The 72,089-nt window shown below is 42.7% G+C and overlaps 3 protein-coding genes across 4 annotated transcripts; 1 reads left to right on the top strand and 2 right to left on the bottom strand.

The window, feature by feature from the left end:
- The first annotated feature begins 16,842 nt into the window (after nucleotides 1–16,842).
- On the top strand, nucleotides 16,843–47,236 carry LOC135558932 (elongation factor 2b-like). The gene is made up of 14 exons (XM_064993163.1): nucleotides 16,843–16,950; nucleotides 24,843–25,057; nucleotides 27,031–27,212; nucleotides 29,225–29,436; nucleotides 29,661–29,839; nucleotides 34,831–34,936; nucleotides 35,075–35,327; nucleotides 35,453–35,648; nucleotides 35,750–35,873; nucleotides 36,070–36,312; nucleotides 40,923–41,276; nucleotides 41,497–41,679; nucleotides 41,814–41,946; nucleotides 46,663–47,236. Exons 1-14 carry the CDS (start codon nucleotides 16,948–16,950, stop codon nucleotides 46,854–46,856), a joined length of 2,577 nt encoding a protein of 858 aa, XP_064849235.1. The 5' UTR covers nucleotides 16,843–16,947; the 3' UTR covers nucleotides 46,857–47,236.
- Nucleotides 47,237–49,616: 2,380 nt separating this feature from the next.
- On the bottom strand, nucleotides 49,617–55,183 carry LOC135558931 (BTB/POZ domain-containing protein 2-like). Of its 2 annotated transcripts, XM_064993159.1 has the most exons (10): nucleotides 54,658–55,183; nucleotides 54,375–54,494; nucleotides 53,995–54,151; nucleotides 53,648–53,753; nucleotides 53,240–53,437; nucleotides 52,900–53,092; nucleotides 52,692–52,779; nucleotides 51,359–51,505; nucleotides 51,033–51,176; nucleotides 49,617–50,311 (listed from the first exon to the last, which is right to left on the bottom strand). In XM_064993159.1, the coding sequence occupies exons 1-10, from the start codon at nucleotides 55,170–55,172 to the stop codon at nucleotides 50,180–50,182; spliced, it is 1,800 nt and encodes a 599-aa protein (XP_064849231.1). In that variant the 5' UTR covers nucleotides 55,173–55,183; the 3' UTR covers nucleotides 49,617–50,179. The 2 variants fall into 2 exon arrangements, with proteins under 2 accessions (XP_064849231.1, XP_064849234.1); XM_064993162.1 differs by having other exon boundaries at nucleotides 50,179–51,176.
- A 2,644-nt stretch (nucleotides 55,184–57,827) lies between these two features.
- Nucleotides 57,828–60,173, bottom strand: LOC135558209 (general transcription factor II-I repeat domain-containing protein 2-like). The gene has a single exon (XM_064991937.1). The coding sequence runs from the start codon at nucleotides 60,051–60,053 to the stop codon at nucleotides 58,242–58,244; it is 1,812 nt and encodes a 603-aa protein (XP_064848009.1). The 5' UTR covers nucleotides 60,054–60,173; the 3' UTR covers nucleotides 57,828–58,241.
- Between the last annotated feature and the right edge of the window lie 11,916 nt (nucleotides 60,174–72,089).

Below are 72,089 nucleotides of genomic sequence, written 5' to 3'. Positions count from 1 at the left end.
TTGTCAGGAAAAATGTAAAAAGTATGGAAATCGAATCTTGTGCTGCCACTCCATAAGGGTCTATATAGTTGTGATCGTAATCATTATCGCCCCATTTCTTGCTTTTCTAGGCTAATATACTTGAATTCTTAGTAAATGTACAACTTTGCTCTTTTTTATCTTGACTGTAAACCAATCAGGGTTTAGGCCTCCATATAGAACTATTAAAGCAACCACTTTAGTTGCTAATGAACTTCTCAGTGCTTAAGGCACTTAAAATAAATGTGCTGTTTTGTTTGTGGACCTGTCAAAAGCGTTTGATACTGTTGATCATGATATTTTATTGAATAAGTTGTTCTCAATAGGCCTGAACTCTGACGCCTGTTCATGGTATAATTATTATCTTAGTGACAGAACACAGTCCATCGTGATTGATGGGGTTAAGTCTGAATTTCTTGATGCACATAAAGGTGTACCACAGGGGTTGTTGATTTTGGGACTATTTATATAAACACCATTGGTCAATCAGTAAAAAAAAAAAATGTATCTATACTGAACAAAAATATAAACACAACATATAAAGTGTCCCATGTTTAATGAGCTGAAATAAAAGATCCCAAAAACCTTCCATACGCACAAAAAACACTCAAATGTTGTGCACACATTTGTTTATATCCCTGTTAGTGAGCATTTCTCCTTTGCCAAGATAATCCATCCACCTGACAGGTGTGGCATATCAAGAAGCTGATTAAACAGCATGATCATTACACAGGGGCACCTTGTGCTGGGGGGCAATAAAAGGCCACTCTAAAATGTGCAATTTTGTCACACAATCCATTGCCAAAGATGTCTCAAGTTTTGAGGGAGCATGAAACTGTTATGATGACTGCAGGAATGTCCACCAGAGCTGTTGCTAATTGAATGTCAATTTATCTAATATAAGCCACCTCCCATGTCGTTTTAGAGAATTTGGCAGTACGTCCAACCGGCCTCACAACCGCAGACCACATGTATGACGTCGTGTGGGCGAGTGGTTTGCTGAACAAAATTACATTTTTATGGATGGTAATTTGAATGCACAGAGATACCGTGACGAGATCCTGAGGTCCATTGTCGTGCCATTCTTCCGCCGCCATCACCTCATGATTCAGCATGATAATGCTGAAGGCCCCATGTCACAAGGATCTGTACACAATTCTTAGAAGCTGAAAATGTCCCAGTTCTTCCATCGCCTACATACTCACCAGACATGACATCCATTGAGCATGTTTGGGATGCTCTGGAGTGAAGTGTACAACAACGGTTTCCAGTTCCCACCAATATCAGGAACTTCACACAGCCATTGAAGAGGAGTGGGACAACATTCCACAGGCCACCATTGCACTGCATGAGGCAAATTATGGTCACAGCAGATACTGATGGGTTTGCTGATCCACGCCCCTACTTTTTTTAAAGCTATCTGTGACCAACAGATGCATATCTGTATTCCCAGTCATGTGAAATCCATAGATTAGGGACCAATTAATTTATTTCAATTGACTGATTTCCTTATATGAACTGTAACTCAGTAAAATTGTTGCATGTAGCGTTTATATTTTTGTTCAGTATACACTACCATTCAAAGGTTTGGGGTCACTTAGAAATGTCCTTTTTTTTTTTAAGAAAAGCACATTTTTTGTCCATTAAAATAACATCAAACTGATCAGAAATACAGTGTAGACATAATGTAAATGACTATTGTAGCTGGAAATGGCTGATTTTTAATGAAATATCTACATAGGCTTACAGAGGCCCATTATCAGCAACCATCACTCCTGTGTTCCAATGGCACGTTGTGTTAGCTAATCCAAGTTTATCATGTTAAAACGCTAATTGATCATTAGAAAAACATTGCAATTATTTTAGCACAGCTGAAAACTGTCATGCTGATTAAAGAAGCAATACTAGGGCCTCCCGGGTGGCGCAGTGGTTAAGGGCGCTGTACTGCAGCGCCAGCTGTGCCATCAGAGTCCCTGGGTTCCTCCTGTGGCGGGCGCAGTGCGCGCTAACCAAGGTTGCCAGGTGCACCCTCCAACACATTGGTGTAGCTGGCTTCCGAGTTGGATGCGCGCTGTGTTAAGAAGCAGTACGGCTGGTTGGGTTGTGTATCGGAGGACGCATGACTTTCAACCTTCGTCTCTCCCGAGCCCGTACGGGAGTTGTAGCGATGAGACAAGATAGTAGCTACGTCAACAATTGGATACCACGAAATTGGGGAGAAAAAGGGGGTAAAATTCAACAACAAAAAAAGAAGCAATACAATACAACTGGCCTTCTTTAGACTAGTCAAATATCTGGAGCATCAGCATTTGTGGGTTCGATTACAGGCTCAAAATGGCCAGAAACAAAGCATTTCAACAATTTCTTCTGAAATATATATATACCCTTACTATGTCTATGCACACTAGGTAAGACCAGGTTAGTGTGCTAGTTACAGTTCAAATCAGAAGTTTACATACACTTAGGTTGGAGTCATTAAAACCCATTTTTCATCCACTCCACAAATTTCTTGTTGTAGATGTCGGTTAGGACATCTACTTTGTGCATGACACCAGTAATTTTTCCAACAATTGTTTACAGACAGATTATTTAACTTATAATTCACAATTCCGGTGGTCAGAAGTTTACATACATTAAGTTGACTGTATCTTTAAACAGTTTGGAAAATTCCTGAAAATGATGTCATAGATTTAGATGCTTCTTCTTGCTCATTTGAATCAATTGGAGGTGTAACTGTGGATGTATTTCAAGGTCTACCTTCAAACTCAGTGCCTCTTTGCGTGACATCATGGGAAAATCAAAAGAAATCAGCCAAGACCTCAGGGGATAAAAATTGTAGACATCCGCAAGTCTGGTTCATCCTTGGGAGCAATTTCCAAATGAATGAAGTTACCACGTTCATCTGTACAAACAATAGTACGCAAGTATAAACACCATGGGACCACGCAGCCGTCATACCGCTCAGGAAGGAGACGCGTTCTGTCTCCTATAGATGAATGTACTTTGGTGTGAAAAGTGCAAATCAATCCCAGAACAACAGCATAGCACCTTGTGAAGATGCTGGGGGAAACAGGTACAAAGGTATCTATATCCACAGTAAAACGAGTCCTATATCGACATAACCTGAAATGTCGCTCAGCAAGGAAGAAGCCTCTGCTCCAAAACCAAAAAAGAAAAGGCCAGGCTATGGTTTGCAACAGCACATGGGGACAAAGATCATTATTTTTGGAGAAATGTCCTCTGGTCTGATGAAACAAAAATAGAACTGTTTGTCCATAATGGCCAACGTTATGTTTGGAGGGAAAAGGCGGAGGCTTGCTGGCCGAAGAACACCATCTCAACCGTGAAGCACGGGAGTGGCAGCATCATGTTGTGGGGGTGCTTTGATGCAGGAGGGGCTGGTGCACTTCACAAAATAGATGGCATCATGAGGAAGGGAATTTATGTGGATATATTGAAGCAACATCTCAAGATATCAGACAGGAAGTTCAAGCTTGGTCGCAAATGGGTCTTCCAAATGGACAATGACCCCAAGCATACTTTCAAAGTTGTGGCAACATGGCTTAAGGACAACAAAGTCAAGGTATTGGAGTGGCCATCACAAAGCCGTGACTTCAATCCTATAGAACATTTGTGGGCAGAACTGAAAACGTGTGTGCAAGTAAGGAGGCCTACAAACCTGGCTCAGTTACACCAGCTCTGTCAGGAGGAATGGGTCAACATTCACCCAACTTATTGTGGGAAGCTTGTGGAAGGCTACCCAAATCATTTGACCCTAGTTAAACAATTTAAAGGCAATGCTACCTAATACTAATTGAGTGTTTTCAAACTTCTAACCCACTGGGAATGTGATGAAAGAAATAAAAGCATAAATAAATCATTCTCTCTACTATTATTCTGACATTTCACATTCTTAAAATAAAGTGGTGATCCTAACTGGCCTAAGACAGGGACTTTTTACTAGGATTAAATGTCAGGAATTGTGAAACTGAGTTTAAATGTATTTGGCTGGCCTCCCGGGTGGCGCAGTTACTGCAGCGCCAGCTGTGCCACCAGAGACTCTGGGTTTGCGCCCAGGCTCTGACGGATCCGGCCGCGACCGGGAGGTCCGTGGGGTGATGCACAATTGGCCTAGCGTCGTCCGGGTTAGGGAGGGTTTGGCTGGTAGGGAACTCCTTGTCTCATCGCGCACCAGCGACTCCCGTGGCGGGCCGGGCGCAGTGCGCGCTAACCAAGGTTGCCAGGTGCACGCTGTTTCCTCCGACACATTGGTGTGGCTGGCTTCTGGGTTGGATGGCGCTGTGTTAAGAAGCAGTGCGGCTTGGGTTGTGTATCGGAGGACGCATGACTTTCAACCTTCGTCTCTCCCGAGCCCGTTATAGCGATGAGACAAGATAGCAGCCACTAAACAATTGGATACCACAAAATTGGGGAGAAAAAGGGGTAAAAAAATATATATATATATATATATATATATATATATATATATATACAACGGGGCAAAAAAGTATTTAGTCAGCCACCAATTGTGCAAGTTCTCCCACTTAAAAAGATGAGAGAGGCCTGTAATGGCTGTATTGTCACAGAAACAAGATACCATTCTGTCAGGATTTGGCCAGGGTTGTTCCGGGTTTTGGTCAGTAGATGCCCCCATTGTGCTTTTTGTCCCTATGTTTTTCCCTTGATCCCCATTATTATTTGCACCTGTGTCTCGTTTTTCCCCTGATTGTATTTAAACCCTTTGTTTCCCTCAGTTCAGTGCTCTGTGTTTGTATGTTAGCACCCTGCCCTAGTGTTCTGTGTGCTCTTGTCGATTCCGGGTGACGTTCTTGTGGTATTCTGTTTTTTGTTTTTGTTTATTTTTGGTGAGTTTCTTTTGAGGTCTTTTTGTGTTTTTCCTACCACCTTTTGGATTTGCCAATTTTTGTATTTTAGGATTTTTTTCTTTATTAAATACACCGTCTTAAGTACTGCTGTGTCTGCCTCATCTTCTGGGTTCTGCTGTCTATTCGTGGCTCAGTTGGTTAAGTGACTGTTTCTCACTCCGGAGACCCAGGTTCGTAACCGGGTCCTGACAGAAACACAGAGCCAAAAATGAACCCAGAGGCAGCCAGTTCCCAGGACCTTTTGCCACGCTGTCCCACCACCAGGAGACTGTCCAACGCCACGAAGCCGCCCTGGTTCAGCAAGAGGCCTTAATGGCTAGACATTCTCATCTTCTGTCGGAGATGCTGACTTCCATTAAGCAAATATCTGATCAACTTACCCCGGCAACAGTTCCCGTCCCAGTACCTCAGGTTCACGTACCCATGGCAGTTAACCCCCTGGCTGAACCTCGTCTTCCACCTCCCCAACGGTTCTCAGGTGATCCAAGTGCTTGTAAAGGCTTTCTCACTCAATGTTCTCTCTCCTTTGAGCTGCAACCCTCGTCGTTTCCCACCGACCGGTCTAAGATCGCATATATCATCACCCTGCTGTCGGAAAAAGCTCTGGCCTGGGCTACTGCTGTGTGGGATGCCCATAGTTCCTGCTGTGCCAGCTACTCTGCCTTTGCTGAGGAATTCAAACGAGTGTTTCAAGGCCCAAGCAGTGGTTCTGACTCAGTCAAACAGCTCCTGACTCTCCATCAAGGTTGGCGCAGCGTGACGGACTATGCCATCCAGTTCCGCACGGTGGCAGCAGCGAGTGGCTGGAACAACGAGGCGCTCACGGTGTGCTTTCTGAAAGGCCTTTCCGACACTATCCAAGATGAACTGGCCACTCGGGAACCACCGGACAATCTCGAGTCCCTGATCAAGTTGGCCTCACGCATTGACCAGCGTCTGAGAGAGAGAGAACTCAACCGTAGACCTCTAGCCCCTATCAGTCCCAGCTCCGAGTCCCCACCTTTATCATCGCTGGCTCCACCGGAACCCATGCAGATTGGACGCATCTCCCAGGCTGAGAGAGACCGCCGGATGAGGGAGCGACGCTGTCTATATTGCGGCAAACCGGGCCATTTCCGTTCCACGTGTCCCGGGCTCCAGGGAAACGCTCTGTCCCGTACAGACCGGGAGGAACTGTAACGGGAAACATAACCTCCTCCCATCCGTCCAACTCCCGTCTGCTCATTCCAGTCACCCTCTCCTGGGACAACCACAAGCTTCACCTTCAAGCCTTGGTAGACTCTGGAGCCGCAGGTAACTTCATGGATGGTGTCTGGGCGAAGGAGAATGGCGTTCCCTCTGAACCTCTAAGTGACCCCATGAGGGTTACTACATTGGATGGAAGCCCTTTGGGATCTGGACTTGTCACTCATGTCACTACCTCCTTGAGACTTTCAGTTTCACAACACCAGGAATTGATGAACTTTCATTTGATCTCCTGTTCCGAGTTCCCTCTCGTCCTTGGATACCCCTGGCTTCACAGCCATAACCCTCACATCGACTGGTCTGTGGGCACTATCAAGCAGTGGGGTCCTACGTGCCAAGCTACTTGTATTTTCCAGAATTCCGAGTTCTACTCCCGAGTCTTTAGAATCCATCGACCTGACCCGAGTTCCTGAGTGTTACCATGACCTCAAACTGGTGTTTAGCAAACAGAGGGCCACCATGCTACCACCCCATAGACCTTACGATTGCCCCATCGACCTGTTTCCGGGCATTTGCCCCCCCAGGGGTCGGATCTTTTCCCTATCTCCACCCGAACGAGCTGCTATGGATACCTACATCAAGGACGCTCTGGAAGCAGGCCTCATGCGTCCATCCACCTCCCCGGCGGGAGCAGGGTTTTTCTTTGTGGCCAAGAAAGACGGTGGATTATGTCCTTGCATCGACTACCGGGGACTCAATGACATAACCGTCCGTAACCGTTACCCGCTACCCCTTATGGCCACAGCCTTCGAGCTGCTCCAGGAAGCAGTTGTTTTCACTAAGCTTGACCTGCGGAACGCATACCATCTTGTGCGGATCAGACCTGGTGACGAGTGGAAGACCGCTTTCAACACGCCTACTGGTCACTATGAATACTTGGTGATGCCCTTCGGCCTGACCAACGCCCCAGCGGTGTTCCAAGCGCTCATAAACGATGTGCTTAGGGATATGCTTAACATATTTGTGTTCGTTTACTTGGATGACATCCTCATCTTTTCGAGCTCCCTTCAAGAACACACTAAGCATGTCAGACAAGTACTCAAACGCCTCCTGGACAGCCATCTGTACGTTAAGCCGGAAAAATGTGAATTCCATTCATCCCGAGTACAATTCCTGGGATTTGTAGTGGAACCCGGTCGAGTCCAAATGGACCCTAGGAAGGTAGGGGCGGTAGCGGATTGGCCCACCCCCAAATCCGTTAAGGATGTTCAGCGTTTCCTGGGCTTCACAAACTTTTACCGCAAGTTCATCAAGAACTTCAGTTTGGTGGCAGCTCCTCTCTCAGCTTTAACCAAAGGTGGCAATGCAAGGTTTTTGTGGGGAAGAGAAGCTGAGACGGCCTTCCAAGGACTCAAGCAGCGCGTCCTCTCTGCTCCCATCCTGATACTACCGACTACGGATGAACCATTTGTGGTGGAGGTAGACGCATCAGAGGTTGGTGTTGGAGCTGTCCTGTCTCAGAGGGGTGAAGACAAGAAGCTTCATCCGTGCGCTTTCTTCTCACACCGGCTTACCCCGACTGAGAGGAACTACGATGTGGGGGATCGTGAACTCCTAGCGGTTAAGATGGCATTGAAGGAATGGAGACACTGGCTCGAGGGGGCTTCTCACCCGTTTCAAGTGCTTACGGACCACAAAAATCTGGAGTATATCCAGCAGGCGAAGCGATTGAACTCTAGACAAGCTAGATGGTCTCTTTTCTTCAATCGATTCCAGTTTATCCTCACCTATCGGCCCGGGTCGAAGAATCTAAAACCGGATGCCCTGTCCCGAGTCTACGCTCCTGCCATTTGAGATGACACGGACATGCCTGTCCTTCCTGCTGCTAAGATTGTGGCTCCGATCTCGTGGCAAGTTGAGGATACCGTGAGACGTGCTCAAGCTAGCGAACCGGACCCTAAAGGAGGCCCTGCCAATCGGTTGTTTGTCCCCAAAGCAGTGAGGACTCAGGTCCTTCTGTGGGGGCACTCCTCTCGCCTCACCTGTCATCCGGGCGTAGGTCGCACCTTGGAGTTCATCCAGCGTAAGTTCTGGTGGCCTACCATAAGAGAAGACGTTGCCACTTTTGTCAATGCCTGCCCCGTGTGCTGCCAGGGCAAATCTTCTCACCTCCGCCCTCAAGGACTCCTTCACCCTTTACCTGTTCCCCACAGACCCTGGTCCCATATCTCATTGGACTTTATTACTGGACTTCCTCCATCCCATGGCAATACTACTATCCTAGTCATAATCGACAGGTTTTCAAAGGCGGCCAGGTTCGTCCCTCTGACTAAGTTACCTTCTGCCAAGGAAACGGCTGAGTTGGTAATTAATCATGTGTTCCGAGTCTTCGGCATTCCTCAAGATGTGGTTTCTGACAGAGGTCCCCAGTTCGCCTCAAGGTTTTGGAAGGCCTTCTGCCAACTCATGGGGGCTTCTGCCAGTCTATCTTCAGGGTACCATCCGGAGTCCAACGGCCAAACAGAGAGGATGAATCAAGAGCTGGAAACCACCCTCCGATGTATGACTCGTGACAACCCGTCCACATGGTCATCCTTTATTGTTTGGGCCGAATACGCGCACAACACCTTGCGCTCCTCCTCCACTGGTATGTCCCCGCACGAGTGTCAGTTTGGCTATGCTCCTCCATTGTTCCCGGACCAGGAGGCAGAAGTCAGAGTGCCTTCAGCCTTGAGGTTCGTCAGACGCTGTCGGCTTATGTGGAGGAAGACCCGTCTTAATCTGATGCGTTCCTCACAGAGGTATCAACAACAAGCCAACAGACGTCGCCGTCCCGGGCCTACCCTGCGCCCCGGCCAGAGAGTCTGGCTTTCCACAAGAGACTTACCTCTACGGGTGGAGTCTCGCAAGCTGTCCCAAAAATACATCGGTCCCTTCAAGGTTGCCAGGAGAGTTAACCCAGTTTCTTATCGCCTACACTTACCCAGATCCCTTAAGATTAATCCCACATTTCATGTGTCATTGTTAAAACCTGTTGTTTTTCTCCCCTTGTCCCGGCAGACAGACCTCCCCCTCCGCCTCGTGTCATTGGAGGCCAGCCGGCTTATACCGTCCACTGGATACTGGATTCCCGCCGGGTGCAGCGGTCCTGGCAGTATCTGGTGGACTGGGAAGGCTACGGTCCTGAGGAGCGCTCCTGGGTTCCTGCCAAAGACATCCTGGACCCTGACCTCATTCGTCAGTTCAGGGTCCTCCACCCTGAGAGAGCTGGTAGGAACGTCAGGAGCCGTTCCTAGGGGGGGGATTCTGTCAGGATTTGGCCAGGGTTGTTCCGGTTTTGGGTTGCCCCCATTGTGCTTTTTGTCCCTATGTTTTTCCCTTGATCCCCATTATTATTTGCACCTGTGTCTCGTTTCCCCTGATTGTATTTAAACCCTTTGTTTCCCTCAGTTCTGTGCTCTGTGTTTGTATGTTAGCACCCTGCCCTAGTGTTCTGTGTGCTCTTGTCGATTCCGGGTGACGTTCTTGTGGTATTCTGTTTTTTGTTTTTGTTTATTTTTGGTGAGTTTCTTTTGAGGTCTTTTTGTGTTTTTCCTACCACCTTTTGGATTTGCCAATTTTTGTATTTTAGGATTTTTTTCTTTATTAAATACACCGTCTTAAGTACTGCTGTGTCTGCCTCATCTTCTGGGTTCTGCTGTCTATTCGTGGCTCAGTTGGTTAAGTGACTGTTTCTCACTCCGGAGACCCAGGTTTGTAACCGGGTCCTGACACCATTCACTTTTAAATCAGTGCGATGGTTGATTTTTTTTAGGCTTGCCTGAGTGTCTGTCTGTTTCTGCTTTCTTGCCAACGTCTTATAGCAAGTGCACAAACAGATCTGGGACCAGGCTATATTTCCTCACTGAATGGCAACCACATTTTCATTAGTGAGTTTCTGGGTAAAATTGAATTGGTTTATTTATTTATTAAGTGGGAGAACTTGCACAATTGGTGGCTGACTAAATACTTTTTTTGCCCCACTGTATATTTGGCTAAGGTGTATGTAAACTTCCGACTTCAACCGTAGGTAAGTTGTGGGTAGGTAAGGTAGGAGAGGGGGCTCTTTAACTTTAACTTTCTTTGCGTCGGTTCCATCCAGCCCCTTTTCCCCAAATTACTGTGGGAAGGAAATAAATTCCCTGTAAACAGTAATATATTCTGCCTCTTGTCATCCTTACCTGCATCTACAGTCGCATACCTCTTTCACTCCACGGGGAGTTGAGTGTAGCAGGGTGTTGTGTTCCCTGCGTAACTTGGTGATATTATTTATCAAAGTGCAGCTGCTACTACTCGTAAACCTATGGATGCCATGGTGCCCATAATTCTGCTATAGTTGACAGTTTTGATACTCAACCCTGCATCCTGTATCAAAAGGTTGGCCAGTAGATCTATACTTTACTCCCTTTTTGTATAATGGGCCCTACTTCATAAAAGTGTGTCTTATCTAATTTAGCTGTTGAAGTATAGACACTGTTCACAGAATTGGTTAACTCTTGAGGTTCCTAGGTTCTCCACCGAGCTTGGTAAATCTGCTTTCAGCTTTAAAGTACCGTAGTGCTGGAACAAAATTCAAAATACATTTTATCTTGACGTTCTGGTGCCATTAGGGGCCATTTAAGCCTTGATTGGAGTCTTATTTGTGAAGGAATGTAACTGTTTTTCTGGTTGATTTGTGATGTTTTATTTGTGCTTTCCATGACTGTGTATTTGTATTTTAATATGCAGTACCAGTCAAAAGTTTGGACACACCTACTCATACCATTTTCTATTTTCTCCGTTGCATAATAATCGAGGAGACATCAAAACTATGTAATAACACATATGGAATTATGTACTAACCAAAAAACAAGTTAAATAAATCAAAATATATATTGTATTTGAGATTCTTAAAGGTAGTCACACTTTACCTTGACAGCTTTGCACACTCTTGGCATTCTCTCATCCAGCTTCAATGAGGTAGTCACCTGGAATGCATTTCAATTAACAGGTGTGCCTTGCTAAGTTAATTTGTGGAATTTATTTCCTTGATGCATTTGAGTGAATCAGTTGTGTTGTGACAAGATAGGGGTGATATATAGAAGATAGCCCTATTTGGTAAAACACCAAGTCCATATTATGGCAAGAACAGCTCCAATAAGCAAAGAGAAATTACGGTCCATCATTACTTTAAGACATGGTCAATGGTAAGTCAATGCAGAAAATGTCAAGATCAAGTTTCTTCAAGTACAGTTACAGAAACCATCAAGCACTATGATGAAACTGGCTCTCATAAGGACCGCCACAGGAAAGGAAGACCCAGAGTTACCTCTGCTGCAGAGGATAAGTTCATTTGAGTTACTAGCCTCAGAAATGGCATCCCAAATAAATGCTTCACAGAGTTCAAGTAGCAGACATATCTCAACTGTTCAGAGGAGACCGCGGGAATTAGGCCTTCATGGTCAAATTGCTGCAAAGAAACCACTTCTAAAAGACACCAATAATAATAAGAGACTTCCTTGGGCCAAGGAACACAAGCAATGGACATCAGACCAGTGGAAATCTCTCTTTGTCTTTTGAGTCCAAATTTGAGATTTTTGGTTCCAACCGCCGTGTCTTTGTGAGACGCAGAGTAGGTGAACGGATTATCTCCGCATGTGTGGTTCCGACTGTGAAGCATGGAGGAGGAGGTGTGATGGTGTGGGGGCTCTTTGCTGGTGGAACTGTCTGTGATGTAATTAGAACTCAAGGCACACTTAACCAGCATGGCTACCACTGCATTCTGCAGCGATACGCCCTCCCATCTGGTTTGCGCTTAATGGGACTATCATTTGTTTTTCAACAGGATAATGACCCAACACTCCTCCAGGATGTGTAAGGGCTATTTGAACAAGAAGGATAATGATGGACTGCTGCATCACATGACATGGCCTCCACAATCACCCAACCTCAATGCAATTGATATGGTTTGGGATGAGTTGGACCGCAGAGTGAAGGAAAAGCAGCCAACAAGTGCTCAGCATATATGGGAACTCCTTCAAGACTGTTGGAAAAGCATTCCAGGTTACGCTGGTTGAGAGAGTTGTGCAAAGCTGTCATCAAGGCAAAGGGTGGCTACTTTGAAGAATCTCAAAAATAAAATATATTTTGATTTGTTTAACACCTTATTGCTTACTACATGATTCCATGTGTGTTTGTCATAGTTTTGATGTCTTCACTATTATTCCACAATGTAGAAAATAGCAAAAAAAAAAAACTTGAATGAGTAGGCGTGTGCAAACTTTTAACTTTTAGATTACTTGTTAGATATTTCTTCATGGTCGGAACTAGAAGCACAAGCATTTCACTACACTAGCATTGACATATGCTAACCATGTGTATGTGACAAATACAATTTGATTTGATTTGGTACTGTGTGTATATATATATATATATGTATTTTTTTATGTTTAAAAAAAATGTGGTGTGTGTATAATATGTATATTTATGTTGTATCATGCAGGGCACATTTGAAAAAGAGACCTAGGTCTCAATATGTCTTCCCTATTAAAATAAAGGTTCAGTAAATAAATAATACTGATAAAAAGTCTTACCATCCCTATCAGAGGGTAAGAAGCTACCATAATACGTATCCTATCAAATCCTTTTATGTTTCTCAAATCAAATCAAAACCATTTTGATTTGTTAGATGCGTTGAATACAAATACAACACTTTATGCATGATGGTGTTATAGCATTCACTTTTCACAGGTCGAAAATGTTTGTTTACTCCTTTGGGCTATGGTCACCGGTTGCTGTCATTCTCCATTTGTGGAATTTACAGTGCGGTTTCAGAATAAAAGTTCCACATAAAAAGTGACGCAAACGAATACAAATAGTCCAATCGTTCCATTTTTTAACTATATCATTATTAAAACAAGGTTGGAATGTTGTTGCATAATTTAAAGTCATATATAAGAATTAATTAGTTTGACAAGAAACAGTAAATAACTGTTGAAATTCCATTAGACTGCATATTGAATTCTATGGATTGTGCACCCATAAAATGGGGTATCAGCCTACTCAGTGACACCCACAGAACACAACTATGCAGAGTTTACACAAATATTAGTGTCATAGCTTTTACTACAGGACCTTACCGTGAAATGCTTACTTACAAGCCCTTAACCAACAATTTAGTTTTAAGAACAATAAGAGTTAAGAAAAAATATTGACAAATTAAATTACAAAATTAAAGAACAACAATAAAATAACTATGACAAGGCTATATACAGGGGGTCCCAGGACTGAGTCAATGTGCGGGGGTACAGGTTAGTCGAGGTAATTGAGATAGCCATTTGATTAGATGTTAAGCAGTCTTATGGCTTGGGGGTAGAAGCTGTTCAGATGCCTTTTGAACTTACACTTAGCACTCCGGTACCGCCTGCTGTGTGGTAGTAGAGAGAACAGTCTATGACTAGGGTGGCTGGAGTTTTTGGCAATTTTTAGGGCCTTCCCCTGACACCGCCTGGTATAGAGATCCTGGATGGCAGGAAGCTTGGCCCCAGTGATGTACAGAGCTACCCTCTGTAGGTCCTTGCGGTCAGCGGCCAAGCAGTACCCATACCAGGCGATGATGCAACCAGTCAGGATGCTTTCGATGGTGTAGCTGTAGAACTTTTTGAGGATCTGAGGACCCATGCCAAATCTGTTCAATCTCCTGAGGGGGAATAGAAGTTGTCGTGCCCTCTTCACGACTGTCTTGGTTTGTTTGAACCATGATAGTTTGTTGGTGATGTGAACACCAAGGAACTTGAAGCTCTCCACCTGCTCCACTACAGCCCTGTCGATGAAGAATGGGGGCGTGCTCGGCCCTCCTTTTCCTGTATTCCACAATCACCTCCTTTGTGTCACTGGGCAGCTTGCAGCTGGGCTTTACTTTGTAGTCCGTAATAGTTTGCAAACCCTGCCACATCCGACGTGCGTCAGAGCCGGTTTAGTTTGATTCAATCTTAGTCCCTTATTTACGCTTTGCCTGTTTCTGTGTGTGCCAATCTTTATAAAGATTATGGAGGGTAGACCAATTTTATAATCTACCATGCAACATATTATTTTGGAGTGAGACAGATTGTGTTCCATTTATTAACTGGAAACTATGTGAATTGACAAAATATTTTTGGACTAATAGTGCCTCCGTGTGGATTTCGTGCCTGTATTACATGTCATAGCCTGGTCATAGCAAGTCGCCCCGCTCAAAGTACCCCTCACCGCAGCACACTGAACATGGCTGGTCTGCTGTGGGCGGAAGCTGCCTGATCCGGCCCCGCCCACCACAGGTTTTCATTGGTTGAGGTGCATTCGCATTCCATCCAACACAACGTAGCATGCATGGTGATACTTCAGCAGTTCTGCATCATGTAACTGTGTTTTTCCCACTCAAGCTATATTTGTTTTCTTATACATTTTGGGGTTATTAATTTATGATGACTGTAAATACGTTTTATGCATGATGGTGTTATAGCATTAACTTTCCACACGTCGAAAATGTTTGTTTACTCTTTTGGGCTATGGTCACCGGTTGCTGTCATTCTCCATGTGTGGAATTTGCGGTGCGGTTTCAGAATAAAAGTCCCACATTAAAAGTGACACAAACGAAATCAAATAGTGCAATCGTTCCATTTTTGAACTATATAATTATTAAAACAAGGTTGGAATGCTGTTGCATAATTTAAAGTCATATATAATAATAAATTATTTTGACAAGAAACAGAAAATAACTGTTGAAATTCCATTAGACTGCATATTGAACTCTATAGATTGTGCACCCATAAAATGGTGTATCAGCCTACTCAGTGCCACCCACAGAACACAACTATGCAGAGTTTACACAAGTATTAGTGTCATATCTTTTACTACAGGACTCTGGAAACACTTTGAAATGAGCCACATATTTTAAACTTCAATTAATAGCCCAGGCGTTTATTTGCTTAAATCACTGAATACAACATGCGCTTATTAGAGACAGGCTTCTATTTGAGCCAGGCGTCTATTTCATTAATGTACACAGCTTTTGCTCATTTGCATAGTTAATCGTTTAATTCCAGAATTAATTTCCAGCATTTTAATCTATTTCTTCATTTCCTCCACTAATGTGTTATCATTTACACACTGTGCCCCGTTTATTTTGTCTTGGTATACCTCTATTTAAAAAATAATAATAATAATAATAAAAATAAAAAAATCCTTGACAGAATAATTATTCTCCTCTTTTCGGCTGTGCATTTATGGCAGTTCTTACTTTCGCCACTAGAGGACGACGGCCGATTTCCGTGGGTCTGTCAACAACCGAAGTTGTTGACAGTTCTTGTACTTGTCAGTTAGCTAGGTGTTCCCAGCTGTTAGCAGCAAATGGCAGTTTCTTACTGGCGATGAAAACGGATGATTGCCATCATTTTTGTTGAGTCATTACTGAATTATTTAATGCAACAAATCAAACATTAAACCTTGTAAAGAATTAATGGTAATTCATGGTAACCTGGTAAACAATTCATTTAGACTCAGGAGGCTGAAAATATTTGGTATGGGCCCTCAGATCCTCGAAAACTTCTACAGCTGCACCATCGAGAGCATCTTGACTGGCTGCATCACCACTTGGTATGGCAATTACACTGTCCTTGACCGCAAAGCGCTACAAAGGGTGATGCCGACAGCCAAGAACATAACTGGGGTCGACCTCCCTGCTATTCAGGACCTCTATATCTGTTTCAGAGGAATGCCCAAGAAATTGCCCAAGACTCCAGAAACCCAAGCAATAGACTGTTCACTCTATATAGCTAAATTATTGTGCATTTGATTTTATTCCTTGTGTTAGTTACTTTTGTATATTATATATATATTTTTAGCTCTGTTGGGATGGGTTTGTAAACAAGCATTTCACAGTAAAGTTTACACCAGTTTTATTTGGTGCATGTGATAAATAAAATGTGATTTTATTTGACTTGCTGTTTATTTGAAACATGCCTTTATTTGCTGCAATGTGTGTCATTGCCCAGCTGAAAGGGACAGGCGGCTTTTGAGACAGCAGTTAATTGAAGTTTTAGGGTAAGTATGCCTCCAATGCAATTATGCAGTCTAATACATCCACAATGGTATTTCAACAGCCTTTTATGTTTATTGTCAAACTAATGAATTATTGTATTTCATTTTAAATTATGTAACAACCTTTCAACCTTGTTTAGAATTATATTGTTCAAATATGGCACAATTACACTATTTGTATACGTTTGCATCGCGTTCAATTAGGGACTTTGAATTTATTTTGAAGGATCGACCTCCAATTTCCCTATTGTTGGTAGTCGTTATTGTGGCTAGCTTCACATAAATTGGGACAAGGGGGTACCAGGGCCGCGTTCAACTGGAGAACGCAGACAACATTGGCCAACATTCAGATATAAATATAGAACGTGAACAAACATGCCTATCTGATTCTAAGGATTCATGTCAGAATAATTAATGTCATCTCTACCAACGTTCCAAAACGTTTTTTTTTGTACTGAACCTGCCCAGGCGAACCCACTGAACTTTATGAGCGCGGCTCTTGCCCACAGCTTGTCTGTCTGGAAAGCCTCCGCAAATGAAAACGTTTGGGGGATGGGGTCGGCCCGGGAAAGAACTCGCCCATAACTAAGCCCGCCCCGTTCGGTGGCGAAGGGCTACTACACCGAGTTTATCAAATAAACGTGATTACAATGCAGCGTAGGCTGTCATAAGCGTTCTCTTTCCTGCCTTGCCTTGGACGAGGAAGGCGGTGTATTCGCAGTGTTCATTTGACCAACAAGTTCATCTACGAACATCAGGCAAAATGGTAAGTCGAGTTTGAAGTGTTTTACCGTAATTAGGTGAACCGGAAAATCTGTGTTGTCAGTGGGTAAAGAGTTGGCTCATGTCGCTTCGTCCGTGACCGGTGAAATTAACCGGGCCGGGTGAAGCAGCCTCCGAACCGAAGATGGATGCTCCATCTGTTCGAACGGCATGACGATGTTTAGAACACCGCGGCAGACAACGCTAAATAAACCTCAATTTGAGTTACTGATTTGAAAGCTTCCAATTTCTCTGAATAATAATTTCGTTTGAGGAATATGAGGGATGTCTGAATCTACGCAGCTGTCATGTTGGTTTTTATTATCTAGTTAGCCATCTTTAGAGGTTGTCTTGTCTGTAACTGGGCCCCTACACAAAGTAACTGTCACCCGCTTTGCTTTTGGGAGGACAGGACTTTAACTGTTCACAAGTGTCATTGCATCGGTATTCAAACCAGTTGGTAACGGTAACTGTGTCCCGTGTCTAATTGAAAATGAATGACGTACATTAGCTAGCACATAATGTTCAAGTTCTCTAAATTGGCCACCTAGCAGTAAAACGTCAGTTATTTGGTCAAAGGGGGCATGTAATGGCATTACTTCGTTTGGGAGAAATTGGCTAGTTACAGGTATGTGCTGGAATCGCAAAAATGTAGGCCTGCAAGTGCAGCGTAATGCAGTTGTGCACAATGGGCAATTCCCTTTAGTGCGTCCTCGTTTTCTATTATAGTAGGCTGGACACATTAACTGTTTACATTATCTGATTTAAAATGAGTTTATTGCATCCGCCATGGAGCCCAGTTTAATAATACCGTATGCCCCAGCTGCTTCCCGTAGTTTTGAAGTAATCGCGAAAAAACAGACATAATTTGAGTGAATCCCCCCCCCCCCCCATCTCGTATTAACACGGTGGCACCAACTCGCCTCCCGAACGTTCTGTTCCCATCCCATTGTTCTGCGTCACATTGCAGCTTCTCTATTGTTAGCAATGAGATCTACCCGCGTAAACCTTGTAACACAGGAGATTGGTGGCATCTTAATTGGAGGGACGGGCTCGTGGTAATGGCTGGAGCGCAATATGTGGGAACGTGTGAAATACTGGGGTTCCATGTGTTTGATTCCATTCGCTCCTCTCCAGCCATTTATGAGCCGTCCTCCCCTCAGCAACCTCCACTGCCTTGTAGGCTTCACATCTAATTTTATTATTCACATGTGCTGAATACAACCAGTGTCGACCTTACTCTGAAATGCTTACTTACAAGCCCATAACCAACAATGCAGTTCAAGAAATAGTTAAGGAAATAATTACTAAATAAAGGAAAGTTAAAAAATAATACAATAACAAGGCTATATACGGGGGTACTGGTACCAAGTCAATGTGAGGGGGTACAGGTTAGTCGAGGGTAATTTGTACATGTAAAGTGACTGCATAGATAATAAGCAGCAAGTAACAGCAGCATAAGAACAATGTAAATTGTCTGGGTGGCCATTTTTTAAAATTAATTGTTCAGCAGTCTTATGGCTTTGGGGTAAAAGAAGTTAAAGGAGCCTTTTGGACCTAGACTTGGTGCTCCGGTACCGCTTGCCATGCGGTAGCAAAGAGAATGTCTATGACTGGAGTCTTTGACCATTTTGGGGCCTTCCTATGACACAGCCTAGTGTGTATATAGGTCCTGGATGGCAGGAAACCTGGCCCCAGTGATGTACTGTAGTGCCTTACTGTAGTGATGCCGAACAGTTGCCATTCCAGGCGGTGATGCAACTGGTCAGGATGGTGCAACTGTATAACTTTTTGAGGATCTGGGGACCCATGCCAAAGCTTACCTCAGGTAAGTTAAAGTGGAACTGAATGTTTAAACTACTTTGCAGATATGAGAATCATATCAGTCAGAAATATCAAATTCCTGGTTTATGCTTCAAAACCAACTTTATAAGAGGTTTTAAAATAGGTTGGTTCTATTTGACTTAAAATCCCATGACATACAGTAAGGTATTGTTGGCAGAAAAAATGGATGCAGTTCAATACATTTCTTGGTATTCCAAAAAAATATTGCTATCAGGTTGTAAATCACAGCTGGCCTGTACATTGTTTGCTGCCTTCACCCATTCAGCATGCACAAGGCCTGTGGGCTGACTAGGACACACAAGCGAGTGTAAATTAGTTGTCATCTACTACTTACAGCCTGAATTAGAAACAAGCAAGCCTATTATTACAACATTTGAGCAGTAGCCTAGGTTGGCTACTCGACTACAATACATTTTGAGTGCGTGCTGTGAATTCACTTTTGTTTTCTCCAATATGGTCCGTGCGAATGTTCCCATTTAGTTGTTAAAAATGTGGGTTGGGGCAAGCTGCAGAAGGATGAGCAGGCTACTACTTCCCACTGTTTATCAGTGCAATTTTGACAGCAACTCGCTGAAAGTTTGAGAAGGTTCATCTAATGTTCCCTCAAGACTTTTAGCTCCTCTGGCTAGCATTCGTTGATGTGCATAAGTGAGGGAGAGAGAGCCTACCTTTTTGTTCATGTTAATTTGATCAATAGGACTGTGACGTTCCCAAATGTAAGAGGACTCCCTTGGTATTTACATATTTGCACAAATCCATTCAGGTGGCTGTTAGAACACATTCGCCAACAATCTTAATTTGAGCTGTGGCTACTGCCTGTAATTCTCAGTTCAAAGTGAATGATGGCAGGCCAGTGTGGTAAATTGATTATTTACGTATAGGTGTACTGTAGCTCTGATTGGCTGTAGCACGTCCGCTTAGACTCCGGTCCTGGACAATGTTTTTATTTATTTACTGTCTTGTCTATTTATCCAAAAGCACGGCTGCTTTCCTGCACAATATTGCTATAGAATTTTTACAGATGCCTTTACTATGTGTAATTCCCCTAAATTCTATGAATTTGTGAAAATGTGAAGGATCATATCTACAGTGCATTTGGAAAGTATTCTGACCCCTTGACTTTTTCCACATTGTTACATTACAGCCTTATTCTAAAATGTATTAAATTGACCCCCCCCTCAATCTTCACACAATACCCCATAAAGACAACGTAAAACCCATTTAAAAAATGTTTGCGAATGTATAAAATCACATTTACCTAAGTATTCAGGCCTTTTACTCAGTACTACGTTGAAGCACCTTTGGCAGTGATTACAGCCTCAAGTCTTCTTGGGTATGATGCAACAAGCGTGGCACACCTGTAGTTAGTCAGGTTCTCCCGTTCTTCTCTGCAAATCCTCTCAAGCTTTGTCAGGTTGGACGTGGAGTGTCACTGCACAGCTTTTCTCTGGTCTCTCCAGAGATCAGGTACAAGTCCGGGATCTGGCTGGGCCACTCAAGGACATTCAGAGACTTGTCCCAAAGCCACTCCTGTGTTGTCTTGGCTGTGTGCTTCGGGTCGTTGTCCTGTTGGATAGTGAACCTTCGCCCCAGTCTGAGGTCCTGAGCGCTCTAGAGCAGGTTTTCATCAAGGATCTCTTTGTACTTTGCCCCGTTCATCTTTCCCTTGATCCCAGTCCCTGAAAAATATCTCCACAGCATGATGCTGCCACTACCATGCTTCACCATAGGGATGGTGCCAGGTTTCCTCCAGACATGATGCTTGGCATTCAGGCCAAATAGTTCAATCTTGGTTTCATCAGACCAGAGAATCTTCTTTCTCATGGTCTGGGAGTTTTTAGGAACTTTGTGGGCTGTCATGTGCTTTTTACTGAGTGGATTCAGTCTCTACCATAAATGCCTGATTGGTGGAGTGCTGCAGAGATGGTTGTCCTTCTGGGAGAAACTTCCATCTCCACAGAGGAACTCTGGAGCTCTCAGTGACCATCAGGTTCTTGGTCACTCCCCTGACCATATTTTTTTCAGAAAAAGGTATAACACCTCAAAACGGGTGTCCGTCTTTTTGAAGTTGTGGCCGATTTTTTTTTTATTTTAATTTTATTATTATTATTTTTTTTTTAATTGATTTATTTTTTATAAATGTTTTATTATTATTTTTTAAACTGCCAGATTTGTTTTATGAAATAATACTTTTTATTTTTAGATTTGTTGTTTCTAAATGGCTGCTCTGACACATCAAATTACAATCTGTGTTCATAGGCAACGACTTGAGCGTATGCTGCACATGTTCACTGAGTTGCAAACCAAATGGATGAGCCTAGCTCATTGATTTGTAGATCTGATTCACTTTCTACCTCCGATTTTGAGCCCAGTGAGTGTTGCGAATGACGTATGTACTACCCGCCAATGATCACAGGGAGTAGCAAGAGGTATAAACCATACTGTTTGCCGGAAGAACTTAACCCTAGCCATAACCATAATTTTAGGATTTAATAATATTATGCTAGTTAATAGGGATATGTGTTAACGGGACAGTTATAAATCATGCACCGCGTTATGCAGATTTGAGAGAAACCACAAATGTCGGTATAGATGTCTTATATTGGCTGAAAGCTTAAATTATTGTTAATATAACTGTACAATTTACAGTAGCTATTATGGAAAAAATTCCATGCAATTGTTTGAGGAGCTCCTAACACTTTTTTCAATGCGATAGGATTGATAACTTCACCTCTGAAGGTGAAATGTGTACTTAAATCAGAGCAAGATTTCAGAATGTATCATCCAAAGAGTTCCAGAGATAATGTGAAGTGTTGTTTTGTTAGATAAAATCCTTTTTCATATCCTAAAAAGTTCCATATAGCACGTATGATTGATTTTTGTATTTCCACTCCATTTCAATTTGCAAGAAAGGTATCTGAAAATCTCACCCAAAACATTGTTTCAACGAGTCAAATCACATTCGTCTATATCCTAGAAGGTAAGACTTCACTATTTCATTAGGGGTGTAGTATATCCTTCAGCCGATGACACGGGCGGCCATCACTTGAAGGACTGTATCTTTGTCAAATAAGCACCAATCGGGGTCAAACAAAGCTAGCTAGATAGCCAATGAGCTGGGTTTTAAGTGGGTATCCAGAAACCCCGTCTCTGTTGCAAAATGTAGGCGCTAACCTTTTGCGACAGCATGACTTTTCCTTTTGGACACAATGTAGAAGAATATTCAGAGTTATGAAAACTGGTTGTTTTGCAAATGTTGATCCTATAACATGGATACTAATACTTGGAAAGCTAAACCAAAGTCCAAGTATACAGATTTGATGATATTTTTACAGAAAAATGGAATATGAATGCAAATGTCCCCATCACGCCCAAATGTACTTGGGGACTTCTCATTAAAAGTGTTCTTGTTCACTCATTTTTGCCATCTTGTGGACACTTGGAATTACAACCAGAGTGATGGCTAGAACTGGAACAATTCTCTTGCATTTCAAAGATGGTGGTAGAAAAGTTTTTTTTCTTTGTATTTTCTTCTACCAGATCTATTGTTATTCTCCTACATGCAATTCACATTTCCACAAACTTCAAAGTGTTTCTTTTCAAATGGTACCAAGAATATGCATATCCTTGCTTTAGGGCCTGAGTTACAGACTGTTAGGTTTAGGTATGTAATTTAGGCGAAAATTTAAAAAATGGGGCTATACCTAAGAAGTACCAGTAGTAAATGTTATTTTATCAACCTATAAGTATTAGCTTTTTTAAATGATTTGTTTTTGTAATGGTATTTTATTATTGCAAGGCAAAACAGTTGATAAACAAGCCACATTTTATTTAATTTATTTCAAATCCAAATCAAATTTTATGTCACATACACATGGTTAGCAGATGTTAATGCGAGTGTAGCGAAATGCTTGTGCTTCTAGTTCCAACAATGCAGTAATAACCAACAAGTAATCTAACTAACAATTCCAAAACTACTACCTTACACTTGTGTGTGTGTGTATAAGGGGATAAAGAATATGTACATAAAGATATGAGTGATGGTACAGAGCAGCATAGGCAAGATACAGTAGATGGTATCGTACAGTATATACATATGAGATGAGTATGTAAACAAAGTGGCATAGTTAAAGTGGCTAGTGATACATGTATTACATAAAGATGCGGTAGATTATATAGAGTACATTATATATGTACTATGAATAATGTAGGGTATGTAAACATTATATTAGGTATGTGGTTTGAACTGGGTGTGACCAAGTAACCTCGGTGAAACTCCAGCAATTGGCGTAGGATAGGTGGGGCTGGGGCCTTCCGAGTGGCGCGTCGGTTTAAGGTCACTACAGACCCAGGTTCAATCCCAGGCTGTGTCACAACCGGCCGTGAATGGGAGTCTCATAGGGCGGCGCACAATTGGCCCAGCATCGTCCGGGTTAGGGGAGGGTTTGGCTGGGGGGGCTTTACTTGGCTTATTGTGCTCTAGCGACTCCTTGTGGCGGGCCGGGTGCCTGCAGGTTGACTTCTGGTAGTCAGTTAAACAGTGTTTCCTCCAACACATTGGTGCAGCTGGCTTCCGGGTTAAGACGCGGGGTTTGGCAGGTCAAGTTTTGGAGGACGAAGGACCAGAACCGACAGGCTCAGGAGAGGTGATGAGACGATAAAAGAAATAAGGGTAAGTGGGGCAGGTTTGAGACTGATCTCAAATAATATGAAAATATACATTATTTCTAAGTTGCCTCCAGTGTCTTTACGGTCTGCTGTAAATTAATAACTTTTAATTGCTAAATATTTCCAATAGATGGCAGCATAAAGCCACGAGGCATCAGTTCTAGTCTACAGTTGAGGCCAGTTGGACTTACTACCAAGTTCTCTAAAATGACATTGGAGACATATGGTATTGAAACGAACATTACATTCTCTGGTGGACATTTCTGCAGTCCGCATGCCAATTGCATGCTCCCTTAAATTGAGACATCTGTGTTATTGTGTTGTGTTTTAGTGGCCTATTATTTTCCCCAGCACCTGTGTAATGACCATGCTCTTTAATGAACTTCCTTTGGCAGTTTTTCAGCCTTGGATTCATTTTTACTCATTGTCCAGATGACTTATAACACATCATATTTCAAAGGTCTAGGACGGTTTATGAACTAGCGCTGACCCGTTCAGTTCAAAGGATAATCGATAATTTTAGTGTCAACAAGTAAAACAGCATATGTTGGTGGTCTCTCCCTAAAATAGAGTAATGGGTGAAATTCAAGTCTGTGAGCCAGACCGTTCTATTCTACATAGTGTCATGCCACCCACCCACCAAGATATGACATACCACCTCACCCCATATGACCAGATGTCTGACTAAGCCTAAGCTAAGGCAAATGTCAGCATCCCACACTGATGTGCCTTCTAAAAGAGCTAGATCATCAGTCAACGTGTTGGGTGTAGTAACATTTACATTTAATAAACTATGTCAGATATTTTTCTAACATCAGATTTGCTACTTTTCACACTAGCCTTGGGTATGGTGTGGCCTAAGCTACAGTCTTGCTTCACGTGAGTACAGTGTACCATAATAAATAACCAAAATAATGATAGCAATACAGGAGCTTTTCATCTAAACCATATTGTATATAGTGTTGTGCAATGATTCACATTTTTGTTAACAGCAAAAATGCTGTCTACTGGTATTTAAGGTAATTCTTCCAGGGAGATGTGATGTGGGAGAGCCATTATCTTTACACTACTCCTCAGAGGGTATGTGGTGAATATGTCTCCCACATTACCTCCGGAGGTATCCCTTAAAGAGATTTGAATCTTGATCTCTTTACACTATGCAATTATCTCACTTGGACCTAGTTTGTGTCTTCAAAGTAGTGTAAAGAGTCCCATAGTCATGCATGTCATTGGGAGACGTAAGTGAGCATTTGACATACGTGAGTTAGGGTTCGCCCCACCCCCCCAAATGACTGAATTAACCCTTTTATTTAGCCGGGCTAGTCATCAAGACGAGAGCATATTGTTTTTTTTACAATGTCTTGATTGATCTGTGCTCTTCAGGTGAACTTTACAGTGGACCAGATCCGTGCGATCATGGACAAGAAGTCCAACATCCGTAACATGTCTGTGATCGCTCACGTGGACCACGGCAAGTCCACGCTGACGGACTCCCTGGTGTCTAAAGCTGGGATCATTGCAGGGTCTCGCGCCGGAGAGACTCGCTTCACAGACACACGCAAAGACGAGCAGGAGCGGTGTATTACCATCAAGTCCACGTAAGTAGTACAGGGTCATATTCATTAGTGCACACTGTTGCAAAACGTTTTGCAACTAAAATCAAAAGCAAGGGTTTATTAATGGGACAAGTTCATGTCGTCCGTCCCAGTTTTGGCCCGTTTGCCTCGGTTTCATTCATAGAGAATAGAACCCAGGAGTGTGTGTGTTTTGGATCTTACATCTACAGTATAGGAATTAATAGGTTGCTTGAGTTTTTTTTAAGTACTTTGTTAAAATCCTTGACATTATGGCTTGTTGGCCTTCATCTGAATAAATGTAAATTATTTTAAAGTAATTTCTCAAACTTGAAGAGCGAGGCCTTCACCACTCTCATGTGAACTTCTATAGACTACAGGTCAGTTTCTGATCACTGTCTTTTCCCACGGTTGTATATTTCTGTCATATGAACAGTGTTGTACGGAGGACAGTGTGTTGTAAAATGCACACTTTCATATGGGCTTAGCTAGCATACAGTGCCTTCAAAAAGTATTCAAACCCCTTGACTTGACACATTTTGTCACACCTGAATTTAAAACTGATTAAATTGAGATGGCCACTGGCCTACACACAACACCCCACAATGGAATTATGTTTTACAAATGAAAAGCTGAAATGTCTTGAATCAAGTTTTCAACCCTTAATGGTATGCCTAAATGAGTTCAAGAGTAAAACTTTGCTTAGTAAGTTGCATGGACTAGTGTTTAACTTTTATTTTTAATGACTACCTCTTCTGTGTGTGGGGTACAGATCTGTAACATCCCTCAGTCGAACAGTGAATTTCAAACGGATTCAACCACACACAGGGAGGTTTTCCAATGCCTAGCAAAAAAAGGCACCTATTGGTAGATGGGTAAAATAAAAAAGACAGGATATCCCATTGAGCACGGTGTTAATTACACTTTGGATGGTGTATCAATACACCCAGTCACTACAAAGATACAGGCATCCTTCCTAACTCTGTTGCTGGCGAGAAAGTAAACCCCTCAGGGATTTCACCATGATGGTGACTTTTAAAACGGTTAGAGTTTAAAGGCTGTGATAGGATATAACCAGTGGATCAACAACATTGTATACTGAACAAAAAATATAAACGCAACAATTTCAAAGATTTTACTGAGTTACAGTTCATATAAAAGAAATTCATTAGGCCCTAATCTCTGGCTTTCACATGACTTGGCAGTCGGGGCCAACCAATCAGAATTTTATTTTTTTCCCACAAAAGGGCTTTATTACAGACTGAAATACTCCTCAGCACTTTTTGGGATAAAAAGAAACAGAATAGAGCTAAGCACAGGAAAAATCCTAGAGGAAAAACATGGTTTTCAGACACTGGGAGAAAATTCACCTTTCAGCAGGACAATAACCTAAAACACAAGGCCAAGTATCTACAATAGTGTTGCATTGAATGAGTCTCCTAGTTTTGAATAAAATCGGCTCAAATCTATGGCCAGACTTAAATGCTGTCTAGCAATGATCAACAACCAACTTGACAGAGCTTGATGAATTTTAAAAATGCAAATATTGTAAAATCAAGGTGTGCAAAGCTCTTAAACTTACCCAGAAAGACTCACAGCTGCCAAATGTGATTTTCTAGCATGTATTGACTCAGGGGTGTGAATTCAGGCTGTCAAAGGGTATGACTACTTTCTGAAGGCACTGTATGTATGGCTGAAAACAACACTGCCTATACTTATGCCTGAGCTGAATATGCCAGATTACAGGTAGAAAACAATTATTTACCATGCTTTGGATATTTGTCTTTGGCTTTACACAGATGACAACAAAGCAGGATAAGTTACAGTGCAGCTTGTTCTTTCGTTCCCCCTGCACACATTAACTTGACTACTATCCCTGTTAGTCTGCATCCCACGGCTGACAGGGACACTTGGTTTTCGACACTATATAATAAAAAATATATAATTTAATTTTGAAACTTCTACCATTCGCCTATCCTCTCCCTCACTCTTCTCAGGGCCATCTCTATGTACTATGAGCTGGGGGAAAATGACATGGCCTTCATCAAGCAGACTAAGGATGGGCTTGGTTTCCTCATCAACCTGATCGACTCCCCGGGCCACGTGGACTTCTCCTCTGAGGTCACAGCCGCCCTCAGGGTCACAGACGGCGCACTGGTGGTGGTCGACTGTGTCTCAGGTAGACTCTCCTTTCTTACTCACTGTCTTTGTTTCTCTTGCTCTCTCCTTTCTCACGGGGAGATTGTCAATTGCAAATGGCGTTTACAGAGGTGGAATTCCAAATGAATGTATAAAGTAGTAAAAAAGATCTTTAGCTAGTTGTGCAACATTTTATAGATGAAAGGATAAGTAGCATGTCATTTAAAAAAATATGTGCATACTTTTCTCCTCTGAAAAAACATCTGATTCAAAGGGGATTTCAACTCTTCCGCGAAGGACTGGTAGGATATTCTTGTGCTTCCTTGACGGGAGGAGGCGAGGACACTTCCGTTCACCTACTAACTAATTTTCCTTTTCTATATTGGATTTGCTCAACTCCTGCTTGCTCCCTCGCCTCCTTTTGGAGAAAAAAAAGTCAAAGGCTCCCGAGAGGGGTGCTCTAAGGCACTGCATCTCAGTGCTAGAGGCGTCTCTACAGACACCCTAGTTCGAATCCAGGCTGTATCCCAACCGGCTGTGATTGGGAGTCCCATAGGGTGGCGCACAATTGGCCAAGCGTCGTCCCGTTTAGGATTTGGCCATGGTAGGTCGTCATTGGGGCGGCAGAGTAGCCTAGTGGTTAGAGCGTTGGACAAGTAACCGGAAGGTTGCAAGTTCAAACCCCCGAGCTGACAAGGTACAAATCTGTCGTTCTGCCCCTGAACAGGCAGTTAACCCACTGTTCCTAGGCCGCCATTGAAAATAAGAATTTGTTCTTAACTGACTTGCCGAGTTAAATAAAGGTAAAATTGAGGCGGCGAGGAGAAGGTGTGGACCAGAAAAGGAATTAAACTCCTTCCCCACTCGCGCATCATCAGGCAAATTACGTTTACAGGGGTGGATCCCAAGAAACTACATTAAGACATTTCATAGATAAAAAGACGAGTAGCTTATTGTGTTTTAACATGTGCATGCTTTACTTCTCCGACAAAGCTGATTTTAAAGTGGGTGTGGCAGATTGCAAAACGCTTCAGCGAAGGACTCTGGTAGGACTCTGGAAGGACTCTGATATTATGGCCCTATAAAATCTGAGTTAAATAGATGACGGATGGAATCACTGAATCCAGACATTAAAACGGAATTCGACAGAATCAAACATTTTATTGAACTTATTAGTAGGAAATCAACTTTGTTGAATTTTAGAATATACATTATTTTTGCCAAGATTATCAAAAATGCATCAGTGACTCATATTTTCCTTCAACTCTCTGAATAGGCAACGGCACAGGAATGCCCCTGTCTGTGTGCATGCATTTGTCTACCACTTTGTAGCTGTTAGGGACGATGCTAATGTAATGATGACCGTCTTCTGGTTGTTTTGGGGAACCTCCATCTTTCTCAATTAACTGTTAACTGCAAAGTAGCTTATGCCTGCCTTGCGGAATGATATCATGATTATTTACATCAATCCAGTGGCCAGTAGTTTTTCCAACTTTGCAATCACATGAGCGCTACAAAAACATCTCTAACACCCCCCAAAATAGGCTGGTGCACAGTTGATTTAGTGTAACTACACCCCAAAATCCATAAAAAGATTTTCCTGGACCTCAAAAGTGGTTTATTAAGCATTGTGGACATAAATGTTTTAATATAATAAAAATGCAAAACTGCATACAGTTTTTAAACCCGTTTAAAACAAAACTGAACAGGATTTGGGAAAATTTTACTTATTTGATATGGCCCTAGATACACACAGCCACATTTCATCAAGGTTAGCTATCGAGGAGGGGAGAGGACCCTTCTGTTCACCTACTAACGAATTTACTTCTCCTCAACCACATCTATCGGTTTCCGGGTCAAGGAGGAGAGGGTGGAGGACAGACCCTTTTGCCCATTGTCCATTCTCTTGCTCAGGCCTTTCTCAAAGTCCTTTCTCTCGCTTCCTCTCTCTCATTGTTCCGGTCTCCTTTCTCTCAGGGTAGTCTTTCTTGCTCTCTCAATTTCTGTGTTTGGATTTTCATATAACACCCTCATTCTCCATCCCTTGTTCAGGTGTGTGTGTGCAGACAGAGACAGTGTTGAGGCAGGCCATTGCTGAGCGCATCAAGCCGGTGCTGATGATGAACAAGATGGACCGGGCCCTGCTGGAGCTGCAGCTGGAGCCTGAGGACCTGTTCCAGACATTCCAGCGCATCGTGGAGAACGTCAACGTCATCATCGCCACCTATGGAGAGGATGAAGCAGGACCAATGGGTGCCATTATGGTGAGAGGGACACACACCTGAAAAGAATAAGTCTAAGTAGTGATCAGTTGGATTGAATTCCTTGTAAATTCCCGCCAATTTAGGAGTGGAGTTGCACCGCTACAGAGAATTCATGTCCAGTTCAACTGACAGATTTAAATGGGACTTGTCTCCAAATTCTGACGTGATCAAAGGGAAACATGTTTGGCCTAAGACAACGACATGGTCCTCTTGTCGTCCCTCAGATTGACCCTGTGATCGGTACCGTAGGGTTTGGGTCTGGCCTCCACGGCTGGGCCTTCACCCTCAAACAGTTTGCTGAGATGTACGTGGCCAAGTTTTCTGCTGGTAAAGACACCCAGTTGGGACCGGCAGAGCGATGTAAGAAGGTGGAGGACATGATGAAGAAGCTATGGGGAGAGAGGTACACACACATATGTAACTACACACAGACTGTACATGCATACACACACACACACCACACTATGTACTTGCGTACGTAATCGCACACACATTGTATGAGTAAACTTTGGACACCTGCTTATTAAAGGGTTTTACATAGAACGACAGTGAAGACATTAAAACTATGAACGTTGTTTGGAATCAATCCTCGAGGTGTTTTTTCACATATCTCTTCATTGATATGCAGTTCGTGGAAGCTTGCTTTCCTCTCTGTATCGCATGGAAAAATACTGGCAGGTGACTTTTGCGCACCAATTTCGGCGCAGGACACCGGGCGGACACCTGGTAAATGTGGTCTCTTATGGTCAATCTTCCAATGATCTGCCTACAAATACGTCACAATGCTGCAGACACCTTGGGGAAACGACAGAAAGGGCAGGCTCATTCCTCTCGCATTCACAGCCATATAAGGAGACAATGGAAAACAGAGCCTCAAAAATCCTTGTCATTTCCTGGATGCCATCTCATCTTGGTTTTGCCTGAAGCTCACGTTCTAGGGCACGCACAGAGAATATCTTGGTATTTCTGGACACGTCAGAGTGTTTTCTTTCGAATGGTATCAATTATATGCATAGTCGAGCATCTTTTTGTGACAAAATATCTTGTTTAAAACGGGAACGTTTTTCATCCAAAAATGAAATAGCGCCCCCATAGATGTAAGAGGTTAAACAAATCAAAATATATTTTAGATCCTTCAAAGTAGCCACCCTTTGACTTGATTATTGCTTTGCATACTCTTGGCATTCTCTCAACCAGCTTCACCTGGAATGATTTTTCAACCGTATTGAAGGAGTTCCCACATGCTGAGCACTTGTTGGCTGCTTTCCTTCCCTCTGCAGTCCAAATCACCCCAAACCATCGCAATTGGGTTGAGGTTGGGTGATTGTGAAGGCCAGGTCATCTGATGCAGCAGTCCATTCTCCTTCTTGGTCAAATAGTCTTTACACAGCCTGGAGGTGTGTTGGGTCATTGTCCTGTTGAAAAACAAATGATAGTCCCACTAAGCGCAAACCATTTGTGATGGCGTATCGCTGCAGAATGCTGTGGTAGCCATACTGGTTAAGTGTGTCTTGCATTCTAAACAAATCACAGACAGTGTCACCAGCAAAGCACCATCACACCTCTTCCATGCTTCACAGTGGGAACCACACATGCGGAGATCATCCGTTCACCTACTCTATGTCTTACAAAGACACCGGCGGTTGGATGCGTAAAATCTCAAATTTGGACTCATCAGACCAAAGGACAGATTTCCACCGGTCTAATGTCCATTGCTTGTGTTTCTTGGCCCAAGCAAGTAATTTTATTGTAGTCCTTTAGTAGTGGTTTCTTTGCAGCAACTTGACCATTTTTAAGACCTGATTTCAGGCTGGTGACTAATGAACTTATCCTCTGCATCAGAGGTAACTCTGGGTATTCCTGTGGCGATCCTCATGAGAGCCAGTTTCATAGCGCTGGTTTTTGCGACTGCACTTTCAAAGTTCTTAACTTCTTCGATATAGGGGGCGCTCTTTTAATTTTTGGATAAAAAAAACGTTCCCGTTTTAAACAAGATATTTTGTCACGAAAAGATGCTCGACTATGCATATAATTGACAGCTTTTGAAAGAAAACACTGACGTTTCCAATACTGCAAGGATATTGTCTGTGAGTGCCACAGAACTAATGCTACAGGCGAAACCAAGATGACATTTCATACAGGAAATGCCCCAGATTTTGAATGCGCTGTGCTCCAATGTCTCCTTATATGGCTGTGAATGCGCCAGGAATGAGCCTACACTTTCTGTCGTTTCCCCAAGGTGTCTGCAGCATTGTGACGTATTTGTAGGCATATCATTGGAAGATTGACCATAAGAGACTACATTTACCAGGTGTCCGCTTGGTGTCCTCTGTCGAAATGATTGCGCAATCTCCAGCTGCGTCCACTTTTCCATTTGGTTCAGAGGAGAAAGGCAACTGCCACGAATGATTTATCATCGAATAGATATGTGAAAAACACCTTGATGATTGACTCTAAACAACGTTTGCCATGTTTCTGTCGATATTATGGAGTTAATTTAGAAAAATTTTTTTGGCGTTGTAATGACCTTCTTTTTTTTCTTAGCCAAATGTGATTTTCTCCTGCACAAATCTTTTTGGAAAAACTGAACATTTGCTATCTAACAGAGTCTCCTCATTGAAAACATCTGAAGTTCTTCAAAGGTAAATGATTTTATTTGAATGCTTTTCTTTTTTTTGTGAAAATGTTGCCTGCTGAATGCTAGGCTTAATGCTATGCTAGCTATCAATACTCTTACACAAATGCTTGTGTAGCTATGGTTGAAAAGCATATTTTGAAAATCTGAGATGACAGTGTTGTTAACAAAAGGCTTAGCTTGTGAGCCAATATATTTATTTCATTTGCGATTTTCATGAATAGTTAACGTTGCGTTATGCTAATGAGCTTGAGGCTATGATTACGCTCCCGGATACGGGAATGCTAGAGGTTAAATTTTCGGATTGACTGACCATGTCTTAAAGTAATGATTGACTGTCGTTTCTCTTTGTTTATTTGCACTGTTCTTGCCATAATATGAACTTGGTCTTTAATAGGGCTGTCTTCTGTTTATCACCCCTACTTTGTCACAATACAATTGATTGGCTCAAATGAATTAAGGAAAGAAATTCCCCAAATGAACTTTACAAGCCACACCTGTTAACTTCTTGAGACGAGCAATCCCGTATCCGGGAGCGTAATCATAACCTCAAGCTCATTACCATAACGCAGCCTTAACTATTCATGAAAATCGCAAATGAAATGAAAGAAATATATTCAATCACAAGCTTAGCCTTTTGTTAACAACACTGTCATCTCAGATTTTCAAAATTTGCTTTTCAACCATAGCTACACAAGCATTTGTGTAAGAGTATTGATAGCTAGCATTGCATTAAGCCTAGCATTCAAAAACAAGAAAAGCATTCAAATAAAATTATTTACCTTTGAACAACTTCGGATGTTTTCAATGAGGAGACTCTCGGTTAGATAGCAAATGTTAATTTTTTCCAAAAAGATTATTTCTGTAGGAGAAATCGTTCCGTTTTGTTCATCACGTTTGGCTAAGAAAACCCCCCGAAAATTCAGTCATTACAACGCCGAACCTTTTTCCAAATTAACTCCATAATATCGACAAACAAGGCAAACGTTGTTTAGAATCAATCCAAGGTGTTTTTCACATCTATTTGATGATAAATCATTCGTGGCAGTTGGGTTTCTCCTCAGTAGCAAATGGAAAAGTGCTGGAGATTACGCAATATTTGTGACGGAGGACACCAAGCGACCACCTGGTAAATGAAGTGTCTTATGGTCAATCTTCCAATGATATGCCTACAAATATGTCACAATGCTGCAGACACCTTGGGGAAACGATGGAAAGTGTAGGCTCATTTGTGGCCCATTCACAGCCATATAAGGAGTCATTGAAACACAGCGCCTTCAAAATCTGGGGCACTTCCTGTTTGAAATTTCATCTTGTTTTCGCCTGTAGCATCAGTTCTGTGGCACTCAGACTATCTTTGCAATTTTGGAAACGTCAGTGTTTTCTTTCCAAAGCTGTCAATTATATGCATAGTCGAGCATCTTTTAGTGACAAAATATCGCGCTTAAAACGGGAACGTTTTTTATCCAATGAAATACCGCCCCCAGAGTTTCAAGAGGTTAACTGAAATGCATTCCAGGTGACTACCTCAGGAAGCTGGTTGAGAGCATGCCAAGAGTGTACAAAGTTGTCATCAAGGCCAAGGGTGGCTACTTTGAAGAATCTAAAATATATTTTGATTTAACACTTTTTGGTTACTACATGATTCCATGTGTTATTTCATAGTTTTGATGTCTTCACTATTCTAACATGTAAAAAATAAGGAAACGAGTAGGTGTCAACTTGACTGACAGTGTACATGGACAAACACATACTGTTCATGTGTAAACACACAAGTGTAATAAGATAGAGGACTTGAGGAAGAATCTGTTCACAGTAGGATCTATGCATCTGACAGAATAGTGGGCCAAGAGGTTCATGCAGAGGTGAAAGAAGGGTGGGAGATACAATGTAGACAGGTACACACTGACTTGGATTGCGTTCCAGATAGACATTCTCTGCGGCCTGTGCAGGTTGCAAGATCTACAATGTCTTGAAGTGTAACATCTCAGGAATCACACGAATGTGGAGTGATCCTATAATTTCTACAGAGCTGCACTGAATTTGTATCTGGGATGCACATTCTCCATCGCTCTCTTTCTGGGCGCACTTGATTTAGAACGCCTATCATGCTGGGTAGGTATAGCTTGTACCTTAGGACCAATGAAATGGTTCCAAAGGGGACGCCGCCGCCTACCCCAGCATTTCGGACTTATTAAATTAAGTGTGCCTGTTCTCTCTCGCTTTCTCAATCACACGCACACAGGTGAGGGTGTGGCAAAATTGAAAAGTCTTTGCAGGTATGTTACGTGACACGGGCAGCCACCTATATGTACAGGGATTCTCTCTGTATGGAGACCTGTTGAAGACAAAGTAAACCCATTTGGGAGCCTAAATCGCAGGTGGGCACTCTTCTCTTATGCTGGCAAACAATCTGACGTGTTGCAAAAATGTCCTGTCTTGGGCTGTTGACTTATCAAAGCTGATTGTATCGTACTGAATGTAAATGCTTGCGAGTTCCTGGCTGTCATAGTGACATGAAATGTAGTTAACTGTTGAACTTGTCTTTTTTTTCCTTGACTCTTAATAGCACTGGTTTTCCATTAAACTTCCTGAATAGAGACTTCAATTGGAATGGATCTCAACCAAGCTTGCAACTTGTTGAATGCACTGAATGCACGTTTTGTTGAAATGTGGGCTGCTCTGGATAAGAGTGTCTGCTAATTGACTGAATTGTCAATTAAAAAATATTTCTGTAAATCTATCCATCCATCTGGCAGGTTTTTTGACCCAGCCACTGGGAAGTTCAGTAAGACTGCCACTGGCCCCGATGGTAAAAAGCTTCCCCGCACCTTCTCTCAACTCGTGCTGGATCCAATCTTCAAGGTGAGACCGGCCATGATGACCCTAAGTGTTTTCCTTGATTAATTTATGCAATGCATTGACCAGTATTAATGTATCAATATTTTCTTTTGAAATGATAAATCAACTGTCTAAACCCTCACCTGTTCTCCCTCCCTCCAGGTATTCGATGCCGTCATGAACTTCAAGAAGGACGAGACGGCCAAGCTGATAGAGAAGCTGGACATCAAGCTGGACACGGAGGACAAGGAGAAGGAGGGCAAGCCCCTACTGAAGGCAGTGATGCGTCGCTGGCTCCCAGCCGGAGAGGCTCTGCTCCAGATGATCACCATCCACCTGCCCTCCCCCGTCACCGCCCAGAAGTACCGCTGTGAGCTGCTTTATGAGGGTCCAGGAGACGACGAGGCCGCCATGGGTGAGGACAGGCACACACACCGAAACACATGCATCCCCAAACAACTGACTGGGGGCAGAGAAAAGTACACTGCCTGTCCTAATTAGGCCCCCTAATTACCCCCTCCCCCTTTCCTCTTCTCTCAGGTATCAAGAACTGCGACCCCAAGGCACCTCTGATGATGTACATCTCTAAGATGGTGCCCACAACAGATAAAGGTCGCTTCTACGCCTTCGGCCGTGTCTTCTCTGGCTGTGTGTCCACCGGTCTGAAGGTGCGCATCATGGGACCAAACTTCACCCCCGGGAAGAAGGAAGACCTCTACATCAAACCCATCCAGAGGTGTGTGTGGTACCATTTAGAGTGCCAGATACGTGTGTGAAGTGAACTTTTAAATATTGTATATTCTCTCCTTTCAATCTCTTCTCGTCCTCCCTCCGTAGGACCATTCTGATGATGGGGCGCTACGTAGAGCCCATTGAGGATGTACCATGTGGAAACATTGTTGGTCTGGTTGGAGTAGACCAGTATCTGATTAAGACGGGGACCATCACCACCTTTGAACAGGTAGCTTGTACATCATCACTATATACTATAGGAAAACTTAAGGCCACTTTTAATGACAAAGGATTTTCCATTCCATTTATTTTCCACTCCTAGACTTTTGCTCTGGTCAAAAGTAGTGCACGATATAGGGAATAGGGTGCCATTTTGGATGAACAATAGATTAATATTTCTCCCATCTTGTATGCTCGTCCAACAGGCCCACAACATGCGTGTGATGAAATTCAGCGTTAGCCCCGTGGTGAGAGTGGCTGTGGAGGCCAAGAACCCAGCTGACCTGCCCAAGCTGGTGGAGGGCCTGAAGCGTCTGGCCAAGTCTGACCCCATGGTGCAGTGTATCATCGAGGAGTCTGGCGAGCACATCATCGCCGGGGCCGGAGAGCTCCATCTGGAGATCTGTCTCAAGGATCTGGAGGAGGACCACGCCGGCATTCCACTGAAGGTGAGGGAGGGGGAGGAACAGACTACATATGAGACGGGGTTGAATGCGCTTTCTCCAAGTACAGTACAAATGGTGCACTACAGAGAAAAGGGTTTTTTGTTTTCCACTGCCTAACAAAGATAATCTGCCATAGGGAGTGGGTGTCTTTACTCTGTAGACATTACACGATGTGGCAAGACTGCCGTCAAGGAAATATGTCTGTTGACGAATGCACCATCTTAACCTCTCTGGGATATGTGGGACGGTAGCCAAAAATGTCATTTTACATTGGTGTGTTACGTTCAGTAGTTCTAAAACATGTGGTGATTGTGCAGAGAGCCACATCTATTTACAGAAATACTCATTATAAATGTTGATGAAAATACAACTGTTATACATGGAATTAGAGATACTTTTCCTTAATGCAACCGCTGTGTCAAATGTTTTAAACTGCAGAAATCATCCGAGTACAGCGTTCAGACAACAAAGCAGCCAAAAAGATATTGGCCATATTGGGTGGTCGACATTAGTCAGAAATGGAATTATAAATATTCACTTACCTTTGATCTTCATTAGAATGCAGTTCCACAATAAATGTTTTGTTTTGTTCGATAATGTCCATTTATGTCTAAAATAGATTCTTTTGTTAGGGCGTTGGGTTAAACAAATCCAAAAGCGCGTTCAGGTCCTTTTGGACAAAGTTAAAAAAGTTACGTTATACAGCCTGTAGAAACTTGTCAAACTAAGTATAGAATCAATCTTCAGGATGTTTTTATCATAAATCTTCAATAATGTTCCAACCGGATAATTCCTATGTCTGTAGAAAAGCAATGGAACGAGACCTAACTCTCTCGTGACCGCGACTCAGAGCCTGTGGCAATCTGCCAGACACCTGACTCATTCCTCTCTCATTCGGTCCCACTTCACAGTAGAATCCTCAAAGTTCTAAAGACTTAACTTCTAGTGGAAGCCTTAGGAAGTGCAACATAGCCCCTATTGTAGATAGTGGGATATTGGTTGAGTTAAAAAACTACAGGCCTTAGATGTTCCACTTCCTGGTTGGATTTTCTCAGGTTTTCGCCTCCCATATGAGTTCTGCTATACTCAGACATCATTCAAACCGTTTTAGAAACTTCAGTGTTTTCTATCCAATACTACTAATAATATGCATATATTAGCATCTGGGACAGAGTAGCAGGCAGTTTACTCTGGGAACCTTATTCATCCAAGCTACTCAATACTGCCCCCCCTGTCACCAAGAAGGTTAGGCTAGGTTTGGGCATAGTAATTAAAATATCCAAATGGGCGTTAGTATTCAAATACTTGCGAGTTTTTTTGGGGGGGGGAAATCATAGGCCTATTTTAACAATAAAGGCTTTGTCTAAATAAAAGTATGTGACATTGCTACAGAAGGATATACCATGACATTTGAATTTCTTAATTCAATAAAATAAGCGTTTGAATGTAGTTTGACGTCCATACTGTAGCCTCGGATTTCACACACTACCCCATAATGACAAAGAAAAAAACATTTTATTTTTTGCAAATAGACACCTTATTTACATATGTACTATTTAAAAAAAAAAAAAAAAAATTGTGTTATTGACTTGTTAATTGTTTACTCCATGTGTAACTCTGTCTGTTCACACTGCTATGCTTTATCTTGGCCAGGTCGCAGTTGTAAATGAGAACTTGTTCTCAACTAGCCTACCTGGTTAAATAAAAAAATTAATTCAGACCCTTTGCTGTGAGACTCGAAATTAAGCTCTGGTGCATCCTGTTTCAGTTGATCATTGAGTCCACTTGTGGTAAATTAAATTGATTGGACATGACAAATTGAAGCCACTCCTCAGTAAAAGGCCACATGACACCCCACCTGGAGTTTGCCGAAAGGCACCTAAAGGACTCTGAGCATGAGAAATAAGATTCTCTGGCCTGAATACCAAGTGTCACATCTGGAGAGAAACTGGCACCATCCCTATGGTGAAGCGTGGTGGCAGCATCATGCTGTGGGGATGTTTTTCAGGGACTGGGTGACGTCTGGATTGAGGTAAAGCTGAACAGTGCAAAGTACAGAGATCTTCGTTGAAAACCTGCTCCAGACCTCAGATTGGGGTGAAGGTTCAACTTCCAACAGGACAACAAACCTAAGCACACAGCCAAGACAATGCAGGAGTGGCTGCGAGACAAGTCTGAATGTCCTTGAGTGGCCCAGCAGGTGCCAGGACTTAAACCAGATCAAACATCCCTGGAGACCTAAAAATAGCTGTGCAGCAACGCTCCCCTTCCAACCTGACAGAGCTTGATGATCTGCAGAGAAGAATAGGAGAAACTCCACGTACAGGTGTGCCAAGTAGGGATGCATGATATCGGAATTGTCCAAAATGGCAACATCGGTATCGGCCTGAATTTCAAAGCGAGGCCTCCCGAGCGGGCGCAGTGGTTAAGGGCGCTGTACTGCAGCGCCAGCTGTGCCACCAGAGACTCTGGGTTCGCGCCCAGGCTGTCGTAACCGGCTGCGACCGTGAGGTCCAGCGACGAGACCGGCAGCTACTAAACAATTGGATACCATGAAATTGGGGAGAAAAATGGGGTAAAATAAAAATGTCAAAGCTACCGTTCATACCTTTTTGCATACCATTTTTCAGACGTTGCCCTACACAGTAATAGCGTCACTGCTATTAGCTTTACGACATGCATACGATGGAACACCGTTTGGGTCTTTGCGTGTCAAAAAATATAGTAGCACTGTCAAAGCGGCCCAAAAAGTCTGCAAACAGCGACCACGGACGATGTGTTTATTACCAACGCGGTATTGTAAAGAATTTGTTCGACCACAACTTCTTGGGTTAGCTAGCTTTAGCTTGGTACCTAGCTTGCACCAATACAACCAGCCTGAAAACGATGACCAGTAGAAATTGCAGTAATTTTCATTATTCTTACCAATGATTTAAGAATCCTTTGTAAGTATTAGCTAGGTTGCCATTTGTTCTCCTATTGAAATTGAACTTCAGTTCATGAAAATAAATAGCTAGCCAGCTACTTATCCCTGTTGCCCTAAGCTAACGTTATAAGCAGCCAGCAAGCTTCATCTGGCTAGTGAGGCTTGGTTATGTGTTGTGATGCTAGCCCTATAAGGAATAAGCACAATTGTGGAATCTGCGGTTTGCCTTCAAAATAAAAGTATGACATTGACAGTGACGCAAATTGATATAAATAGTAGAATTATGCCATACTTTTATTTAAGGCTAACCGCAAAGTCCACTATTGTGGCTAATCCTTATTGTGGCTAGCATCACATAGCTGGGTCCGACCACCATTAATCAAATAAGGACTGTTTTATAAATTAGGGTTATTTTAGATGATGACAACTAGATTACGTCGTTTTGCTATGTTTTTTTTGGGGAAGAACATTGTTTGCATCCATGAGCTAGCTAGCTTTTTTTTTAATGACCAGCACGAGGTGCGCGAGACAACTTTACCAGCATCATAGCATGCGTATCGATGAATCGTTGTGACATATGAGTGATTGTGTAATAACTACGTAAAGTGTGTGAACGAGGTAAATTATGTGAAGTGCAGTCCTGATAGGTCAAATAGTGTTTCAGGCGTATCTTTTTTTGACACGCAAAGATCCAAACGGCGTTCCATAGAAATCCTGGTTGAGAATGAAACGACTAAACAAATGATGAAACAGCAAGTAAGTGAAATAAATAGCTTTGATTATGTTTTACTGGTAATAGGGACATGAGTACATGCCATCAAAATAACTTTTTGGTGTGTGTATTTTTTATTTAACTAGGCAAGTCAATTAAGTACAAATTATTATTTACAATGACCACGCCGGGCCAATTGTGCACTGCCCTATGGGACTCCCAATCACGGCCGGATGTGATACAGCCTGGTTTCGAATCGGACTGTAGTGACGTCTCTTGCACTAAGATGCTGTGTGTGTTAATTGTACTAGAATGCTTAAAAGGCCGCTGAAATTAAATATTGGTATGGCTTTTTTTTTTTTGCAAGGAAAGTATCGGCCAAAAATGTCATATCGGTGCATCACTAGTACCAAGCTTGTAGCGTCATACCCAAGAAGTCTCTGCTGTAATTGCTGCCAAAGGTATTTCAACAAAGTACTGTAAAGGGTCTGAATACTTATGTAAATGTGATAGTTTAGTTTTTTTGTATTTTGCACATCTCTAATCTGTTATCTTTGTCATTATGGGGTATTGTGTGTAGATTAAGTTTAAGTCCATTTTAGTATAAGGCTGTCAAGTAACTGGAAAAAGTCGTCAAGAGGTCTGAATACTTTCTGAAGGCACAGTAGCTGGCTAGCTTCTTTAGCTTGATTTGATGCAGTCAAGACAGGCACTACCAGATGGGATGATAACCTGTATGTATCTGTATGGCTACTCTCTCCAATATCAAACTCACCATCCACTGTCCATTCCCCGCATTTCTGTAAGCAAAGAAGGACTTCTCCCAAGTCGCACAGCAAACCAGTTCCCAAGTTGTAATTTTTTTTTAATCACGTATTTCGACTATCCAGGTATCCAAAAAAATGTCATATTAGTGAAGTTGTTTAAAATTCCCATCCCTAGTCCTGACCTCTCTCTGTCTCTCTGTCTCAACAGAAATCAGACCCGGTGGTGTCCTACAGGGAGACTGTGTCTGAGGAGTCTGAAGTGATGTGCCTGTCCAAGTCCCCCAACAAGCACAACCGTCTGTACATGCGTGCCAAACCATTCCCCGATGGCCTGGCCGAGGACATCGAGAAGGGTGACGTCAGCCCCCGGCAGGAGCTCAAGATCCGTGCCCGCTTCCTGGCTGACAAGTACGAGTGGGACGTGTCGGAGGCCCGTAAGATCTGGTGCTTTGGTCCCGACGGCACCGGGCCCAACCTGCTGATGGACGTGACCAAGGGAGTCCAGTACCTGAACGAGATCAAGGACAGCGTGGTGGCCGGCTTCCAGTGGGCCGTCAAGGAGGTGGGTTTAGGTTTACGTTTAGTTATTTAAGCTTGACAACCAACTAAAGCAGAGTCAATTTTCCTTGCTTATTGAAGCATTGCGGTTCAAATCTGCATTCATGACTTCAGTGTGTAAGTAGACTTGAATCTGCAGTTTAGGCCATGCTACAGGTAACACATTTGCTTCGTCTTTTCTCTATCCTGAGTTGTGACGTGGTGTTCCTTCTTCCATCCTACAGGGTGTGCTGTGCGAGGAGAACATGCGTGCAATCCGCTTTGACATCCATGACGTGACCCTGCACACAGATGCCATTCACCGCGGTGGCGGACAGATCATCCCTACCGCCCGCAGAGTGCTGTATGCTTGCCAGCTCACTGCACAGCCAAGACTCATGGAGCCTGTCTACCTGGTCGAGATCCAGGTGTGTGTGTGCATGCGGGTGGTGTGCGGCTACTTTGACACTTGAACTTGACCACTGTCTTAAATTGAATTGTATGCTAGTCTATTTGGAATCAAGTGTGACATGACGGAGTCATGCGTTTCCTGTCTCTGCAGTGCCCAGAGCAGGTAGTGGGCGGGATCTACGGCGTACTGAACAGGAAGCGAGGTCACGTGTTCGAGGAGTCCCAGGTGATGGGCACGCCCATGTTCATCGTCAAGGCCTACCTTCCTGTCAATGAGTCATTCGGTGAGTGAGAGTTATCTTTATCCATGGCTTACCAGGGAAATTTTTAATTTCAGTGTACTTGACGGAATTGAAATGGAACTGACCCTAACCCAGTGTAGGACATTTATTCTTATTTGATGGGCGATGTATAGAGATTACCCATTGCCTTGACACAACCTTCTGAACATTTCACTGTTAACTTCTTGCGTCGAGCAATCCCGGATCCGGGATCCTATTTATAGCCTCAAGCTCATTAGCATAACGCAACGTTAACTATTCATGAAAATCGCAAATGAAATGAAATAAATATATTTGCTCTCAAGCTTAGACTTTTGTTAACAACACTGTCATCTCAGATTTTCAAAATATGCTTTTCAACCATTGCTAAACAAGCATTTGTGTAAGAGTATTGATAGCTAGCATAGCTATAAGCCTAGAATTCAGCCAGCAACATTTTCACAAAAACAAGAAAATCATTCAAATAAAATCATTTACCTTTGAAGAACTTCAGATGTTTTCAATGAGGAGACTCTGTTAGATAGCAAATGTTCAGTTTTTCAAAAAAATATTATTTGTGTAGGACAAATCGCTCCGTTTTGTTCACGTTTGGCTATGAAAAAAAACTGTATCCAGTTACAGCCTCAAGCTCATTAGCATAACGTAAATCGCAAATGAAATGAAATGAATGTGCTAGCTCTCAAGCTTAGCCTTTTCTTAACAACACTGTCATCTCAGATTTTCAAAATATGCTTTTGAACCATAGCAAAACAAGCATTTGTGTAAGAGTATTGATAGCTAGCGTAGCATTTAGCGGGCAACATTTGCACAAAAACCAGAAAAGGATTCAAATAAAATAATTTACCTTTGAAGAACTTCGGATGTTTTCAATGAGGAGACTCTCAGTTACATAGCAAATGTTCAGTTTTTCCTGAAAAATTCTTTGTGTAGGAGAAATCGCTCCGTTCTGTACATCACGTTTGGGTACCAAAAAAAACAAATTCAGTCATCAAAACGGCGAACTGTTTTCCAAATTAACTCCATAATATCGACTGAAACACGGCAAACGCTGTTTAGAATCAATCCTCAATGTGTTTTTCACATATCTCTTCATTGATATATCGTTCGTGGTAGTCTACTTTCTCCGGTGCATCGCTTGGAAAAAGACGTGCAGTTGAAGATGACGCACCAATTTCGACGGAGGACACCGGGCGGACACCTGGCAAATGTAGTCTCTTATGGTCAATCTTCCAATGATATGCCTACAAATACGTCACAATGCTGCAGACACCTTGGGGAAATGATAGATCGGGCAGGCCTATTCCTTGCGCATTCACAGCCATATAAGGAGACAATGAAAAACAGAGCCTCAAAAATCCTGCTCATTTCCTGGTTGAAGTTTCATCTTGGTTTTGCCTGTAGCATCAGTTCTGGGGCACTCACAGACAATATCTTTGCAGTTTTGGAAACATCAGTGTCCTCTTTCCAAAGCTGTCAATTATATGCATAGTCGAGCATCTTTTTGTGACAAAATATTGCGCTTAAAACGGGCACGTTTTTTTATCCAATAATGAAATAGCGCCCCCATAGATGTAACAGGTTAACTCTCAAGCTACCAACTTATTTTACATACAACAATTACTAACTGGGGTAATTTTGACCCCAAGAAACTATTGGAATCACAGCAACTTTCTCATCAAAACATTCTTAAACATGTCATTAATGTTATCAGAGTGAAGAAAAGTCTAATTGTTTTTGTATGTTCTGTAAAACTTGTGTAGCTTTTTTTCCAAAGTACAATCCACATTAGTACTCAATTTAACATCTGAATATACTATCATTTAGTTTTCAGAATGTATGTGGTAAAAACCACTGCCATTTAAAGGGACAGTACACCAACATTTTAAAATGTACTTAATTTGATTTACAAAAAGTTAATCACTTCAAAAAGTGATCCTGAGAAACAACAAATTGCATTATTGCTGTTAGTGAAACAATGTTAGCCGTACGGCTATAGCAGCATGCCTAAAATTGATATGCGTTAGTTTTCACCAAATGGTATAGCACCCAAAATATCCTAAGCTACACAAAGAATATTGGATATGAATTCTGGTATTTTATTTAACATTTTCAGTATTGTTTTGGGAGAATGCACACCAATACTGCAATATTCTTTACATTCAGAGGGTAGCTGGTTTCACCAAGTATTCATACCACTGACAGACTTATGAGCTGTTTTGACTGCAACTTATTCATATATCTAAAGGTAATTTAAATTTTGTACACAGTTATACCTAGTTATAACCATAAGCGAGTACTAGGGATGCAACGACTCACGGATAGGCGTCAGTCCCGACTTAAAGCATCGGTCGGCGGACCCAGTCAACTATCTACAAGTCATTTTGCATGATGAACAACCCCACAGCATATTAGTTGGCTATGTCATTGCTCATTTGTAAACAAATATTGATGCATTACTTGCTCAAATCTTCAAAAATTACAAGTTGATTAGTGGGTGACAGTGATTTCAGAACCAAAGGGGGGGGGCAAAATATAGGCTATGTTGTCACCCCTAATCTGATAGTGGTAGATCCCTAGTTTCCCTTATGGCTCAGGTCAGGTGCCTACTAGGGGCAGGATTGTTATGTTGGGCCTCAAGTTTCCACTCTGATGCTAGGTTTGTAACCTAGTGGTTAGAGCGTGGGACTTGTAACCGAACGGTTGCAAGATCGAATCCCTGAGCTGACAAGGTAAAAAATCTGTCGTTCTGCCCCTGGACAAGGCAGTTAACCCACTGTTCCTAGGCCGCCATTGAAAATAAGAATTTGTTCTTAACTGACTTGCCTAGTTAAATAAAGGTTTAAAATAAATGTGGGAGGTGGAAATGTACTAGTTATGGAGTGGTAAATACCATTTGGCTGCATTCATGTGATTTGAACTCGTTGAGAAAAGCTGATTGGCCAACAAACTGTCAACCATAAACTAAAAGTACAGATATCATGCTTGTAAACAAATCAGTTCAAAAACCACATTAATAGATTATTTATAAAAAGCAATGTTTCGTTGCATTTCAACTGCCGAAAATGCTGTTGGAGGCCATTTAGTTAGGTGACGTCAGAGGTCACCATGTGGGAGAAGTGGGTGCTCAGGATGATAGACAAGTTTCCCACTAGTAATTACCAGTTGGATGGCTGTTCAAGTTGTATTTTGGTTACGAGCTCAACGTAACACTGCCTCCTTCAGTGCCAGATGCACACTTGTGATTCATAAAGGGAAGCGTGTCTGTAGCACAGTACATCTCCAAGTCCGTGGTAATGTAATGAGCTGTTCAGTAAGCGCAACACAGGGTGCATTGGCCAATTCATTGAAAGCTTTCGCTTGCTTTATATAGTGGGAACTACCCGTTTGCTGAAAAGGGTGCAAGAGTGAAACCCCCTATTCTCAACCACTGAGAATGGGTGCGTATGTGCAGCTATAAACAAAAGACTGTAAAAAAATATATATAAATAGCCTACTTATTACTTGTCATTTTATTTGGCTCGGTCAGAATCGGCTGCTTGAATGCAGAGGGGAGACGGTTTCTTTGCTTTTCCATCTTGCACCTGTATACTGGGGTGACGTCAGCGTGAATGTGTCAACATGTTTGAGGTGTTGGCAGCTGCAGAGGCTGTTCTCATTGATCATGGTGACATACTGTTAATGTTTCATCCACAATTCTATGTCCGCCTTTAATTAACAAGGCAAGTCGGTTAAGAACAAATTCTTATTTACAATGACGGCCTAGGAACAGTGGGTTAACTGCCTTGTTCAGGGGCAGAACGACAGATGTTTACCATGTCAGCTCGGGGATTTGATCTAGCAACCTTTTGTTTCTGGCCCAACACTCTAACCACTAGGCTACTTGCCTAGTGATTTTAAAAGATGGTAGAGAATCTTCCAATTCTGATTTATCGAAGTAGCGTATGAGATCTGTCTTTCTAAACTGATATTTTCATCAGTCACATGAAATCTTTTTATGGGCAGTGCCCTTGACAATAGTGTTTTCCTGCTAATTGCGTTATGGAACGAACATCCTCGTAACCTCCTTAACTTGAGCGCATTGTTGGGCTTATATCAAGAAATTATTTTTATCAACATTTTAAGCTAATCCTCCTGACCTGGGGGGGGGGGGTGTAGCCTTGGCCTACTAGTTGTATGAATTTGGAATCTATCGTCCCACAGCTGTCCCAGAGTCTGTTTTGGAATAGGCTATTTCTTTCTTGACAAGCTGACCAATAGAATTGGTAGCCTACATGTTTATACTATAGTACATTGACATAGGCTACTGATTTTAGTTTGTTACTTGTCGTGTTGGCTGAGGAATAGTAAATGTGTAGTTATCCTACCGTGTTCAAAGTGCACATCAGAATTCAGTAAGCAGGACCGCACGTTGCTACATCCTCGACTTGCATGTTCTGTTAATATCTTTACTTTAACTCCCTACAGTATATTAGCACCACTAGTGTAACAGTTGTGGTAGGGTCGCACTGCTCTCACTTTACAGACTAGGAAGACAAAACTAGCATACTGCGGCTTTTTGCACAAGTGTCTTGGACTGTCTTCTCAGGAACTCTCTGTTCTCAGTCGTTAGAAAAAGTTTATATTAATGAGGTTGTGTTTCATAATGTGTGGGACGGGCCCCAGCTGGTTTCTCTAGAATGTTCTTAGTCATCTCGTGATTACTTTTCGTTTGCTTTGCAGGTTTCACAGCTGACCTGCGCTCCAACACGGGTGGCCAGGCCTTCCCCCAGTGTGTGTTTGACCACTGGCAGATCCTCCAGGGGGACCCCCAGGACCCTACCACCAAGACTGCCATTGTGGTGGCAGAGACCAGGAAACGCAAGGGACTCAAAGAGGGCATCCCCGCCCTAGACAACTACCTGGACAAATTGTAAATGCTAAGTCTGAATCCCAAATGGACCCCTAGACACAACCCCCTCTAGGGCACTACAATTTAAGTTGTTGGCTAGGCATAAGCAATATGGGGAAGATTTCACCTCGCCTATCAGAGGGTAATGTGGATCTGTAAGTATATTGCTTATGGTATACCTATCTGACCCTTTCAGATCTACAGTGCCTAAAGCAATGAACTAGGGGTTGGTTTGAAATTTAGTGGATGTCTGACCATTCCTCCCCCATTCCTTCTATTCCTCCACTGTACGAGTGAGGGATGGGACTGTACAGTGCGCAGTGGCGCTTGCCTACAAGGAAACCTAGTGAAAATAAACCAAGGATACAAATGTGTAAATCATAATAAAGATGAATAGAAATTGTACTTGGGGTGGACTTCTGTTCATATGCTGTTGAATGGTGGTTAACATTTCTATAAAAAATATTACTGGTCAGAGTTGATTTGACTTGTAGAACAGTGATTCTCAGATGGTGGATCAGGACAGCCAGAGAAAGTTAAATGCTAGCATAAATTGTATAATTTTGAACACATAATAAAGAAAGCAGCCCAATACGGATTTTGTTGACAGAGTTGGTACTGTTTCGGGACCTATAAAAGGGATAGACCGCAGTTGCTACATCCATTTAAAAAAAAAAAGTTTTTGTGTACCCATATTCTTCTCTTCAAGCTAAACTTTTATAAATGCCTCATGAGCTTAGTTCAACTGCTGTACCCCATCAGAACCACAAGTTTGTTTACTCCCAATGGTTGTATTAAGTTCATGTAGACAACCATGTTGAGGTTATAGTTTAACTTTAGTTTTTGTATCCTGGATGGTCAGTCCTTGCATCCATATATGAATGAGTGGCTACATTTCTTCAGCCCCATCCTTCCGCTTTTTACTGAAACCGGCACAAAACGATTTGTTTCTACTGTTGATTGAAGCGTTAACTAGGTTAAGGTCTGGATTCAATCAGTAACATTTTAGCGCGGCTCTAACACGATAGTCATTTCAGATTGAGCCGCCATAAAAAGCATTAACTGAACGCCGTCTCCGCGACCAAAATAACATTGCCTTTCATTGTCAATCGCGTTATAAAGCACAGCTTCAGTGCTAGGTTTTAAATAGGGTCCGTGCTATGTGGGCTACCTTGGGACGTCCCTACCGCGTATGAAATTTAAAACGGTGAAAGGGTTTCATTGAGGGTATGGACGTCCCTAAGGATCCCAGATATTACTAACTGATATGAATTGAGCTATATCGCGCTAAAGTACAAAATGACAGTGTTAGATCTAAATAATGACGAGAGAGAGAATGTTAATTTGAAAGGGGAGATTTATAGCCTCAGTCTGAGGTGTTACAATAGAACATCACGCATTCGAGTGTTTGAACTTGTAACGCGGTTGCAAAGGATATGCATCTGATGAATGTGTGATAGGTAACTTGCTGACTTGACATCAGCGCGCCATCGCACGCATGTTTTTTTTTTTTTTGTCCATCCACACCAGGACAAACTAGTTGAAATATCATAATGAACTCTAAACCAACTATATTCATTTGTTGCTAGCTAATTTGTCCTGGGATAAACATTGGATTATTCTACCTGAAATGCACAACGTTCTCTACTCCGACAATTAATCCACAGATAAAAGGGCAGATTAAGTTCCAAATAATGTCTTTACATGGCGGTTGGCAACCAACTAAACTGCATTACCGCCACCGACTGGAGTGTGGACCTCAATTCGTCTTTCAATCACACTCCTGGGTTTATGCTCTTAAAAGCCAATGATGGGAGAGGCGGGACTTGCAGCGTATCACAAATGGAACCGAGTTCTATTGAATAGACCGTGCCCCAAACCGGCTGCGCGCGTGCGCACGTTGATTTTTGTCCCCCCACACAACGTGATCACGACACGCAGGTTGTATATCAGTATAGACTTTACGTCCATCCCCTCGGCGCGAACCATGGAAGATCTGCACACGTCAGTCACCCTCGAAGCATCGTTTACCCATCGCTCCACAAAAGCCGCGGCCCTGCAGAGCAAGGGGAACCACTACTTCAAGGTCTCAGAGCAAGTGGCGTCACCGATTGAAACGCCACTAGCGCACACCACCGCTAACTAGCTAGCCATTTCACATCGGCTACAGTTGCAATATTAAAAACAAACTGAACCAGTTATATTAATTTGGGGACAGGTCGAAAAGCATTAAACATGTCAATTTAGCTAGCTTTACAGTTGCTAGCTAATTTGTCTTGGGATCTAAACGTTATATTTTACCTCAAATGCACAAGGTCCTCTACTTCAACAATTCATCCAAACATAAAACGGTCAACCAAATCATCTCCTTCCAGGCTTTTTCTTTGGACTTTATATTGCAATTGGCAACTGACTTGCATAAGTATTACAACCACCGACCTGTCTTTGTCACCCACGTGGGTATCTGCTTCTATAAACCAATGAGATGGGAGAGGCAGGATGCAATCAGCTCACAAATAGAACTGACTTCTATTTTAGCACTTGGCGACGCTCGTTAGCGTGCAATAATTGACATTTATTTTGTGACATGGGCGGTGTAGTCCGTAAATACATTTGCCAATGCTCGCGGATGTCGGCGAGTGTGGCTCTGATCGAATCTAGCCCTAGGGTTACACATAATTTAATGGCTAGAGTTGTTACAAGGCCTTACCAAGTGCTGAACATCCTGTAGCCTTGTCTTCACCTGATACAAACTGAATTAACATAGGAATAATAAAAAGGACAATCACACAAACTAACATTTTAATCCATTGTGAATTCAAACTACATTAATGTTAAATGCCAGTATAATATACAACCCACAAACTTATTTTGTGAAAGCAAAGAATTTTCCCAGCTGGACATTTCAAGACAAGGCTGTTAAAGATGGATTTACACAAGCTCTTATTCATGTTTAAACAGGCAGAACAAACAAATCCAAAAGCTTTGTTTTAGTGCTGAATATCCTGGGAGAAGACATTTCGATATGGTGACCTGATGGTTGAAATGTTGTCTTAATAAAATATCAGGTAGGAGGGCAGATATTTCCCCAAGTTTCGTTAAGTGTAACTCAGAGAGGACTCATCTTTATCTGTGCCATTATAGCCTCAATGGCGTTGCCCATGCTATCTCCATTTTGAAGTAGTCAATATTAATCTTCACAATTGGCTGATGATCCAGTTGGACATTGTCACCAGGAGGGATCAGCCAATTTAGTTGGAAGTCCAACCCAGTTGACTACATTAAAATTGTGGAAGCCCATGTTAATACAGCTTTTTGGCCACTAGTCTATGGTGTAACTCCAGACTGTCACATGGCCCTGGGCTGTGACTCCCCATTGAAGCAGGGAGAGACTGGGTTATTTCCATCACAACTCCCGTGTGGAATGGACAAAGAGGCCCAATCCCATTCCAGTCTCTTATTTCCTTCCGTGGTACAGATCTGAAGAGATAGGAAAAGTATAAGCTTGTGATTGCCCCCACCAGCCCTTCAATGGGCTGAGTAGAAAACTCCCACACATTTATCCAGTCCATTCATATTTGTACTCCCTGAAGAGCTAGAGCAAAGGAATAGCGACTGGAATAGTCTGAAGTATGGTGGGTCGCTGATCAGAGATGGAGCCTATTTGAAGAAACCCTTCTGAGTGGTAGTGTAACAGTCTATACATACATTAGAGCCCCTGGATACATCTCAATCTTTCGTATGCTTTTGGATACAGGCAGACTAAATGCATGGTACTAAATGCATGCCAAGCTTTCTTCCTTTTCCCATGTAAATACTTCTGACAAGTTTAAGACTCTTCCACCAGTCCATTCTGGGACTTAACCCCAGGACTCTGGAAGCAGACACGACGACTGTCATAGTAACAGTAAAAACAAGCCGACTCAGAATTTACTCCCCCTCAACATCAAACAGGCTCCTCTCCACGTTCGGTGGGTAATGGAAGGAGGGAGTTGAGAGAAAGAAAAATACCATGTTTGAATAGTTGACAAATGCCTTCTCGCCCCCTCCCTCCCTCCTTACATCACCAAGGAAGGTCCACAGGGTGAAGATAGGCATTTGATACATATTCAAACAGGGTCAGAGTCTCAGCAGTCCTGTGATCCCCGAGCCCACTGAGGTCATACGGTCAGGTCAGAGGGGACTATGTGTAAAAGATGACCTCGGGTATCTGTCCGTCCTCTACCGAGGTGCCGTTGTTGTTGCCCGCGGCGTAGCAGAAGGTGAAGCAGGTCTTGGTGCCGGTTGAGGAAGACTCGTGGGTCACCTTACGCATGCCCTTGGTCCCGTAGTGAGAGTCAGGACCCTGAGAGAGAAAGGGAGGGAGTGGGAAATGAAAGTGGGGAACAAGGGAGGGATGGATGGAAATAGGAAGAGGGAATAAAGAGAGAATCACTATGGTTACTCACATAGCCAGAACAGGACCACAGCTATCCAGTGAGGAAATAACATCAAAACCTAAACAAACATGTACAGTAAAGCCCGTACCTTGAGTGTGGCGCAGGCTGTGTAGTTGACGTTGGGCAGGATCTCCACCGGCTCCTTGAACATGACTCTGAAGGTGTTGGACGAGCCATCGCAGCTGAAGCCTGTGTCGTTCTGACCCAGCACTGTGTTACTGTCTGTATGAATGATCTGGGACAGGAGAGGGACACATTATAGAAACATAATCTGAGTCCCAAATGGCACAAAATTCTCTTTATTGTGCACTAATATGGGCCCTGGTCAAAAGCAGTGCAATATAAAGGGATCCAGTCGCTATTTGGGACACAGATGTCACACATTCTGTCCCGACACACAGTTGATATACATGTATACACAGAAACATATATACTGTCATCAATGATTTAGGAGAGACAAATTGTAGAAAAGGCCCATGGAGTTGGTGGAATAATCCTTTAATTCATTGCCATTTACTCAGCTGGGCCAGGGGCGCTTTAATTAGGTCAGGTGGAAATGTCCGACAGATCTCAACTCCATAAAAGGAGGAAATTGCCATCGCCTGATCTCGCTGCTTTCTCTTCCTTAACTCCATCTGATCCAGAAGTTCTGTGCGTCCATGAATCCACCGACTCTTACCTTTCATCTGAATTATCTGTGGCGATCGGGAGAGTGGGCCATTCAGCTATTGTTTATAGTTATCACCGCGGACCGCGGCTTGGAGCGCACGCTTCAAACATATTGTGTAATGTGAATTGTCAATGATTACGTCCCTACGGATCCTCATAGGCCAATTATGCAATCGATATGGTTCATGTGTATTGAAATTAATTATATGGACACATGAAGACAATTGAAAGAGTGAAATGAGAAATGTCATTGTTTTCTAACTGATTGACTTTGATAAAGGGGATTATAGATTGTATTGTATTCACTGTTTGTATTCTTTCATGATTTATGATAAATAGTTACGAGCCTAAATGGCTCGCGGATGATTACTATTGACTTCTTAATGAACTGGACTGTTGAATTCCCTAAATTATGTTAATAATGAATGATATGATTTGATCTTTGATTATGAATTTGATTGGATACATGTTATTTGTTTCCTTTGTGATGCAGCACAGACTACTCAGTAAATATACCACTTTATGGTTAAAGGAATTCCTGCCTCAGTCTCATCCATTCCTGTCACCTGACACGTGACCACCTGTTCACCTTCACTGTCAGTCATCCTACCTGTCCAGCTACCCACACAGATTCCACTAATCTTTCACAAATATCTGAGAGGGAGGGTAAGGGAGTCTTCTTTCTAATGTAATGTATGTCTATACAAATTAAAATGCGATTGACTGATTTGGTTAGTTGAGGTGGAAATTACCTGGATGTTGACTTGGTAGTCTGTGGGGCCGTGTATGGAGCCGTAGAGGCCAAAGCCCACCACGAAGATCCTCCTGTTCACTGAAAATCTGGGAGGAGGAGGATAGGTGAGGCTAGGCGGGATAAATGATGTCCAGAGGCAATATTTTTCTAATAAAAATGAGTATATTTGTGTGTGTCATTGTTAATTTGGGTCTGTGTGTTCTCACCGTATGCGGTCACTGGTTCCGCTGTAGCCCCAGCGGCTCTCCACCTGTCCGAAGCGTGTGATGCTGCACTCCTTCCCCCGGAGGCAACAGCGAGGCCGGTCGATGAACTCTACGTGGGGCTTTGGGTTCACTGTGAAGTGAAGAAACAGACTCACCACCTCCCTGTCTGTCAGGATACTAGACTGGGCCGGCCCTGGTTGAAGACACACAGCGGGGAAAGGAGGACACGTCAGCGTGAGTGTGTGTTTGTGTGAGAGAAGTAAGAAAGAGACATAACCCTTGCAGGAGACGGTAAAGGTTCTGCATTCTAATAGTGCAAAATTTACTAAGTGTCTGTTACCTGCAGCGAACTCCTCAATAGTCATGAGTGGGAAGCGGATCAGGGCGAGGGCCTTGCCCAGGACCCTGCGTTTGTTCTCTGGAGTGGGCTGTAGCTGCTGTCGGTGGGCCTCTGCCTCTGCCCAGCGCACCGCCGCCACAAAAAGACGCACCTCCCTCACCCCTAGAGTGTCCCTCTCCAGCACAGCCACCAATGTATCTGAAAGATGGAGAGAGTGAACAAGATGGAAAGAGAGGGAATGAGAGAAGAGGATAAGATGACCGAGGGGGAGAAGAGAAGGAAATAAGGGATGGCAAAGATAGAAGGGGAGAGAGTGAAATGGAAGAAAAGCAAAGTCATCATGATACACAGAAACATTGCCTTTCAATATGAAGAGTGAACTACAAAATCTAGAGTGAACTACAATACCCAGATCTATGTCCGTGAAGCCCTCAGCGGCGAGTGCATCTCCAGTGTTCTTATCGATGTTCTCTAGACACAGGCTGGCAAGCTGGGGCTCATCGAACAGTCGAGCCTGAAACACATGCGGTTATACATTGATCAGAGAGACACACACAGTCAACAGTACTTTACTTACATGAACTGACCAATAATCTATGCGAATCCTGCTTTGGGACTGACGGGTGCCATTGTCTTGAGACAAATAGACAGACTAGTGGAGTTGTTTTGATACTGAGTCAAGCCACACAATCAGACACTGGTGAGTGACTTGTTTAGACACTGCATCCCAGTCAGACATTACAGTAGTAGCTGACCTGAGTGAGCAGCATGAAAGCATTGTCTGCCCGCAGGTTCTTCTTGAGGAACTCCACACAGTGGGCCTCCAGGGCTGGGACTGCATACTTCTTAGCCGTGTACAGAGTGGTCATCACTGTCTCAGGTCCTATCTGAACCTCATCAGAGTACAGAAACCTGGAGGGGGACAAGATTCGATGACTGATAGCAGGGGACCTATACACTCAATGGACTAACAGTCTGAGCGGCACAAATGACCTGGGTTCAATACCAGGTCAGTGTAAGGCTATATTCTGCATACTATATAATGCCAATACCACTTTTGTGTAAAATACTTAGGGTGCGAGTGTATTTAGCCTATTATGATAGAATAATTTCTAAACTAGAAGCCATTTCTTACTTCAGTAATGCCAGAAAGGCTGCAGGTTCGACATCTGGCAGTTCGATTTCTGTTGAAGTGGTCGCCATACCCCCGTTGAACATGGCATCGAAGACTGCGCTGCCCACAGCAAGAACGAATCTAACCAAAACAAAAGCGAAAAGATATCAAAACAATGCCTTTCACCAATATACATCAACGTCGCTTGGATTAACACACACAAGACGAATTTCTGAACGCTCTACTAACCATACTTTGTTGACAAACTATATAGTTATAAAGGAACAGCCACGTTCGCTCTTACCGGTGTGCGGGTATTCGCTGCACTCCCATACCTTTCCCCACCAGAAAATGAACGTCACTCAGAACCTCGTTATTGAACAGGAAAGCAAACCGTTCCTTAACGGTACTTTTCGTCGCCTGCCAATTGTACACGGGTTCCCGGTAAACCAAAACAGCAGCGGCCGCTGGTGCTGACAATAACGAGGAATGGGTCGTTGGTACACTCGCAGCCGAAGCATTCGACGTCATGTTCGTAGCGGAGGTCTCCATCGCTCTTGCCGAGGCGCTTTGAGCTAGCGCTTGCTGAATCGCGTTATGTGCAGTCGGTGGAGTTCCAGCAACAACACCGGCGCTTTCACCTCCGCCAGGCCCCGACTGCGGGTTGGGGCGCCTTGCAGCCCCTCCGGTCGCACCAACAGGCCCGCCGTTGGACATAGGCATTGAATAAGCACTGTTGCTGGGCTGGCCATTTCCTAAAGGCCCTGGGCCGGATAAATTTAGGCAGGGAGGCCTGCCGCTGTTATCCCCAGCAGCCATCTTGAATCTGATAGAATGTGGGAGTTGCGTGACGTAGACATAAACAAAACGGTCATAACTCTTACCCAGTGGTGTAAAGTATAGTTAAAAAAAACTTGCTATTTTAATTTTTGACAACTTTTACTTCACTTATGTTAAATTACTAAAGGGAGTAATGATTACTTGAAACCCAAAAGTACATTTTGAATGCTTAGCCGGACAGGGAAATAGTCAAATTCACGCACTTTATTAACAGAACATCCCTTGCCATCCATACTGCCTCTGATCTGACGGACTGACTAAACACACGTGCTTCGTTTGTAAATGATGTCAATGTTGGAGTGTACCCCTTGCTTTCTGTACATTTTTAAAACAAGAAAATTGTGCCATCTGGTTTGCTTTATATAAGGAATATATTAAGGGGGTGAACATAAAACACCATAGATTAACCATTATCTGGCATTATCCACAACAGCATTCTTTCTTCATTGACCGGTTTTGCCAATGTAGCGCCGCTGTGTCTGCCAGGAGCGAAGGCCGGTACATAGCTATATGCCGGAGTGGCTCATGTACTGAGGAAGGAAGGTTGGAGGGGATGTAATAATGTCATATTTGGTAGTTAAAATCCCAATGTCATAAAGGTACCGTCTTCATTACATTACCTTGTTTAGGAAGTAAAAAACATCTCAGATTTACAGACAGCTAATTTCGTTTTGTGAGTGGTACACTGAATAATTATAGCTAACGCTAGATGGCTAAACTTTGATCAGCATGGACATCCGAAAATGGCTGGGCTCTGCCAAGTCCAAAAAAACGGAGGACCACCATGTCGAGACTAATGCCGAGCTCACCGAGCACGCTGCTACCCAGACAACTGAGGTTGAAAAGCCTAGCAAATGCAACTTGACCAAGATGAGCCATGGTTAGCACCAGCAGCACGGGGTTAACATCACAAGCACCTCCGTTACCCCAGCCACTAGCACCTGACGACCTCGGTGATGATGAGCCAGCACAGGTTTGTCTCCACACTTATCCGAGACTAGAAAGTTCATAATTGACTAGGGAGATTGATGGGGAAATTATATGATGGCATTTTATAAACATTGAATGAAAGGAACAGCATTCCAAAATATACACACTCCCAAGAGATTAGGTAGGTTTCCATCCAATTTGCGACAGATATTCATGCAAATATTCTCAAATCTGCATAAAACAATATGCGCATTTTCGCACCAGAGATGTTTAGAGAAAACTGACTTGGCGCATAAAATGCTGTTTGTGATGACGTAGTGCATATAAAAATGACTTTTGCCGAGAACTGACCGTGTACCGAAAAAATATTTAATGGGACTCCATCGCATTTACAGCTCTACTGATAGTTTTGTCACTGTTTTGGATTAATGCGTCAGGCAATTCATCTGCATGAAATGGTTGGATGGAAACGTGGTTAGTGTTGTGTAAATTAACCAGTGGTGGGAAAAGTACCCAACTGTCATACTTAAGTAAAAGTAAAGATGCCTTAATGGAAAATGAATCAAGTAAAAGTGAAAGTTACCTAGTAAAATTATACTTGAGCAAATACTTTTTGACTTTTAGTTTTAAATATACTTAAGTATCAAAAGTAAATGTAATTGCTAAAGTATTAAATGTATCAGAAGTAAAAGTATAAATAATTTCACATTCCTTTAACAGCACGATTTAATTTTAATTTTTTTCATTTACGGACAGCCAGGGGCACACACCAACACTCAGACATAATTTACAAACAAAGCATTTGTGTTTAGTGAGTCCGCCAGATCAGATGCAGTAGGGATGACCAGGGATTTTCTCTTTAAGTGTGTGAATTAGACCATTTTCCTGTCCTGCTAAGCATTCAAAATGTAACTAGTACTTTTGGGTGTCAAGGAAAATGTATGGCGTAGAAAGTACATTATTTTCTTTACGAATGTAGTGGGATAAAAGTTGTCAAAAATATAAGTAGTAAAGTTAACTACTTATCCAAGATGGCGTAGCAGTCAGTCGTGTTTTTGTCTTGTCTTGTCTCATGTAAATAGTCGGTTTCGTAAAAAAAATTTTCATATTTATTTTTAATGTCACTTTCCACCTATGATCTAAATATACTTTCCTGCAACCCGTCTCCCCCAATGTGGTACGGATCTGCTATTTTTATACGTTATAACTGGAACCTCCATCAGAAGCTCCCCAGCTAACTAGCTACTAGCTAGTAGTCACTGTTAGCCACGGCTAGCGGTCTTCACCTTTAGCTCAGACACCAGCTAGCTTTGCTCGGTCAATACCTGCCAGTCTGCACAGTGCGATATCAACCCAGAGCATATCGGACTGCTTTTCTCCACCACATCACCGGATTCCTGCCGCAAGTTCTGGGCCATTACACCGGATCATCGCAGCTAGCTAGCTGCTACTGCTGGCTAATGCCTCTGTCCCAAAGCAAGCACCAGGTAGCCTTGGGCTAGCCTCGAGCTAGGCCCATCTCGTGGCTAGCCGAAGAGGTGTACCCGATAATTCGCGGGCTACAATACCTCTTTTGCCAATTGGCCTGGACCCTTTATTGCCGACATGGATCCCCAGCCGATCCATCATGACTGGTCTGCCGACGTAATCGTCTGATGTGGTTTCAACAGGCTTTTCCGTTGTGATGTCGCCTTAGACCAGGGGTGTCAAACTCAAATACCCAGTGGGCCAAAATGTAAAACCTGAACAAAGTCACGGGCCAACATTGAACAAATTAACCTTTTAATATGGACCCAAACAAGTTTTGCTTTAACATTGAATATGGAACAAGCATCGCTTATTACCATACAATATATAATTTAATAGTGGAGACATGCAAAATCGAATTTCAAATGAAAAAACACATCAATGGCATTCATTTATTAAATAAATAAAATTTAAATAAAAATTGTATGCCTCTTTTCTATTTGCAGCCTTCTGATTTAAATACCAAAATAAACTTTTTCCACTGGCTAATAATTTTACAAATAAAATGATAATAAATCAATCAACCATTCAAGCCCATGCCTTGTAGCAAGAAAAAGTGCATAAAGAAAATGTTAATAATTGCACACTGGTCTAATCTGATGTGCCCAAGCCAGATACCTGGCATCTCTTCTTGGATGCTAGTTCATCAATGTCTGGGCTCAAGCTCTGAGCTGAAGAAATCCTCAGTATCGAGCGAAGATGTTCATCAGTCAGACGTCTCCTGTGAGTTGTTTTGGTCATCTTCATCGAGGAGAAAAGTTGCTCGCATAGATAAGTGCTGCCGAACATGGAGAGCATCTGAGCAGCTTGGGTGCGGAGCTGAGGCATTGTGTCAGGGATGAACCATGGAAACTGTGCGGCGCCCACAGCATCATACTTTGACTTCAGCGTGTCGTTGCACTGGAGTTCAATCAGCTCCATTTGGATGTTGGTTGGTGCATTTTCCACATCAACTGTGAAGGGATTACTAAGCAGTTCAAACTTGCATTTTTGGGCATCGAAGTCGGCAAATCGCCGGCTAAACTCAGCGGCGAGAACACTGAGTTTTTCAGCAAACTGTGCGCATGGGAACACGGCGGTAGAGATCTGCGCTTTTATGGATTGGCAGCAGGGGAAATGGCAAGGGTTTCCTTGCAGCATCTGATTCTCCCACAGGCACAGTTTAGTTTTGAAGGCCCTCACTGCAGCGTACATGTCTGTGATGATGCGCCCCCGCCCCTGAAGCTGCAGGTTCAGCGCATCGAGATGGCTCGAGATGTCACAGAGAAAGGCCAGCTCACACAGGAACTTTTGCTCCCGGAGCTCTGCTGTATCCTTCCCTTTGGTTTCCAGGAATTGACATATTTCCTCACGCAGCTCAACACATCTGTTCAGTACTTTTCCTCTGCTTAGCCATCTCACCTCTGTGTGATACGGCACATCTGCGTATTCTGAACCACACTCCTCCAGAAAAGATTTAAACTGGCGGTGATTTAGACCTTTGGCTCTAATAAAGTTAACTACCTGTGTTACTGTGATCATAACATGTTCCATCTTTAGGGCTTTGGCACACAGTGCTTCCTGATGTATGATGCAGTGGTAAACAGTTAGCTCACCTGCACAGTTCTCTTCCCGCATCTTCTCCCGAACCATGCCCACCAGTCCACTCTTTTTACCGCACATCGCTGGCGCACCATCTGTCGTTAATCCAACGAGTTTATCCCACGGCAGCTTTATTTCAGTTACACATTTGGAAACCTCCTCAAAGATTTCCTTTCCTGTGGTTGTGCCATGCATTGATTTGAATCCTAATAGCTCCTCCGTAACACACAGATTTGAGTCCACTCCACGGATGAAGACTGACAGCTGAGCAGTATCAGATGCGTCGCAGCTCTCATCCACAGCGAGGGAGAACGCAACAAAATCTTTTCCCTTTTCCATCAGCTGGTCATACAGATTGGTGGCAAGATCACATGTGCGATCAGCTACTGTGTTCCTGCTCAGGCTCACGTTTGAAAATGCTTGTTTTTTCTCTGGGCATACGAGGTCACAAACCTTCATCATGCACTTTTTCATGAACTCTCCCTCATTAAAGGGCCGGGCTGATTTTGCGATCTCTGCTGCCACTATATAACTAGCCTTTACAACAGCCTCGCTTTGTGATGTGGCTTTTTTAAACATATTCTGTTGTGAAACCAAGCTTCTTTTCATCTCCTCTACTTTCTGGCTCCTTTGAGTCATGTCCAGGTCCTTGTATTTGTCATGGTGTTTCATTTCATAGTGTCGTCTAATGTTGTACTCCTTACTTACAGCCACGTTGACTCCACAAACAAGACAAACAGGTTTGTCTTTTACATATGTAAACAGATATTCTGCCTCCCACTTGTCCAGAAAGCTCCTGTTTTCTGCCTTTCTTTTCACCATTTTTGGAAAGGGTTAGCTCGCTGACAGTTGTAGCGTCTATGTTGCTATGACTACTGTCACAGAGGAGAGAGCGTTTCTGGGTCCTGTCCTGATTGGCGCGCGAAAACAGCAGAGCATTATGGGATTCGTAGTATTAATGGTGAATGCGCTGTATAATACCGGCGGGCCAGCTCTAGTAGTAATTTGGTATTGTCTCGCGGGCCAAATATAATTACCCCGCGGGCCAAATTTGGCCCACGGGCCAGAGTTTGACACCCATGCCTTAGACCCATCTGCTAGCCCCAGCCCGCTAGCTTTCCGAACGGCATGCCTCCTGCTCGCCTATCATAGTAGCGACTACCGAACGGCTACCTGACACACCTCATTGGACCCTATGATCACTCGGCTACACATGCCTAAATTTGAGTTTATTCACTGCTTTAGCACACTCCACCAACCCTGATGTCCTAGCCGTGTCTGAATCCTGGCTTAGGAATGCCAACAAAAATTCTGAAATTTCCATCCCTAACTACAACATTTTCTTTCAAGGTAGAACTGCCAAAGGGGGCGGAGTTAGCCTGCAGAGTTCTGTCATGCTATCCAGGTCTGTGCCCAAACAGTTTGAATTTCTACTTTTAAATATCCACCTTTCCATAAATAAGTCTCTCATTGTTGCCACTTGTTATAGACCCCCCTTAGCCCCCAGCTGTGCTCTGGACACCACATGTGAATGGATTGCCCCCCATCTATCTTCAGAGTTCGTACTGTTAGGTGACCTAAACTGGGATATGCTTAGCACCCCGGCCGGCCTACAATCTAAGCTAGATGCCCTCAATCTCACACAAATTATCAAGGAACCTACCAGGTACAACCCTAAATCCGCAAACATGGGCACCCTCGTAGATATCATCCTGACCAACTTGCCCTCTAAATACACCTCTGCTGTCTTCAACCAGGATCTCAGCGATCACTGCCTCATTGCCTGCATCCGTAATGGGCCCACGGTCAAACGACCAACCCTCATCACTGTCAAACGCTCCCTAGAACACTTCAGCGAGCAGGCCTTTCTAATCAACCTGGCCCAGGTATCGTGGAATATTGACCTCATCCAATCAGTAGAGGACACCCAGTTGTTCTTTTAAAAGTGCTTTCCTCACCACCTTAAATAAGCATGCCCAATTCAAAAAATGGAGAACTAAAAACAGATATAGCCCTTGGTTTACTCCAGACTTTACTCACCTTGACCAGCACAAAAACATCCTGTGGCGTACTGCATTAGCATCGAATAGCCCCCGTGATATGCAACTTTTCAGGGAAGTCAGGAACCAGTATACACAGTCAGTTAGGAAAGCTAAAGCTAGCTTTTTCAAACATAAATTTGCATCCTGTAGCACTTATTACAAAAAGTTTTGGGACACCGTAAAGTTTATGGAGAATAAGAACACCTGCCCACCTCACTGAGGCTAGGAAACTCTGTCACCACCAATAAATATACGATAACTGAGAATTTCAATAAGCATTTTTCTACGGCTGGCCATGCTTTCCACCTGGCTACCCCTACCCCGGCCAACAGCTCTGCACCCCCGCAGCAACTTGCCCAAGCCCCCCTGCTTCTCCTTTACCCCCAAATCCAGACAGCTGATGTTCTGAAAGAGCTGCTAAATCTGGATCCCTACAAATTAGCTGGGCTAGACAATCTGGACCCTCTCTTTCTAAAATTATCTGCTGAAATTGTTGCAACCCCTAACCTGTTCAACCTCTCTTTCATATCGTCTGAGATCCCTAAAGATAGGAAAGCTTCCACGGTCATCCCCCCCTTCAAAGGGGGAGACACTCTACACCCAAACTGTTATAGACCTATAGACATATATCCTTCCTGCAATGCCTATCTAAAGTCTTCGAAAGCGAAGTTAAAAAACAGATCACCGACCATTTCGATTCCCACCGTACCTTTTCAACTATGCAATCTGGTTTCCCAGCTGGACATGGGTGCACCTCAGCCACGCTCAAAGTCCTAAACTATATCATAACAGTGGATAGATAAATTGACTATTTGTGCAGCCATTTTGTCTGCATCATGGCCAAGGCATATATACAGTTGACTGTCAATCACCGCATTCATTTATCTCAGACTCAATAGCCTTGACATTTTCTAAAAATGACTGTCTTAGGTCAGTTAGGATCACCATTTTACTTTCAGATAGAAGTTCAGTGTAGTCAAATCGGATGGGCCTATTTCCTTTTATTTTTTTCTGGCATTCTCATGGGGGTTTACAGGGTTCAATTTATTTGGTAATTGCCTTTCTCTGTTTAATTAATGATGTGGACTTCTTGCAATAAGCTGGTGATTTTCTGATCCACCTCCTGACAGAGTGACACCATTCTGTATACATTGGACTAGTAACCCTTGGATACTGTGTTAACAAACCTCCAAACAAGCTTCAATGCCATACAACACTCCTTCCAGGGTCCTCCAAGAATTTGCTCTTAAATGCAAGTTAAATAAATAAATGCATGCTTTCAACCATTTGCCGCACACACCCCCAGTTCTAGCATCACATTTACTCTGGGATTGAGGTTAGAATATGTGGACAACTACAAATACCTTGGTTTCTGGTAAGATTTTGCAAACTCTCCTATCCAGACTTGTCCATTAAGCATCTCCAATCCAAAATTAAATCTAGAACGTTGTCTTACGCTAACAAAAGTTTTTACTCATGCTGCTAAACACACCCTTGTAAAACTGACTATCCTACCGATCTTTGACTTCGGTGATGTCATTTTAAAATAACCTCCAACACTGTCTACTTCAGACAAATTGGATGAGTCATCACAGTGTCATCCATTTTGTCACCAAATGAATCAAAGAACTTCCCATATATTACCCACCACTCTTGTTCTGTATGCAGGCTATTTCATGTGAGAAATTGCCAAGAAACTGAAGATCTCGTACAACGCTGTGTACAACTCTCTTCACAGAACAGCGCAAACTGGTTCTAACCAGAATAGAAAGAGGAGTGGGAGGCCCCGGTGCACAACTGAGCAAGAGGACAAGTACATTAGAGTGTCTAGCTTGAGAAACAGACCCCTCAAAAGTCTCAACTGGCAGCTTCATTAAATAGTACCCGCAAATCACCAGTCTCAATGTCAACATTGAAGAGGCGACTGGCCTTCTAGGCTGAGTTCCTCTGTCCAGTGTCTGTGTTCTTTTGCCCATCTTAATCTTTTATTTTTATTGGCCAGTCTGAGATATGGCATTTTCTTTCCAACTCTGCCGAGAAGGCTAGCATCCCGGAGTTGCCTCTTCACTATTGATGTTGAGATTGGTGTTTTTGCGGCTACTGAGGTCCAGTTAACTCTAATGAACTTATCCTATGCAGCAGAGGTAACTCTGCATCTTCCTTTCCTGTGGTGGTCCTCATGAGAGCCAGTTTCATCATAGGGCATGATTGTTTTTGGGACTGCACTTGAAGAAACTTTGAAAGTTCTTGAGATTTTCCATATTGACTGACCTTCATGTCTTAAAGTAATGATGGACTGTCATCTCTCTTTGCTTATTTGAGATGTTCTTGCCATAATATGGACTTGGTCTTTTACCAAATAGGACTATCTTCTGTATTCTAGCCCAACACCACTGAATGGCTGAAATGCATTAAGAAGGAAAGAAATTCCACAAATTAACTTTTAACAAGGCGCACCTGTTAATTGAAATGTAATTCCACGTGACTACCTCTTGAAGCTGGTTGAGAGAATGCCAAGAGCAAAGCGGTCATCAAGGCAAAGGGTGGCTACTTTAAAGAATCTCATTTAAAATCTATTTTGATTTATTTAACACTTTTTTTAGTTACTACATGATTCCATATGTGTTATTTCATAGTTTTGATGTCTTCACTATTATTCTACAATGTAGAAAAGTGTGTATATATGTAATACGTTTTTTGATATTCTTTGGATTTTAGAAACGTTTTCTAGCTTTTGTTTCTGTAAGTTCAGTAACCTCGTGGCACTGGCGGTGGTTCATTTGAAGTGGAAGATCAGCTCAGTGAGGTTTAGTGAATGCATTGCTCTGTATTTCTACCTATGTGTGCTAGTTAAATTAAAAGTTTTAAGCTGTGAATAGGCCAGTGTGAATGAGTTAGATGGAAATTTATTTGGACCAAAATCCTATGTTTTTTGATGTATACGTGAGTGGTTATTTTATTTATGCAATTATTATTTTTGATACCAAAAGAAAAAGGAAAATACTAAAGATATATTTTGAAAATATGTTTAATAAATTCTTAGCGACGCTGTCCACGAATCAGACACCTTATTTCCAGTCTCATCGTTGCTCCTATTTTACAGGATACTATTATCTGCTGACTTTGTCCTAAACCGGGATCTGTTACAGATTTTTGGGCGCTCGTCTGGGACCGGCATCACCTGCTGGAGGATGCCAATCCAGTGAATCTAATATTTGGGACTGCGTTTGACCCTCGTGAGGGATAGAGGAAGAGGTTGCCATGTCGAGCAGTGAGAGGAAGAGCATGGTGAGGGACATCAGGAAGAGCCTGCATACGCTGTCGGTGGAGGAAGTCTTCAAGGTCGTTAAGACCGTCGGTCCGGTACCTGATAAAGAACAGTCAGGCTTTGCAAAATAAACATTGACGCCGACACCTTATCACTCTTGCCTCTTGACATAAACAAATATGTGACTGAGGAGCTGTCACAGGATGCTGTCCTCCCCACCTGGGAAGTGAGCCAGGCTGCTCAGAAGAAGGATGTTGCCTGTGTTGCAGTCTTGGACCTAGCTTCTCAAGATGCTGACCAAGGATCACGTGGAGAACAATGAATGCTTACAAGGAAATTAATACATGAGTGGAGTAAACTTCTCTTGGGGATGGATTACTGTATCGAAGGACAAGTGAGAGACGACAGCTTGTTCTCTATGTTAAGTACAAACAAACTGTACTGAAGCATCTCCATGATGACATGGACCATGTTGGCACAGAACGAGTGCTCAACCTCGCGAGAGAATGATTTTACTGGCCTTTTATGAAAAGAGAGATCGAGAAATATGTCACAAGAAGATGTCTATGTATAAAACAAAAGAAACCAGTTACCCTCATCCGATCTCCAATGGGAAGCATCACATCCTTCTTTAGACTAGTTGAGTATCTGGAGCATGATGATTGATTCTGCCTGCGGAGCTTTCCAGTGAGGGTCTGTGAGGAAAACTGGTGGCGCATTTTGTGAAGCATGAGGGAAATTCCCGTCTGACCAAAAGAGGGCGAGGACCTGCCCAGACCAGACCCTTACTGTGAGCTGCCCAGGAGGAGATGCATCATCTGCAAACAATTGAGGGACATGACTTATGAATTTCATTAAGTAAATTTAAATGAATTTGTGTAAAAAGAAAACAAATGATAAAACCAATAAAATGAAGCCGAGTAAATGCATAAAAAGGTACCCATAGTCTTATAGGAGAAGGCTATTCACTAGTCTTATGAAAAGACTTGAGGGAAGGTGTAACGGTACCATGGAAAGCCCCGCTGACATCTGTCTGTAGGCATTTATAAGAGAAGTGACTATGTGGTCTGCAGCCACTACTAATAGCATGTGGCGTTATTATATATGTATGTGAAATATACATATGGTGCATAGGAAGTAACGAAGATTACAGAGCGTGTTTGGGAATAGTACTATGTGAATGAAGATAATTAAAGTTGTGTGAGTGTGGAAAGGATTTGGATATTAAGCTGATTGAAGTTTGGATAATAAGAGGATTGAAATTTAGCTATTAAGTACTGAGTGAATGAGAGCTGTCGGGGGACTAGCTCCTGTGTGAAAGAGGTCTGAATGAATACCCCAACCAGTTCTGTGTGAGTTGACTTTTTCAGTTCTGTGTGAGCTGAGTTTTTCAATCTATAACATTATCTACGGTTCTGTTATCTAGGGGTTCCATCCACCACCACCCATCATAGTCTGGGACTACTAGCACGAGGTGTTATTGAGTGGTGTGTTTAATATATTTGGGAAGTAGCGGCAAGAGAACCGTTGAAGATACATATGGTGCATAGGATGTAATGATAGAAAAGTCTACGTGGTCTGAAACACTGATAATAGCATGAGGTGTTATTGCTATTGAAGGTATTTACGAATCGTTGAAGATGCACATGGGGTGGTGTGGATGTAAAAACCTAAGTCCACCACTGCCCGTCGGATCAGGTAGAGGATAACATGTCTAAGGATCGCATTTGAGGGTAACATGTCTCATTGGTAATGAGGCTAACATGATAACACATCTCATTAGTAACGAGAACAACATGTCGCAGAGGGTAACAAGTCTCATTAGAGATAACAAGGATAGCCTGTCTGATCAGTTGAGTTTGATGGTATAATGTTATTATGTATGTGGAGATATGAAAGGAGAAAGTTATATTCTTGAATATGCTGTTACGAGAGATAAAGTAACATATGAAGCGTATAATGGGTTACTATAGATCTGATTAAGAAAAACAATAATAATATACAACTTGCACACCCACACGTACCAAGAGGTACGTAAGTGGTGTAAAAAGTATTACGAGAAATTAATGTATAATGGGTTATTAGAGTTTAACTTGCGAGGTAGAGACTTCGTATGGACAGAGCACGCCATCTATAGGGACTGGTAGACAGTGCCAAGTTGTGAAAGTTGATCCCAGAAAGAGACTAGTCTCGAGAGCCACCTTTAAAACGGAAGCTCCCTTCAAAGTTTCTCTTCCCTTCTGAATTGGCCTATGTATTTTATAAATTCAGTGCATTGCATGTTAATCTTAAAATATACATTTCAATTTAAAGTAGAAAGTGCATATCCAACAGAAATTGGTAATAAATATTAAGAGTAACATTTGTAAGGGTAGACTGAAAGGAAAACAATTACCTTCCAATACGGAGAAAGTTTTTTTTGTGTGTGTGTGTTGAAAAACCTTGCAATAAGGGTGAAAGCAGAACATAGTTTGAGAGTGATCCGTGTGTGTTAGCAGTAGTGATTTGGAGGGTCTTGAGAGTCCTAGTTGAAGGAAACAGACATGGAGACTAGTGAAAGGAACACAGTGAATGGTAATATTAGTTGCTTTCAGATAGCACTCTAATAATGCAATATCAGCCCAAGAGGCATCTCTTATAGCCATGAAAACCAACACAGAGACAGTTGGAGGAACTGAGGAGAGAAAATTAAGGTGAAGTTTGTAGGGGTTTAAAAATTATTTTGATTCATCCTGTTTTGATCATATAGGCCCTGTAAAAAGATTGCCTGGGACCCTGTTGTGAACCCCCAGGTGTCCCCTGACCTATACTGTAGAACATCCCTACCCTGCCCGCCTGTGGGGGAAAACAACCTATGTTTAGGCCAACCTAGGTTACCCCATTGTATCACAGCAAAAAACGTTACCTTTTTCAAATGCAATTTTCTTGTCTGCTTGTATTATCAAATTACAAAACTAAATTAAAGAGAAGTACAAAATGTCTTTCAACATTGCCTGCTCCCTAGAGTTCTCACTACTTAGAAAAACGTAATATTGTTGGCAGGGGCGCAACTTTGGTTTTACAAGTGGGGGGATATAATTATTTTTTCATCCGGTCAGATAAACACTCCAAAGAGCATGGTCCTAAAACACACCATTGCCTCGTTTTGCATCACATTCCAATGATAAAACTGGAGGGGACAAAAATGCAATTTCAGAATGTGGGGAGGACATGTCCCCCGTCCCCAGTGAAATTTCTGCCCCTGATTGCAGGGCTTCCCCGATGCCCCTTTTCATGACTATGCTTGCAGCGACTTGAGTTAGTGCTAGTTAGTTACCGACCGGACCATTAAGCTAGCCAAGACCAACAACACAAACAAACAGAGTACTACTACAAGTAGTGAGTGGAGTTACAAACTGACTGTACTAAACAAGTTCAATGTCTTACATGTAAGTAAATGTTTTCCACACACATAACTACCCCCATTTCCCACACCGAATTGCCTGAAGAGCCCACCTTGGGAGTATTGCAAAACGTAGGTAGGAATTTTTGACCTGGCTACATATATATTGAACACATCTTTTTGGAACGTTTTGTTATTCTGTATAACAGAAAAATAGGCGGTGAAGTTGCCTCTTTTACAAAGGTGGTCAATAATAAAGAATGTTTGTTGTTTACCATGTAAAGATAGGATCATTTATTTTGGTCCAAAAACCTAGTAGTATGAAGGATATGAAGAATCAGTGTACAAATATGATTATATGTCAAAGGATGATATGTTAAATGTGTATCTTAACAAATTACTCAAATACAAATGTGATCTAGATAGAAGATGTGGCTATAGAAGATTGTCGAAGTCACTCTTAGCTGTAAAATAGAATCCTTGGGAAGGGTACTCAAGCCTGCTCTATAGCGGTATTGTTTGTTTGACCCTTTGTTGTTCAGAGCTTGGGAGGCCATGATCCATGTAAATAGCATCCCCTTCTAACAGTGTCTGTGCCATTGTGTGTTCAAGCTTACACTTTCCCTGCCTAGTGGCTACTAGTTTGCCACTACCATGTAAAATACTGTTATTAGAGGCCTTATTGCATTATAAGGTGGGACCAGAAAAGAAGGAAGGAAGGAGAGAGAGTAAGTTGTCTTGTTTTTTTGTGTGTTCGATCTGTAACATAGACATGTCAAAAAACCAAGGAGTCATATTATTAAGGAGTCAGTAAGGATAAGTAGTCATTAAGTGATCAAAACTCAAAAGTTAGATATTGATGACAATGAAAGCTTCTTGCCCATGCAGGGCCCCAGATATGGTTAGTGTGACCATGATTGATTGACTAAAGAGTCAGTCCCTGATTCAAAGTGTCACGCCATGGTCGTATTATATTGTGTTTGTCTTCATTTATTTGGTCAGGCCAGGGTGTGACATGGGTTTTTTGTGGTGTGTTTTGTCTTGGGGGTGTATAGCATAGTCTATGGCAGCCTGAGGCGGTTCTCAATCAGAGTCAGGTGATTATCGTTGTCTCTGATTGGGAACAATATTTAGGCAGCCATATTCTTTGAGTATTTTGTGGGTGATTGTTCCTGTCTCTGTGTTTGTTGTCACCAGATAACCTATACAGCCTTTCACGTTCCGTTTGTTGTTTTGTATATTTAAGTTATTTCATGTCTAGTTCATTTTCATGAAAGAACATGAGTAACCACCACGCTGCATTTTGGTCCGCTTCTCCTTCAACAGACGAACGTCGTTACACAAAGAGAAGGTTGAAATTCAGGTCCGATGTGTGATGTCACCAAGGAAGGCCAAAACTCCCACCAAAGCAGGCTGATATTTCAGGCGGTCTTTTCAAACAGCTCTTACACTAAAAGGTCATTAATAATTTTCACAATTTCATAATATTATTCCAACCTCATAGTGTGGAAATATATACTGAACAAAAATATAAACGCAACATGTAAAGTGTTGGTCCCATTTTCCATGAGCTGAAATGAAAGATCCCAGAAATGTTCCATATGCACAAAATTATTTCGCTCAAATTTTGTGCACATATTTGTTTGAATCCCTCAAGATAATCCATCCACCTGACAGGTGTGGTGTATCAAGAGGCTGATTAAACAGCATGATCATTACACAGGTGCATCTTGTGATGTGGACAAAAAAAAGGTCACTCAACAATTTGCAGTGTCACACGATGCCATAGATGTCAAAAGTTTTTCGGGAGCGTACAATTGGCATGCTGACTGCAGGAATGTCCACCAGAGGGGTTGCAGAGAATTGAATGTTCATTTCTCTACCACAAGCTGCCGCCAACGTTGTTTTAGAGAATTTGGCACTACATCCAACCAGCCTCACAACCGCAGACCATGTGTAACCACGCCAGCCCAGGACCTCCACTTCTGGCTTCTTCACATGGAGGATCGTCTGAGACCAGCCATCGGACAGCTGATGAAACTGTTGGTTTGCACAACCGAAGAATTTCTGCACAATCTGTCAGAAACCGTCTCAGAAATCTCATCTGCGTGCTTGTTGTCCTCGCCAGGGTCTTGACCTGACTGCAGTTTGGCATCGTAACCGACTTCAGTGGGCAAATGTTCACCTTCCATGGCCAATAGCACGCTGGAGAAGTGTGCTCTTCAACTGTACCGGGCAGATGGTATGGTGTCCGGGTATGGCCTCGTGTGCGAGCTGTTTGCTGATGTCACTGTTGTGAACAGAGTGCCTCATGGTGGTGTTGTGGTATTGGCAGGCATAAGCTACGGACAATGAACACAATTGCATTTTATCGATGGCCATTTGAATGCACAGAGATACAGTGACGAGATCCTGAGGTCATTGTTGTGCCATTCATCTGCCGCCATCACCTCATGTTTTGGCATGGTAATGCACAGCCCCAAGGATCTGAACACAATTCCTGTAAGCTGAAAATGTCCCAGGTCTTCCATGATCTACATACTCACCAGACATGTCACCCATTGAGCATGTTTGGGATGCTGTGGATTGATATGTACAACAGCGTGTTCCAGTTCCCGCCAATATCCAACAACTTCACACAGCCATTGAAGAGGAGTGGGACAACATTCCATAGGCCATAATCAACAGTCTGATCAACTCTCTGCGAAGGAGATGTGTCATGCTGCATGAGGCAAATGGTCACACCAGATACTGACTGGTTTTCTGATCCTCGTCCCTACCTTTTTTTTTAAAGATATATGTGACCAACAGATGCATATCTGTATTCCCAGTCATGTGAAATCCATAGATTAGGGTCTAATGACTTAATTTCAATTGACTGATTTCCTTATGAACTGTAACTTATTAAATTCTTTGAAATTGTTGCATTTTTGGGTTTATATTTTTGTTCAGTGTATATAAACCACAGGGAAAACAAGCTGCTTACCTATTGCAAATTCAGATTTTTTCAGGGAAATCAGGTTGTCATATGTACTGGGCCAGCAGTAGAATATTGTTATTTCAGTTTCTCCAGACTCCTGCAACGTTGGAGTCTTTATTTGGTAGCCTATATTTATATTATAAATTGGATCTTGGACTCTCACTAGAGGAACTGCCACTATTCTCGACGGGAGAAGGAAGAGAAGGAGCAAGGCCACGGTAATTGCAGGGCCCAGGAAGTGAGGTCTCTGTCGGGACTGGGAGCTTGCTCGTGGTGGCTGCATAAGTAGGCCTACTAGCTTCCAATTGCGATGGTGTTTGGTCAGTCAAGGATGAGGTGATAGCTTTGCTGATGTGGTTACCTTCAGTCAATTGACACAAGCTTGATCAGATAAAGCTTTTTTACTATGTTTTTGTGCACCACTTGGTCTTGCCTTTTGTTAATCCATCTTGAACAATCCACTCACTCTCCATTGGAGTCGACCTGATTCATCTAACTTTTTTGAACGTGATAGCCATTAGGTGAGGAGGCCGATGCAGGCGGCGACGCTGAGAAGGAAGGTGATTAGATGGATGAAAACTATATTGTCTGTCTGACTCAGCTACTACCAATGTAGATTGGACAACGCTACATGTGGAAATTAAAATGGAGGTTTACTGTCAAAATTATTTATTTAAAACTTTTATAACATTTTAACATAAGGTTTGTGTCAGGACCCGGTTACGAACCTGGGTCTCCGGAGTGAGAAACAGTCACTTAACCAACTGAGCCACGAATAGTCAGCAGAACCCAGAAGATAAGGCAGACACAGCAGTACTTAAGACGGTGTATTTAATAAAGTAAAAAAGGAGAAGTCCTTAAATACAAAAATGGCAAATCCAAAAGGTGGTAGGAATAGCACAAAAAAAGCCTCAAGAGACACTCAAAAACAAAAACAGAATTCCACAAGAGCATCCACCGGAATCGACAGGAAAACACAGAACACTAGGGCTGGGTGCTAACATACAAACACAGAGCACAGAACTGAGGGAAACTAAGGGTATAAATACAATCAGGGAAAACGAGGCACAGGTGCAAATAATAATGGGGAACAAGGGAAAAAACATAAGGTCAAAAAGCACAATGGGGGCATCTAGTGACCAAAACCCGGAACAACCCTGGCCAAATCCTGACAGAATCCCCCCCT

This window comes from Oncorhynchus masou, chromosome 17 (genome assembly GCF_036934945.1).
Source record: "Oncorhynchus masou masou isolate Uvic2021 chromosome 17, UVic_Omas_1.1, whole genome shotgun sequence".
NCBI lineage: Eukaryota > Metazoa > Chordata > Actinopteri > Salmoniformes > Salmonidae > Oncorhynchus > Oncorhynchus masou.
The sequence above is the reverse complement of the archived record's forward strand: the minus strand, read 5'-3'. Positions and strand labels throughout refer to the sequence as shown.

Excerpts from the sequence above, each read along its gene's own strand:
- LOC135558932 (XM_064993163.1), top strand. Across the intron at positions 29,840-34,830 it reads AAGAAGCTATGGGGAGAGAG|GTTTTTTGACCCAGCCACTG; the intron begins GTACACACACAT and ends TCCATCTGGCAG. Across the intron at positions 34,937-35,074 it reads TGCTGGATCCAATCTTCAAG|GTATTCGATGCCGTCATGAA; the intron begins GTGAGACCGGCC and ends CCCTCCCTCCAG.
- LOC135558931 (XM_064993159.1), bottom strand. The coding sequence starts at position 55,172 with ATGGCTGCTGGGGATAACAGCGGCAGGCCTCCCTGCCTAAATTTATCC. Across the intron at positions 53,438-53,647 it reads CTTCACGGACATAGATCTGG|ATACATTGGTGGCTGTGCTG; the intron begins GTATTGTAGTTC and ends TCCATCTTTCAG. Across the intron at positions 51,506-52,691 it reads ACTACCAAGTCAACATCCAG|ATCATTCATACAGACAGTAA; the intron begins GTAATTTCCACC and ends CTCCTGTCCCAG.
- LOC135558209 (XM_064991937.1), bottom strand. The coding sequence starts at position 60,053 with ATGGTGAAAAGAAAGGCAGAAAACAGGAGCTTTCTGGACAAGTGGGAG.